Source organism: Pseudorasbora parva, chromosome 18, assembly GCF_024679245.1.
Source record: "Pseudorasbora parva isolate DD20220531a chromosome 18, ASM2467924v1, whole genome shotgun sequence".
NCBI lineage: Eukaryota > Metazoa > Chordata > Actinopteri > Cypriniformes > Gobionidae > Pseudorasbora > Pseudorasbora parva.
In genome coordinates, this window is record NC_090189.1 from 15,589,299 (window position 1) to 15,661,387 (window position 72,089).

At 38.0% G+C, this 72,089-nt stretch overlaps 5 protein-coding genes across 11 annotated transcripts in view; all 5 read left to right on the plus strand.

Annotated features, from left to right (window-relative positions):
- Positions 1-5,546: 5,546 nt before the first annotated feature.
- On the plus strand, positions 5,547-34,638 carry ptpra (protein tyrosine phosphatase receptor type A). 3 transcript variants are annotated; one of them, XM_067422704.1, is made up of 22 exons: positions 5,547-5,596; positions 5,808-5,895; positions 8,028-8,426; positions 8,568-8,585; positions 10,239-10,323; positions 10,602-10,675; positions 11,058-11,194; positions 11,833-11,923; positions 12,100-12,176; positions 12,737-12,773; positions 12,862-12,959; positions 13,161-13,280; positions 15,035-15,201; positions 15,411-15,546; positions 15,633-15,782; positions 15,903-15,996; positions 18,857-18,933; positions 21,548-21,682; positions 26,935-27,060; positions 27,195-27,346; positions 30,034-30,169; positions 31,810-34,638. In XM_067422704.1, the coding sequence occupies exons 1-22, from the start codon at positions 5,576-5,578 to the stop codon at positions 31,882-31,884; spliced, it is 2,493 nt and encodes an 830-aa protein (XP_067278805.1). In that variant the 5' UTR covers positions 5,547-5,575; the 3' UTR covers positions 31,885-34,638. The 3 variants fall into 3 exon arrangements, with proteins under 3 accessions (XP_067278805.1, XP_067278806.1, XP_067278807.1); XM_067422705.1 differs by having other exon boundaries at positions 8,571-8,585; XM_067422706.1 differs by lacking the exon at positions 8,568-8,585.
- A 1,470-nt stretch (positions 34,639-36,108) lies between these two features.
- On the plus strand, positions 36,109-38,217 carry gnrh2 (gonadotropin-releasing hormone 2). Its single transcript, XM_067423230.1, has 4 exons — positions 36,109-36,334; positions 36,569-36,708; positions 37,736-37,819; positions 37,948-38,217. Exons 2-4 carry the CDS (start codon positions 36,571-36,573, stop codon positions 37,984-37,986), a joined length of 261 nt encoding a protein of 86 aa, XP_067279331.1. The 5' UTR covers positions 36,109-36,334; positions 36,569-36,570; the 3' UTR covers positions 37,987-38,217.
- A 15,806-nt stretch (positions 38,218-54,023) lies between these two features.
- LOC137046099 (beta-1,3-galactosyl-O-glycosyl-glycoprotein beta-1,6-N-acetylglucosaminyltransferase 4-like) lies at positions 54,024-63,701 on the plus strand. 3 transcript variants are annotated; one of them, XM_067423155.1, is made up of 3 exons: positions 54,024-54,058; positions 59,813-59,899; positions 60,301-63,701. In XM_067423155.1, exon 3 carries the CDS (start codon positions 60,302-60,304, stop codon positions 61,598-61,600), a length of 1,299 nt encoding a protein of 432 aa, XP_067279256.1. In that variant the 5' UTR covers positions 54,024-54,058; positions 59,813-59,899; position 60,301; the 3' UTR covers positions 61,601-63,701. The 3 variants fall into 3 exon arrangements, with proteins under 3 accessions (XP_067279256.1, XP_067279258.1, XP_067279257.1); XM_067423157.1 differs by lacking the exon at positions 54,024-54,058 and adding an exon at positions 54,131-54,238; XM_067423156.1 differs by lacking the exon at positions 54,024-54,058 and adding an exon at positions 54,245-54,437.
- A 3,386-nt stretch (positions 63,702-67,087) lies between these two features.
- On the plus strand, positions 67,088-69,953 carry LOC137046302 (beta-1,3-galactosyl-O-glycosyl-glycoprotein beta-1,6-N-acetylglucosaminyltransferase 4-like). 2 transcript variants are annotated; one of them, XM_067423452.1, is made up of 2 exons: positions 67,088-67,556; positions 68,276-69,953. In XM_067423452.1, exon 2 carries the CDS (start codon positions 68,277-68,279, stop codon positions 69,534-69,536), a length of 1,260 nt encoding a protein of 419 aa, XP_067279553.1. In that variant the 5' UTR covers positions 67,088-67,556; position 68,276; the 3' UTR covers positions 69,537-69,953. The 2 variants fall into 2 exon arrangements, with proteins under 2 accessions (XP_067279553.1, XP_067279554.1); XM_067423453.1 differs by lacking the exon at positions 67,088-67,556 and adding an exon at positions 67,583-67,790.
- Positions 69,954-70,072: 119 nt separating this feature from the next.
- fam169ab (family with sequence similarity 169 member Ab) overlaps positions 70,073-72,089 on the plus strand; it is a 27,132-nt gene continuing 25,115 nt past the window's right edge. The window contains exon 1 of one of the 2 annotated variants that reach the window (XM_067423449.1): positions 70,073-70,211. The gene's annotated coding sequence lies outside the window, so the exon portion shown is untranslated. Of the gene's footprint in view, positions 70,216-72,089 lie in introns of both variants that reach the window. The other variant, XM_067423450.1, reaches the window with a different exon arrangement.

Consider the following 72,089-nt stretch of genomic DNA (forward strand, 5'->3'; position numbering starts at 1 on the left):
ATATTCTGCACACACCCAAGTCTGTGTTTTGGTTTGCCTGGAGAACGTGAGACTGCTGCAGGCTTGTCCTTTAGGAACAAGCCTCTTGGTGGAGCTGGAGACAGGCCATTTGTGCGCTTAAAAATAAATGATGTCAGATCTCTGAGGAAAACCCTATTATGGGTGTCATCTATTAGAGGTGCGCCATTTCCTCTGAAAGTCGTTAAGATGATTACCAGGCCTGACTCATCAGTCCTGAAACAAGCGGATGGACAGCTTGCATATGTATTTGAGTGATTTGACTGAAAGTAAAATTATGCAATAGCTTTGGCACATTTCCTAAATACTGTTTTGCTTTCCGCGATGTGTTAGTTAGGTGAGGGTGTGGCGCCTTTTGGGCTGAATGACGGATCTGGCAGGGAATCAGACAGACGGCGAAGGAAGGAAGGAAGCAATGTGCTCTCTCGGGTTTACGGCTTTCCTGCCAACTCCAGAAAGAGAGATGGGAACAGATAGAGCCCGACGATTAATGTATAGAGTTAGAGAGGAGAGACGAGACCATCTGTCCCTCCCATCTGAAGGATTTCTGCGGGCTCAGCCAAAAACAGCTCGAATCGTTTCAGATTTGCCCTCCACCTGAAGAATGCTCAGTCATGTGCATGTTTAGCCTTTAAACAAATTATATTTGACAAGGAGCTTCTAGAATTTGTGTGGTTGGCAGTAGAATAACGGGCGTTGTGGCGAGGCTGATTTGATTAAATTGTCAGAGATGGATGTCACTGTGAGTGTATCTTCTTTGTATGGACATGGTCAGCTGTTTGCGGGACCTAACTGCGAATTTCCATCCGAATTATCGCTGGAGGGACACCGATTAACATGTAGCCATTCATAGCACAAAATTAGCTAAGGCAGCATGACGAAGTGAAACGATATCCAACAAATAAAGACACTGTTTGGGAAAACTTGCTGCCACAATTCTATCACATTATGAGTGGTTGCCAGGGCGTTACTTGCTTCATGGTTGCATTAGAATGATTTCTGAAGGATTATGTGATGTTGAAGACTGGCGTAATGGCTGTTTTTTTACCAAATAAATGCAGCCTTGTTGAGCATAAGAGACTTCTTTAAGAGACTAAAAGTCGACTCTAAATGTGGTATGTTTATAGAATTTCTTTCTCTGTTAAGATTTGTAGTTAGCATTACTTAATGCAGGAGAAGTGCTTCAAGTGAGAAAAAATGCCGGTACTCACCCCAGGATGTTGTATGGTATGATTAAAAAAACATGTAATATATTGTTTGTATACTAGGGTAGACATAGACTGGGTAAACCCAGCTTAATCTGCTGCCGATTTGATTTCGCCCGGCAACTCAGTCTGTAAACCTGTACATTCATTTCTACTGCTTCTGTTACACTTGAGGGAACCAATCACAGACTGGCTTATCCACTGGCGTGCTATTGGCGGGTTTAACACGTTGACAGATAGAGAAACAATGGGTCGTTGCCTGTTGATCCTTCACGCCTCTTGTGATCTGACTAGTTGAAGGACTATCCAGTTGCGTACAGAGTCATTTGAATTATGCTCATTTATCACGCCTCTTGTGCAGTAGAAAATGCAGATAAGACTCCCCAAACCAAAGTTCAATTTTAAATTGAGCTTGGTCTGGTGATAGCTAGACAAGTAGGCAGGAACAATACATAAAATTGGTTTTACACTAGCTATCAGGCCAATCCTTTAATATCGGTTTAATTTAAAATCATTTTAACTAACCAGATCATATTCATTATTCATTTAGAATATAGATAAGCCTTATATTACTGTAATTGTCTAAATTGTCTAGAATCTGCCCTATATTAAACCATTCCTTTTTTGTTTTTTGAACCCAAATCTATCAATTTGCCACTTCAAAGTGACATCAAAAACACAAATCCCGCTACTCTAAGGCAATAAATGTCACAATCAGCTTCTGGGTCATTATTAAATAGAACAAAATAACTACATGATGTTTCTCTGTCATTTGCTCTGATAAGCATTTTAAGAGTGCTTGTAAAAAATATTTTCATGATTTATCGCAAGTTTTTACAAATCTTTTATAAAATCAGCTTAGGTTCACACACGTTCAGATAACATAATAGTTTGAGTTTCTGTTGAATAAACTAATCTTTTTCTTTGCATCAACTAAATTTTTTGTTTACCGGTATATGAACTTATAATTTCAAGGCAGCCAGGTTAGGCTACTTACTTACCTTTAGTTCAACCAATAAATTATTGTGTTTTTAATATTTAATGTTGATATGTTTTAATCCAAAAATACATTTTCAAATAAAAATGACAACATGTCTTCATGTTAAGTTTTCGATGGAGGAAAACAATAGAATGATTAAGAGTGAATGGAGTGAAAACTTTACACTGAATGGGGAATACACTTTGTATCGCTCCCACATCATATTATGAAAATGGCATTTATGAACTGCATATGCAGATATCATGACGATCTGTCGATAAACACGCACAACATTTTGACACTGGTGTGTACGGAAGATCACTCTGAATAGCTCTGACTAAAAGAGGGAATAGCCAAAGTCTGTTGCTGGTTTCTTTGAGCTTCGGGGCTGAGTAGAAAAGGGTATCTGGTACTGACATGTGAGAAGTGCCGGTACGCAAGAAAAAGTGAGGGCCCGCTACAGCTTAAAATATAGAAGTGCCGGTCCTGAGTACTGGTGCGTACTGGCTTACTTCAAGCACTAAGCAGGGATGTCCAAACCCGGTCCTGGAGTATAGCTTCAACTTGACTCAAAACACCTGATTGGACATGTAGGATTGGACACCCTTGACTTAGTCCTCAACAAGGAATCAAACATGTGGCACAAGTTATACAACAAAAACTGTCTACATGACACTGTTCAACTAAAAACGGAAAACTTTTTATGCATTTTGGCCGTTGATTTACATGACAACAGCGTTTTGGGGGCCTGAAAAAATCAACTTTTTAAAAACCCGTTTCAAAGTGCAAATTTTTTAAAACAATACTGTTATTGTCTCCGTGTAAACTACAAAAATGCGAATTTGTGACCTTTGATTTGTGATCTGTGCATTTGGAATTATTCACATATTCTGACTTTCCAACGATGTGTAACACATGGAAATCTGATTTGGAGAAGTTGTGGCCATTTGAATGTAGGCATCGAGATAAAACAGCCTCTAACGTTTGTGCAGTTCTCACCTGTTATCACCTGCTGGGAGTGACAGTAGGGCTCTACGGAAAAATTGGACCGCATACTAGTAATAATAAAGGATAGCAGATGCAATCATTACCATCTAAAAGCCCATTATAGTAATGGGGACTTTTAGCAAGTGATACGACGCAAACTACTACAATTAAAATGACAGTTAATAACAATAGGTAGGTATGGGAAGGTCTAAACATGAGATACATGTTCTTAGAATGAACACAATACAACAAACTTTGGTTTTTATGGAAACTCACCCCATAAAAAACAGAAAAGTATTCTTTCAAATCTTGTTGCCTCTAATGAAATAAGTCGTTCGGGCACACTTTCTGTTTGCCGGGGTCGTCTTTGTGGATGGCCGGCTCTAGAGACGATCTGAGCGACGATGAAAGCGACAAAATGTACACTTTTAAATATACCAATACTGCTATCTTAAACACGGAGAGGCTTCTTCGTGATTTCAACTAACAGATTCTGCAAAAAAACAACAATCACATATTTTGAAAATAAAATGCTTCTTTCTCATTTAGCTCGAAAGTAGAGCTGCCGACTTGTGTCCCTGGTTCCCGTGACGGGTCACATTTGTGAAAATGGTGACGTTATGCACATGCTGAGCCAGAGAGAGCGGTTATCCTGCATAGATTCTACCACACAGTATCATTATTTATTATATCATTATATCGTTATCTGCGTTATTCAAATTACCACCATAATCATCTTATTTTTTTATTTGTGTCATTTCTAAGGGTTTTGTGTTATATAGAGTAAATAGAGTAATGTTTGACTAGTGAGTAGAATCTGTACATCTTAGTCATGTAAAATACCTTTAATATTTAGTATTAAGATCAGTACTAATAGTGTAGCAAGCACCACACATGAGTAGTAAATATATGATGGTAAGGATTAAATGCTTCATTAACTGAAAACGCGTATATATTAAATATTAATTATACATATTTCCTGACACATACTGTATAAAATCTTTATTGTCCTAGGGCCAGAAATACAAATCTGAACTACTGACCCCATTAGGCCGGCACACAAAACTCTTATTGTTCAACCCTGCAAGAGGGTAAGCAAACAACACAATTTTCATTTTTTGGGTGAGCTATTACCACAAAAAAGGTTTCTTTATGTAAAGTCAGCGCAGTGTCATTTAACAAATTGTGGCGTAGTTATTAAAATTCTCATGTAAGCAGCTCAAACTGACTCTCTTGGGCGATTACTGGGTGGGGCCTGCTGATGTTTTGGATGTCGTTGCTAAGAGGCCAGTGGAATCTGATTGAGCCGTCTGAGGAGAAGCAGTACCACAGATGCTCTTGCTTGATGGGTGGCAGACAGGCTGGATTATTTCATGCTCTGACCCTTTAGATTGGCAGTAGGATTATCACGGTTTAGTCAGTGAGACACCATTGAGATTACAGCACAGGTTAGCTATCCTCAGGCTCTTGGATTCAGATGCTTTGATTAAAATTTTCGCTCCTCACATCAAACCATCTCGCAACTAAGAGCTTAATCCCCTCGGACCAAATCCGCAGGCAATCTGTTGGATGAATAAAGACACTTGGATGTTGTCCGTCTAGTATCTGTTGCTCTTGTCTCGATGGCTGGCCATGTGCAGCACATTTGGAGTTGTAAGAGAGAGGGATATTCTTCCAAATTTCCATAATGAATCTATTTCAGTAATTTATTTAATTTCAGTTTATTTCTTTTGAGAAAGAGAGGTTGTTTTCATGAATTTGAAAACCCAGTCTAATCAGAACGTGTCACATTTATGGCATGAGCTTCAAATCTCTGCTTGTGTTAGTCTGAGAGCAATGACTCATTTTCCGTCTCAATACAGAAGCTGTGTGCACATTTATCAATGAGGTTTTATTGATTTTATTTATGGCAGCTGTTTTGTCACAATGATAAAAAAATCAGTAGTTGATGATACCAATACTAGTCAAATTTCACTTCAATATAAATTTTAATATTACAAAAAAATAAGTGTTTATTGTCTTGTTTTTTTATTTTGTCGTATTTTATTAATTAAATGTCATATTATGACAGACATTTTTAAATTATGAGATTAACCTGAAGTTGACTTTCTATCTATGTCATAATTATTTGCTTGTCATATTTTGACTTTTTAACTCATAATAATGACTTGGCATATGTTTTTTGTCATTATTATGATTTACTAAAGCATGATTTTTCTTTTATCAACCAAGTTTCCTCAAGTAAAAATATTTTTTTGACATTCCTACGTGAGCGATGTTATAAATGTACAATATTATAGATGCGAATGTTAATGTACGACAACGATTTGCCAATCTTGTTTTCTTTTTGTCATCTACAGGAGAACATTGTGCGAATGAGTGAGTGATGCAGGTTGCGTTTCTTCAGGTAAGTCTCTTCACTCCACCTCCATCAGAACAGCCTGTACCAAACTTTATGAATTAATTTGATCATTGGCAAGCGCAGGAATTCCCATTATGAAGATCCCTGCCAAAACATCTCTATTGTGCCATTAATGTGAGAATTTGTGAAGTAGTACTCATTTATGACATTGAAACATATCATAGATTGCTTTTGGCTTGTGTGTACTCTGTTTCAGGGCAGTATGGGTGTGTATCCCCTGCTCCTGCTACTCTATGTGGCCTTTGTGGCCCTCGTCACGGGCCAGACTCTCCCTGACCCTTCAGGTAAGGCACTTTTTTTAAACGCAATAGCTTTGCAGTCGCATTTCCTCCATTAGAAACAACAAACTAATTATCCTTAGAAGGCCTTGTTATTTTTTGGTGATGATGCATTTCCTGCAGAGTCACTTTTACCCCAGATTGATCTTGACTTATGAGTTAAAACTTTCTGTAAGTTGTCATCTTATTAAATTTAGATAAATTGTATTTCATCTGGAATATTCATATCAGTTATTTATACAGAAAGTAAAAAAAAAAAAACTGCTTTAAAGTCCATGAAATTGAACTTTTGCTATTTATCAATATAAACCAACAATACAAAAATCATTTGGAATTTGGAGGCCCAGAAAATTATTCAGGAATTGCCTGGAGGATAGAGCATTTTCTCACACCTTAGTGTTCATTGTTAGCATTGAGATGCCAAACTTCCCAAACATTCATTACTTTTCAAAGGTTTGTGGTTGGTAAGATTTTTGAAAGAAGTTCGATATGCTCACCAAGGTGTCATTTATTTGATCAAAAATACAATAATATTGTGAAATCTTATTACTGTTTAAAATATCTGTTTCTGTTTTAGTTTACACTATATTGCCCAAAGTATTGGGACACCCCTCCAAATCATTGAATTCAGGTGTTCAGCAGTTTGGCAATAATAGGATAATGGTACTTGCCTGACTGCATTGTGCCATGTCTAAAGTTTTGTGGAGGGTGGATTATGGTATGGGGTTGTTTTTCAGGGGTTGGGCTTGGCCCCTTAGTTCCAGTAAAAGGAACTCTTAATGCTTTAGCATACCAAGACATTTTGGACAATTTCATGCTCCCAGCTTTTCGGGAACAGTTTGGGGATGGCCCTTCCCCACAAAACTTTTGGGTTGAATAAAAGTGGAGACTGCGAGCCAGGCTTTCTTATCCAACATCAGTGCCTCACAAATGCACTTCTAGAAGAATGGTCAAAAATTCCCACAAACACAGCTGAAGCTGTTAGAGCTGCAAAGGGTGGGCCAACTCCACATTAAACCCTAAAGATTAAGAATGGGATGTCATTAAAGGGGTACTTCAGCACTTGGAAGATGAATCTGTATTTAAACTGGGTCATCAATGTAGTAGAAATGTGAAATTATTTTTGAATTTGGTGCCTTCTAGACTGAGAAAAGACAGAAAATGAATTTTTGTCTCATGGGAATGAAAAACTACAATTCCCAGAATGCTTCGCTGCCCCGTGAGGCCATTCCCAAAGCCACCAACTTGATTACTGTGACTGATTTGGAGAAGACACTACATTTAAAAACTGAACATGTCTGTTCAATATAATGAGTGAGTCACCGCGCGAGTATCCCAGCACTGAGCACTAACTGCAGGAGTGAAAAAAATGAGCTGATGAGGTCTCGTGATGAGAGCTGAGGTAATCGCGACTACACTCGCGGCATACATTCACAATGCGAGTTCAGTCTGGCGCGTTTCAGTTCATGCCTTTGCAAGCTTAATTTTAATAGAATTTAATTTGAAGTTAAAATGTGCAGGTTCAAAACATGCGGAAATGGCTCCCTCTGCTGGCTGTAGTCTTTAGCCTTTGGCCAAACATTCCTCCTATGATGCAAATATCAATGTCAATTTGCGTCATAGGAGGAATTTTTCCAGAAATAAAATGCATAAATCTCTTGTCTCAGGGGGATATGAGGGGGGAAAGCACAATCATTTGAATATACTCCAGGGTTTCTACTGATACAAAGCCATATGCTAATCGCTGAAGTAACCCTTTAAAGTTCATGTGCATGTAAAGGCAGATATCCCAAAACGTTTAGCAATATAGTGTATTTTAAAATGTAATTTTTCCTGTCATTTATTTTATTATCTAGTCCAGAAATCATTCTGATATGTGGATTTGCTGCTCAAGAAACATTTCTTATCATCACATCATGTTTTTTTGCTTAATATTTTTGTTTAACCCATGATACATATTTTATTTTCAGGACTCATTGATTAATAGAATGTTGAATGTCCTTGCTGAATAAAACTATTCATTTCTTTCAAATAAAATCTTACTAACCTCAAACTTTTGAATGGTAGTGTACAATTTAGCATTAATGGTCTATGAAAGTCTGTTATGTGAATATGTATTTTATTGCACCTTTTTTTAGGTGCAGTCCTGACCACCAAACCTACAGATCCTCCCTCCACGTCACCCTTCATCGCAGTCACCCAGGCGCCCCCATCAGCCACCCCATCTAAGGCACTGTCACCTGAACTTGTTGCAACAACGGGATTAAAAGACTCTGAGGACATGGTGACCCCGGAGATTCCCACAGCCCCTCCTGTCGTCCCCCCTCCAACTGTGCTCGTACCCACCGAAGCACCACCTGCCCCCCCAACCCCATCTGCCACGTCCCCATCCCTCACCACCATCAAGACTACTGTTTTGAGTACAGCAGAGATCCCTACACCTGATCTGACATCCACTCAGTCCTCTTCAGGGCCCGAGACAGCCACTTCTTTTGCCTTTACGGATGCCACCACAGCTGACGTCAGCAAGCCTCCAGGTACATTTTGCATTTTTGTTAATTTTGTAAAATGAACTGTTTTTTTTCCAGCTATTTGCAAATAACTGCATTTACTCTTACTATTTTACTTACTATTTATGTCATTCTCTAATCTATTGCTGTTGTTTTTCTTGTGTAAAGAAGATAAGGATGGGCAAGGTAAGTTTCCGTTAACAACTATTTTATTTTTCACTGACATTTTGCTTGCAGAATGAAGCTTTTTCTATAGTTTATTAGTAACCATCTATTATGCAACCTGTTAGGAGTAGCTTATACATTTATCAGTCAAAAGTTTAAAAACAATCGACAATTGGTCTACCTACCAAAATGGGTTTTTAAATAGCTATTGCTCATATATAAAGGAGCAGAGTAGCCGATGGTCAGTATAATCCCAATATATTGTCTATATCACAGTTCAAGTAATGTATGTAAGATTGTGGCCAAAACTGGTACTGCAATCACTTCAAATGACTGTAGAGCGGTGTATCCCCTCTCCCCCTCCCTTTGACTCGAGGTTGCCAGATAGGGGCCCCAGGAACGTTTGTAGCTGCAGCTGTGGTAATTAGAGCAGAGCTGGCAACCCGGATGCAAAAACACTACTGACTTTGTGATTGGTAGATAGGTGGAGGATGGAGCCAAACACAACATGTCCACATCAACATCAGTTGAGGGCTGCAACAGCAACTTTTAAATGACAATATCCTGGCCGGACTACTGTTGTCAGTAATATAAATATTTGAAATTAACATTATTTATTAAAGGGTTAGTTCACCCCAAAATGAAATTGATGTCATTAATGACTCACCCTAATGTCGTTCCACATCCGTTAATCTTCGAAACACAGTTTAAGATATTTTATATTTAGTCCGAGAGCGTTTGGAAGTGTATCCACACTATACTGTATAAAAATGATTTTTTTTTGCACACTATACTGTACAGAAAGGATTTTTAGACCAAAATGTATTTTTGATGCTTCAAGAGATTCTAAATTAACCAACTGCTGTCTCATATGGACTACTTTGATGATGTTTTTATTTCCTTTCTGGACATGGACAGTATAGTGTGCATACACTTCCATACGCTCTCGGACTAAATATAATATCTTGTGTAAAAAAACTGTGTTCCGAAAATGAACGGAGATCTTACGGGTGTGGAACAACATTAGGGTGTAATTAATGACATCAATTTCATTTTTGGGTGAACTAACCCTTTAAAGTCTAGTGACATATAAGGGCCATTTTACGATTAACTAAATACATTTCTTACACAGTTCCTTTTAATTTAAAATAAAATATGCACAATATTTTTGCTTTTTTTAATATGATAAAAGAAGAAAAAATACAACATATTTTACATACTATTAGCTAAAATAATTTAAAATAAACAATTATATTACTATTGACATTGTTTGATACTTGTATACAGTACTATTTAAAAATGTATTTTTATTTTATATTATTACTATTATTGTTAAGTGTTTTCTATTGTAATATAGTTTAAAATTGCTATTTATTCCTGTTATGGCAAAGCTAAAAATATAGTTGTTCCAATCCTGTATGAATTTCTATTGAAGCCAATGGCTACCGTTAACTTTGTTGTCCATATTCTTCAAAATTTCATCTTCTGTGTTCAGCAGAAGAAAGAAAATCATATAGATATGGAACAACAGAGTGAGTAAATGATGATTCAGATTTTTGCGTGAACTATTCCTTTAATATTAGCATCGTCATTTTTGTTCCTGGGTGGCTAATACTTTTAAAACGATTTTAGATTTGTAACTGCATTTCAACAACTCATTTTGTCTCAACTCAGATGACACAGCGATCATGGCGGTGATGGTTGCCCTGTCCTCTCTGCTGGTCATTGTCTTTATCATCATCGTCCTGTACATGCTCAGGTGAGTCCCAGTTTTCAGAAACTTTCAGCTGTCTGTACACTACAAAAAGTGCTCGTAGCATAGATTCAAGCTTAAAAAACCAAGCATAAAAGCAAAGTTATAACTTACACGCAGTAAAAGAACCAGTGCACGCATGCATAATCATAATAGAACAGATGAGAAGTGTTCAGAAAGCTCCATTCATTAGGAAACCCACATTGTCAGCAGGGGGGGCATGTGGCTGAATTGTACTGTTACCATGGTAATGATTGGCTTTTTGTTCTGCTCCGTTGTGGCAGGTTTAAGAAGTACAAGCAGGCAGGGAGCCACTCCAATTCCTTCCGCCTGACCAATGGCAGAGCTGACGACACAGGTAGGAATTAGAGATTGTGTGTGTGTTTCTGTGACTGTTCTTTACAATGTTTGTCTTTTAAAGTAACAAATATATGAAGGTTACCATACCTTATATATATTGAGTTGGATGCACTACTAGTGTCAACTTTTATTTGACATCTTTATTAAGTGATTTGATTGAAGCACAGTTTACCTTCAATTGTACTGTGTTGCCCCCTGTTGGTTGTCCTGTACACAACATGGATAAAGGACAAACTGCAAGTCATTCTTAAAATATTTTATTGTGAGAAAAAAAACTCCTTTTGTTTTGTCTTTAACATTAATGTAAATATTTAATATATTTATATTTCTTTCTCCTCTCCATTTTACTTTCCCGCTCCTTACGCCTCCTCTCCTCGCAGAACTTCAGAGTGTGCCACTATTGGCTCGCTCTCCTAGCACCAACAGGAAGTACCCGCCCCTTCCTGTCGACAAGCTTGAAGAGGAGATGAACCGCAGAATGGCCGATGACAATAAACTCTTCCGGGAAGAATTTAACGTAGGTGCACAAACACACACAAGGCCGTGCTCCTATTTAGCAATTGGTCTGATTGGTATTTTTACCATCTTTGGAATGACCCAAAAAAGGCATCCGATGCTGGATTCACATGCTATCAGAATTATCATAAATTGTATGATGTATTATGTTTCCTAGTTAAAAATTAGACATGAATGCAACCTCATTTTGATACCCAAGTTCCTGAGTTGGGCATGCCTTAAACTTTAAAGATGGCAGAGGGCAGAACAATTGCTGCTGTGTCTGGTATTCTTTATTCGTTTATTCCACAACAGTTGCATCGCCTCGTCTTGTCTACTAAAATACTAAATATCATTTTGGCTGTAATGTCTATTCTAGATCTTTGGCTTTAAGATCATCCGGTAACACTTTACCATATGGGTTCATTAGTTAACTCCTTTACTTATATGAACTAACAATGAACAATACTTCTACAGCATATATTAATCTTAGTTAATGTTAATTTCAACATTTTCTAATACATTATCAGTTTCAGTACAGCTTGAAACGCAAAAGAGTGCTTTAATCTAACTTGTTTATATCTGTACCGCCTATTAGATGGACCTTGTCAATGTTTTCGGCCTACTTGAACTGTAGGATTGGTCTCTTTTTTTCTGCAGGCATTGCCTGTATGTCCCATTCAAGCCTCATGTGATGCTGCCTCGAAGGAGGAGAATAAGGAGAAGAACAGATATGTCAACATCCTGCCCTGTAAGGCTTTCCCACAACTTATCTCCAAACCAGAGCTGATAAAGCATGCTTTTACCAGAATATCAAGGCCTACAAAGAAGTTCCTTATGTGAAAATGGCTGTTATAAATGAGACAGTGTTATGAGACTTATAATTTCCTTTCGTAATCTATTTGTCATGTTCAAATTTTTTCTCAGATGATCATTCTAGGGTGCATTTGACCTCACTGGAGGGTGTTCCTGACTCAGACTACATCAACGCTTCCTACATAAATGTAAGACATTTGTCTTAATAAATAAAATCCATAAAACATAACATTTACAAGTAAATTCAAGCAGTTTTATTATAATCGTATTTATATACTGATATGGTATTTATTAATATTTTGAATTATCTTTAAATTTTAATGTTTATTTTTAGCTGCAGTCATTTTTACTAGTTTTGTTTATTATTTGTTTAGCTTCAATTTATTTATTTTTCAGTTTTAGTCATTTTAGAACTTCAACTTATTTAATTTAGTTACGAAAGCATTCAAATTTAAGTTTACATTTTTAATCTAATATTTATATTTTATTGTATACAAATTCCAATTACTAAAAAGCATTTTAATAATTTTCGTTTTGGAATTTAGTCATCACAACATTGTAATATACATTTTGAAATGATACATTTTGAAATGTTACATTTCATTTGGACACTATTTTTAAGTTGTTAGTGTTTTCAAAGATTAAGTGAGTGTTTGATGGAAAGTCATCTAACTGTAAAAATAGGGGGAATGAGCATGCATGCTTAAATCCTTACTAAGAATCTTTTTCACATTCAAATGTTTTTCAGGGATACCAGGAGAAAAACAAGTTCATTGCTGCACAAGGTAAACAAATGGTTTCGGTGACTTTCATAAATATTCTTGACACAATTATGAATGAACAAAAAGCTAAACTAAAGATTTCTTATTGCAGGACCAAAAGAGGAAACGGTCAATGACTTCTGGAGGATGATCTGGGAACAGAACACTGCCACCATCGTCATGGTAACCAATCTGAAAGAAAGGAAGGAGGTAAATGCCACAAGGAATCTATCAGATGTAGTCTGGTGTCAAAGAGGAGTAAGCTGATCTTTGATTTTATAGCCTCGGCTCTTATCGCGGTCTCACATAATGGGTTTAGAGTGCAATTTTGAGAAAGATGGCCATTAATAAAGATGAATTATCACCGCTGTGATGATGATGATTATGATATACTGTTCTTCATATCTGCAGTGTAAATGTGCTCAGTACTGGCCAGACCAGGGATGCTGGACCTACGGAAATATCCGCGTGTCAGTGGAGGACATGATGATTCTGGTTGACTATACTATCCGCAAGTTCTGCATTCAGCAGGTAGGACTCTCAGAAGTTTCCCTGCCTGGTTACAATCATTACCGATTTATCGAACAGGATGATCAATTGGTTGACATTGTAATTTTGAAATGTATTAAAACTGGTTAATTTAGCCAATTAAAAGAAGTGCTAGCTCCGTCTTGTGTCAAAATATTAGGGTTCCCACTCATTTTGGAAAACCAGGAAAATTGATGAAAAAATGTCCAGTCCTGGAAAACACATGTAAAATTAGAGAAAGTGTCAAATGTCCTGGAGAAGCTTTTTTTTTTTTTTTTAAGTTCTTCGGTTTTTCAGAGTACAAAGAGTGTATCACTGGGCCAAACATTTGCTAGTTGGAGAAAGTGCGATATTCAGGAAGGCTGAGTTTTAAATTGAATTTTGAATGATGTTTAGTCTAGCAAATGTTATTAACTGCTCAAATGTATGCAGTGAATGTTAACTGGTATGCAGCTACCTAATCACATAATTTTGATATAAACTTTCAATTGTGAATTATAAAGTCAGAATTGCATTTAATAAAGTCAGATTTGTGAGATATAAACTCACAACTGTATGTTATAAAGTCAGATTTGCTAGATATAAACTTTCAATTGTGTTTTATGAAGTCAGAATTGCGAGATATAAACTTTATCACAATTTTGAGTTTATATATTGCAATTCTGACTTTATAAGTCCCAATTGCGATTTCATATTACAATTATGTAACTTGCAATTGCAAAGGAAAAAGTCACAATTGCCTTCTCTTTTCTTTGTATTCTGTGGTGTAAACAAGTTTCCATAGTCACAATGTATGATTAAGAGCTCATATTAAAAATAGTTTTTAATGTTTTTATAGTTAAGTGGCAATAAACTGTAACACAGTGTTACTTTGGTCATGAGCCACCTTGCCCCCTATAAGATATAAGATTATAACACTTAGAGATAGTTCACCCAAAAATGGAAATTTGATTTTTATCTGCCTACCTCCTGGGCATTCAAGTTGTAGGCGTGTTTGTTTTGTCAGTTGAACACAAATGAAGATTTTTAACTCAAACCGTTGCAGTGTGCCAGTAAAATAATGCGGTTCAAGGGGATGTAATTCTATGAGAGTAAAAAAAAAACATGCACATACAACTTCAAATTAAACCCTGCAGCTTGTGACCACACATTGAGGTCTTAAGACACAAAACGATCGGTTTGAGAAACCGAACAATATTTATATAATTTATTTTACCTCAAGTACAACCCTATGTACAACAGCCATCACTGCACGCCATCACTTTTGCTGGGTGAGGTCAAATGACACAATATGGTGTATCTCAAAGGCATACAAGCGGCGGAAGTGATGTCTATCGTGTATCGTATCATGTAATTTGACCTCATCCAGCGAAAGGGATGGCGTGCTCACGGCTGTTGGATAGAGTGTTGTATTTGAGGTATAAAAAAATTATAAGTACTGTTTGGTTCCTCAAAAAAAACGATGGTTTTGTGTCTTAAGACGTCATTGTGTCATCACGAGCCGCAGGGTTTAATTTGAAGTTGTTTGTGCATGTTTTTTTTTTACACTCATAGAATTACACCCCATTGACATGCATTATCTTGAATGTCCTGGGCATAAACAGATAAACATAACAGTTTCATTTTTGGGTGAACTATCCTATTAAAAAGGTCTATTCTTGTTACCTGTAAAGAGAGAAGGTTGTCATTACAAGAAATATAGTTGAGGTTTTGTTTGGTGAAGGATAACATTGAAAAACTCTTCTGTGTGTGTTTAGGTGGGTGATCTGTCTGGTAAGAAGCCCCAGAGGCTGGTCACACAGTTTCACTTCACCAGCTGGCCTGATTTCGGGGTTCCTTTCACTCCCATTGGCATGCTGAAGTTCCTAAAAAAGGTCAAGACCTGCAACCCTCAGTATGCTGGACCCATAGTGGTTCACTGCAGGTAAGGAGCTTCATTATCTTCAAACTATCAATATCTTAATATTACTCTATTTTTTATCAAATAAATGCAGCCTTGGTGAGCACAAGAGTCTTCTTTCACAGGCATTCAAAAATCTTCTTTAAAAATTTCTAACTACTCTATGTGAGCAGGTTTTTTCCGTTTGCAAGGTAAGTGATGTCCATGAACTGATTCTCGTCTGTTCATCTCAGTGCGGGTGTGGGCAGAACGGGGACCTTCATTGTGATCGATGCTATGCTGGACATGATGGGTGCAGAGAGAAAGGTCGACGTCTTCGGATTTGTCACACGAATCAGAGCCCAGCGCTGCCAGATGGTGCAGACTGATGTAAGCTCATCGCAAAATTTCCCATTAATAAAGTTATCTCGAGGAATGTCTCAAACGAATGTCCCCCCATCTCTTTCTCCCTACAGATGCAGTATGTGTTTATATTCCAAGCTTTGCTAGAGCACTACCTGTACGGAGACACAGAATTAGAAGTTACATCTCTGGAGTCTCACCTGTCTAAACTCTACGCTCCGTTACCTGGAGCTGGCTGTGGAGGCATGGAGGCGGAGTTTAAGGTGGCACAAACAGTTTGTATTCTTTATTTCTTTCTTACGCTCTGCATATTTAGGAATTATATTGCTCTGGTACCGTGTTTTTTTTCTGTTTTTTTATCTGTTTTTATCTTTATCTTTTAGAAACTTACCTCCATTAAAATCCAGAATGACAAGATGAGGACAGGGAACCTGCCTGCCAACATGAAGAAAAATCGTGTTTTGCAAATCATTCCATGTGAGTTGTGTATCCATATTTTATAACCAGATTTTGATTTGGGGAAATAACTTCAAAACTAAACTACCATTCATAAGTTTGGGTCAGTGATTTATTTATTTATTTTTTATGAAGCAAGGATGCCTTAAAATATGTGCATATTAAAAGTATGAAACATAAGAAAATAACTGACAGTTAAGACATTTTATAATGATTTCTATTTCATATCAATTCCGTTGTTTTGAGCTTCCTATTTTTTCAAAGAACCATAAATAAGTATCGCCTCTTCTACAAAATATAAACTCGATTCCAAAAAAAAGTTGGGACATTGTACAAATTGTGAATAAAAACAGAATGCAATGATTCAAATTTCAATATTTTATTCCGAATACAACATAGATGACATATCAAATGTTTAAATGAGAAACTTTAATTTAAAGGGAAAAATAAGTTGATTTCATGGCATCAACCCTTCTCAAAAAATATACTTGTCACATTCTTGTCTAATACAGGCTTCTAGTTGCTCAACTGTCATTGGTCTTCTTTGTTGCATCTTTCTCTTTATGATGCGTCAAATGTTTTCTATGGGTGAAAGATCTGGACTGCAGGCTGGCCATTTCAACCCTGATCCTTCTTCTACGCAGTCATGATGTTGTACATTTACAGTTACATTTATGCATTTGGCAGACGCTTTTATCCAAAGCGATTTACATTGCATTCAATTCTTTCTTTCCCTGGGAATCGAACCCATGACCTTGGCGATGCTAGCGCCATGCTCTACTGTTTGAGCTATAGGAAAGCAATATATGTTGTAATTGATACAGTATATGGTCTGCAGTGTTTCCCACACATAGACTCATTTGTGGCGGTCCGTCACAGAATCAACACCGGCCGCCACCTCATTCATTCATTTTTCACGCTATTTAAAAGACGCACGCAGCGTATTCGTTCAGCTGCATTTCCTTAGCTCTATCGCGTGACTCACTTACTTTTTGTTTTTGATACAAAACAAAGTCTAAGCTTTGCATTTAAAAAAAAGTTTTAATACGAAATTCATACAACAAATAGCCTTTGGCGCACTTAGTGTGGCATAACAGTTAAAACCAGAGCTGTTGAATAACAGAGCTGAGACTTGCGTTCATCTCGCGGTCACGTGATCACGGCGCTCTCAATAGTTCTAAACAAACCAGCGCGGTGTCAACACATTTTAATAGACAACAGCTTCACTGTACAGGTATTTGCAGCAATTTTTGGTAAACAGTACAGTATAGTGTACAATGATTATTACATCAACCGCATTTGCAGTAGCATTTTAAAAAAGAGAGTGATGGAGATGCAACATTATTAATATTATATGTAAATATGTTATGCTCTTCTTGTAATTAGCCCTGAAGTATTCCTTACTATCATTCATATGTGACCGTACACCTCAACTATTTTTCAATTAAATAAATGTCATTAAATAAACTATATTTTAGTTTAGTAATATTTATTGAATATTTTGAGGAGACACTGCCACTCTGAGAGGCTCTTTTTATACCCAATCCTGTTGCCAATTGACCTAATCAGTTGTAAATTGGTCCTCCAGCTGTTCCTAATATGTACATTTAACTTTTCCGGCCTCTTATTGCTATCTTTCCCAACTTTTGTTGGAATGTGTAGCTCTCATGAAATCCAAAATAAGCCAATATTTGGCATCACATTGCAAAATGCCTTACTTTCAACATTTGATATATCAATTATTTTCTATTGGAAATAAAATATAAGTTTATGTTTGTAAATTTTTGCATTCCTTTTTTATTCACAATTTGTACAGTGTCCCAACTTTTTTGGAATCGGGTTTGTATTAAAGGGATAGTTAACCCCAAAATTTAAATTGTATGTTTTTCTGCTTACCCTCAGGGCATCCAAGATGTAGGTGTGTTTGTTTCTTCAGTAGAACTCGTCTAATACATGTCAATGGGGTCAAATTAGAATTAGACCCCATTGACATGCATTATACGAGCACCAGTTTGAGTTAAAAATGTTAATTTGTGTTCTACTGAAGAAACAAACACACCTACATATTGGATGCCCTGGGGGTAAGCAGATAAAGCTCCTGCTGCCCTGTATCTCACTCTCTCATTGGCTGTCAGTGTAAATTTCAGTCAGAACGCAGTTCACACAGTAGTAGGAGTTTGAATCGCCGACAGGTTCAGATATTTAGCATGCCAAATATCTCATGGGCGTCAGCGACTCGTCGGCAGATTCTCTCTGATCGCGTCTTTGATTATTCACACAGCGTGATTGTCACTTGCGTGCACGAGCACCGATTTGCCTATGATCTCGGGCATTTGTCGGCGATTTCACAAAACCTGTCGGCGACTCAAAATTGGGGCAAAAATCGGGCATTGTGAACTAGGCTTAAGCAGCACAACTGTTTTTAACATTGATAATAAATCAGAAATGTTTCTTGACTAATAAATCAGCATATTATAATGATTTCTAAAGGATCATGTGACATTGAAGACTGAAGTATTGCTAAAAATTCAGCTTTGCATCACAGGAATACATACACTTATTTAAAATGGTAATATTTCACAGTAGTACAGTTTAAGAAAAAGAAAAAAGTATTTCTGATGCCATGATGAGCATTAAAAAATCCCAAACGTCTTCCTGATCCTAAACTTTTGAATGGTAGTGCAGTTGTTTCTAACATGCTCTTTGCTGGAGAAAAAAATTCACAGAGTTGCCTAGTTTATACTTTATATTATCCAATTACATTATACGTATCTTCATACTTTTATCTTTTTATATGTTACCTGTGGCAGTGATTTGAGGTGTCCATTTATCAGTATGTGCCTTCCTGTGTTTCATTCTGAACCTTTGCTGTTTCATCTAGATGAGTTTAACAGAGTGATCATCCCTGTAAAACGAGGGGAGGAGAACACAGACTACATCAACGCCTCTTTTATAGACGTGAGTAAAACCCGTCTGACTTCAGCCAGCGTTTACTCTCATCTAACCGAAATACCGCTCAGTGAACCCTGAAGGTAATGCTACAATATTCTACGCTCTGTTGAGAAACCACACAGCGTGCTTTTTTCTTTTTGGGTGTAGTTTAGAAACATTTTTGAGTCATGAAGTTATATGGATGCATGTACTGAGATAGGCAGCCTGGACAAACTCAGTGGGGATTCTATACTAAAGTGTATCCGTAATAAAAGCTCTATTAAAATCTTTTTTTTTTTTAAATCTTAAGAGTTTCTTGAGTGGCTACCTGTGTAGACATTTTCCAAATCAATCACTTATGAAGTTCTATGATGATGAGGAAGACAGCAGCTTAAGCAAGCAGTAGGGAGGAAGACGCTTTAGTGTGTTTTTGGCCAGATCTCCAGTGAGAGTGGGGCAGCTCTGTTTTGGCTGAAAGCCCTTTCATTCCCTCTTTCTTTTGTGTGACTGAAGCCCTTTAGCAAGGTAATCAACAGGAAAACCTCACCAGTTCTGCTACATTTAAAACCCAAGTTGCTTTGCAATCTGAAAGATAACTATAATGATGAACAAAAGCCTGTTTTTTGTCATTAGTATTGTGCCTTGCTGCATGTGTCCACTTGCACGAATAAATCTGCTCGGTACCACCCAAAGAGTGCTGGAGATCTAAATTATGCAGTGTTCTGGTGTATGAATGCTTTTAATATATTGTTACTACAGACATCATATAAACAACTGTTTAAAAAATTGGGGTCAGTAGTTTTTTTTTTTAATGTTCAGCAAGTACACATTAAATCAGGGGTGTCCAATCCTGCTCCTGGAGGGCCACTGTCCTGTAGAGTTTAGCTCCAACCGTAATGAAACACACCTGGACAAGCTAATCAAGGTCTTACCAGGCGTACTAGAAACTTCCAACAGATGTGTTGAGCCAAGCTGGAACTAAACTCTGCAGGACAGCGGCCCTCTAGGACCGAGTTTGGACAACCCTGCATTAAATTGATCACAAGTGAAGAATAGGCCAATTAGTTTGGTGTTATTGAACTTCTTGCCTTTCTAGTTCACGCTGGATTTTGTCCTCTGCATACAAGCTTAAGAAAGCCTGAACCTTGTCGTCATACCATTGGCCGTTTTTTTTAAACTTCATTGTTGATTCGAATAGCAAACAACTCTTACTGCATGCACTGCGACAGACTTTTAAAAATGTTGGAAGTTACATCCCCAAAAGTTGTAGCCTGACAAAGCCAGACCCACATCAAGATGTTTGGTCTGGAAGATCACCATTGACAGGGCTCAATCCGAGGGGCGGGATAAACGGTTGTCTTTCAAACTCCCTCTGCACGCGATAGGATAGCGCTACCACCAACCAGAGCAACGAAGGTGAAGCAGAGCTTGTTGATAGATTAAACATTCACCGTATCTGGTCGGCTAAACTCCGAACACATCTTCCCTTTTTAAGAATGACTTCAGTGCCGTTCTTTGTTCTTTTCTCAGAGAAAAGCTTAACTCCAAGTCTTCTAGAATCGCAGTCAAAGCTGATTTGAAAGACCGCCGGCGTTCGCCAGTTTCTGTGTTTACTAGAAGCACGCAAACGCAACTCGGCCGTCATCATTATGGCCCCGCCCGCCGACTCTATGCACGATGTGATTGGCCCGTCCAGAGTGAGGGGAATACAGCTCAGAAGGGTATTGAGAGTTCCTAGACGACACTTGCGGGCAGATTAAATTTGCTGCCACTAGGGTGCGTCTAGATTTCTAGGCTACAAAAGTTGCTGAATTTTAAAAAAGTACTACCCCGTTAGTAGGGACATTCTGATGGGAAAGTTTTTACCCGAAACTTCATTTTGACCCTAGTCCCTATGGTCTAAACACACCGATGCTGCATTCCACTCCACTTTAAGAAACGCACTTGCAAAATTCCCTAAGCACTTTTTGAAGTGCGTTCCACTTTGTGAAGTGGACAAGGGAAGTTTATATGGACAGACCCTTGTTCCCTCGATTTTGACCGAGTGAGCGAATCTACTTCATATGTACACTTCCAAACACATCCATATACATATAGAATGCTGTATTAAACAATTTCGTAAAGAAAAAATAATAATAATAATAATAATAAATCAACTCCATAGTGGATTCCAAGTGATCAAGGGCCTAGGGCGTTCCAGTTCAGTCCATTGCAAAGTTTCCGCCAATAGTTGACACTCATGCAACGTAAGCAATGACGCACATCCGAGTGAACGAGACGGAGGGAAGTTTGTGAGTGAAGGGCATGATAAAAACGAACTGGAACGCAGCACGAGTACCACCCTAAAGTCCCTAGTTCCTGACATGGCTTTAGAATGATTTCTGAAGGATCATGTGACCGTAAGGGCTAGAGTATGGATGCTGAAAATTCAGCTTTTGCCATCACAGGAATATATTTTACCTTAATATTAAATATTTCACAATTGTCACTGTTTTACTGTATTTTTTTGATCAAACAAATTGTAGCCTTGCTGAGCATAACTCTTTGAAAACCATTTTTTTTCCAACCCCAAACTTTTGAACAGTAATGTATATCCATGATTTGTGCATGAGATATACCTAGTGTGTGTGTGTGAATGCAGGGTTATCGGCAAAAGGACTCGTACATGGCATGTCAGGGGCCCCTGCAGCACACCATCGAGGACTTCTGGAGAATGATCTGGGAGTGGAGGAGCTGCTCTATCGTTATGTTGACCGAGTTGGAGGAGAGAGGACAGGTAAGTTCACCTGCTTCCTGACTTTATGTTTGTGGCATCTGTGACATACTAGGTTTGTTTATTTTTGTGATTTAGCCTTGACATTGCTAAAGGGATAGTTCACCCAAAAATTTAAAGATTTACTTCAAGCCATCCTAGATGTATACGAATTTCTTCTTTCAGACAAATACAATCAGAGTTATGTTAAAAAATCTCATTACTCTTCCAAGCATTATAATGGCAGTGAATAGAGGAGGATATTTGAAGTCCAAAAAAGTGCATCCATCCATCATGAAATATTACCACGCAACTCACAGGGGGTTGTTAAAGGCCTTCTGAAACAAAGTGATGGGTTTTTGTTTGAAAATTATCCAAATTTAAAACTATAAACTAAAATATCTAGCTTGAGGGTGAGTAAATCATGGGATCATTTAATTTTTGAGGGTGAACTATCCCTTTAATACGGTGGCCCAGTAGTGCAGCCATACTAAATTAAACCACAACACAACAAAATCGCCACAACACAACAGAATTAAACCACAACGCATAGAAATCGCCACAGCACAACGGAAACGAGGCACAACACGACGGAAACGATCCACAACACAACGAAATCACCACAACACAACGGAAACAATCCACAACACAACGAAATAACCACAACACGACGGAAACGATCCACAACACAACGAAATCACCACAACACGACAGAAACGATCCACAACACAACAAAATCGCCACAACACGACAGAAACGATCCACAACACAACGAAATCACCACAACTCAACGGAAACAAGGCACAACACAACGGAAACAAGGCACAACACAACGGAAACAATCCACAACACAACGAAATCACCACAACACGACGGAAACGATCCACAACACAACGAAATCACCACAACACAACGGAAACGATCCACAACACAACGAAATCACCACAACACGACAGAAACGATCCACAACACAACGAAATCATCACAACACAACGGAAACAATCCACAACACAACGAAATCACCTCAGCACAACGGAAACAATCCACAACACAACGAAATCGCCACAGCACAACGGAAACAATCCACAACACAACGAAATCACCACAGCACAACGGAAACAATCCACAACACAACGAAATCGCCACAACACGACAGAAACGATCCACAACACAACAAAATTGCCACAACACGACAGAAACGATCCACAACACAACGAAATCGCCACAACGGAAACGATCCACAACACAACGAAATCGCCACAACAAAATCGCCATCAACACAACGTAATCGCCACAACACAACGAAATCGCCACAACGAAATCGCCACAACACAACGGAAACGATCCACAACACAACAAAATCGCCACATCACGATGGAAATTAGCCACAACACAACGAAATCGCCACAACACAACGGAAACGATCCACAACATAACGAAATCACCACAACACGACGGAAATGATCCACAACACAACGAAATCACCACAACACGACAGAAACGATCCACAACACAACAAAATCGCCACAACACGACAGAAACGATCCACAACACAACGAAATCACCACAACTCAACGGAAACAAGGCACAACACAACGGAAACAAGGCACAACACAACGGAAACAATCCACAACACAACGAAATCACCACAACACGACGGAAACGATCCACAACACAACGAAATCACCACAACACAACGGAAACGATCCACAACACAACGAAATCACCACAACACGACAGAAACGATCCACAACACAACGAAATCATCACAACACAACGGAAACAATCCACAACACAACGAAATCACCTCAGCACAACGGAAACAATCCACAACACAACGAAATCGCCACAGCACAACGGAAACAATCCACAACACAACGAAATCACCACAGCACAACGGAAACAATCCACAACACAACGAAATCGCCACAACACGACAGAAACGATCCACAACACAACAAAATTGCCACAACACGACAGAAACGATCCACAACACAACGAAATCGCCACAACGGAAACGATCCACAACACAACGAAATCGCCACAACAAAATCGCCATCAACACAACGTAATCGCCACAACACAACGAAATCGCCACAACGAAATCGCCACAACACAACGGAAACGATCCACAACACAACAAAATCGCCACATCACGATGGAAATTAGCCACAACACAACGAAATCGCCACAACACAACGGAAACGATCCACAACATAACGAAATCACCACAACACGACGGAAATGATCCACAACACAACGAAATCAACACACCACAGAACGAAATCGCCACAACACAACGAAATCACCACAACACAACAAAATAGCCACAACACAACGAAATCACCACAACTCAACAAAATCACCACAACACAATGGAAATGCTCCTGACCATGATTGCATGCCCGTCGCTTTCAGAGCACATAAAGAAGCTGCGGTGGCCGACACAGGACAAAAATGCCATTTTTCTGCTGAGAGCAGAGAGTGACTAGCGCTCTGTAGAGAACATTGTTCTACTACTGTAGAAACATAAAGGCACAAAATGATTTCACAGTAAGGGGACCTGTAGTGTATGTAGATAGAAATGGCTCATTCTAAGGTAATTAAAACATAACGGTGCATTATGTATAGGTCTGTACTCCACTGATATACATAACATAATTATGTATATTATATTGCATTTCTGTTACTCAGTTATCATAAATACGTGTAGTATGATCCTTAGATGATGTCATGGTCTTGCTTGAAAAGATGAAGCCATCCTCATATCCATTGGATTTTCTTTCTTTTTTTAAAGCCCAAATTGGACCCAGCAGAACCTTGTAACTATAAGCCACTATCAAAACTGCTCTTTCTCTCAAAAGTCATGGAGAAGGTAGTAGCAGAGCAGCTGACAGCTTTTCTAAGTAACAATGAACTCTTGGATAAGTATCAGTCTGTATTTTAGAAAGATGCGTTCTACTGAGACTGCTCTGTTCAAAGTGACTTATGAAGTATAGATGACTGCTGACTCTGGAAGGTACTCTGTATTGGTTGTATAGGATTTATCATCGACTTTTGATGCAGTGGACCACATAATATTGTTGAACAGACTGGAAAAAGAGTTGGTTATTGTTGGGTGACTGCTGTTTTATAGTGGTGACTGTGTGACAGAACCTTTTCTGTATATGTAAATGGTATACTGTCTGAAGCCACTCTGTCCTGGGTCCAATTTAGTTTTTACTGTACATTAGCCCTGTTGAGAAAATTGAGACATTTTAACAATGACTACGTTTACATGGACAACAAATACTCCGATATTAATCTGATTAAGACAATACTCTGATTAAGAGGCTACCATGTAGACAGCGATCTGATTAAAGTCATAATCTAGACAGCGATCTGATTAAAGTCATAATCTAACTACACATAAATCGGATTAAGACATGTGGAGTATGCCTATTTTAGTCGCATTATCGGAGACATGTACACACCTTAATCTAACTATTAATGTCATGTCGGAGATTTTACCGCATTTTGTGACAGGACACAACGTAACGCACACCAGGGAAGTGCAGAGGGGAGGCTTTGTGGGTTGGAGCCTCTGCCCTTTTTGAAAATTAATCAAAAGTGCCCCTTTCAACAATCATCGATAATATTGTGGCCAATAAAACATAATTGGAATTATACTTAATATAACAATGTGTACAAAACAGTGGAATGTGGAACAAATGGCGGAAAAGTCTCGTTTATCTTTTACGGATCTGTCAGTCTGAAATGTCGTTGCCATAAAGCGTCGCTATGGGCGGTGTGTGTTTTACTTGACTCTTCATTGTGAACACTGCGTCCTCTCTCTATATTTTTATTTTTATTTTTGTTGTAATTATTATGCTCATTGCAAAAGTAAAATACAATAAGTTTTTATCTGTAATCGCAAACCAGATGGGTCATTCAGTGAACGCCTGTGGCTCGACGGCAGGAAAAACAATCCAAAGAGTCATGATTTTTAAACCTTTTTCATCATTAATCAAAGATATTATTCTAAATGTAGGCTGTCAATAAGGATGAAAGAGGGGCAGTGTCTCTTCAAAAAAAAAAAAAACAGAAAGAGACAATACATAATATTACAAAAATAAATCAACATAAATGTATATAAAACATTATAAAACGCATGTTTTGTTATACTTCTTAATGTAAAGTAACACTGTCCAACAGCGACACCCGCAGGTGAAGTTAGCGGGTTTCCTGAACCCATAAAATTAACACACCTGCCAAACTCACACTATGATTGGATGTTGGAGAACCTAGTGTGGCATGGGGACGTAATGACGTGCCATAATCGATCTATGTTCTATCACATGTAAAACGGGAACATGAACGGAGTACTCTAAAAGCAACTCATGTAAACACCTTAATCAGAATATTGTCTTATTTAGAATAAGGTCAATAATTAGATTACTGCTGTCCATGTAAACGTAGTCACTGTGTCATACCATTTTTATGCTAATGACATACAGTTGTTGTATTGCTCGTTCAATGACTCTGATGTTCACAAACTATCGGATTTATTGGATTGTATTTAAAATAGTGGCTTGCAATTCTGTCTTCAATTTAATTTGAAAAAGACAAAATCCCATCAATCATTCAAGACCTTGGTTCTCCGAGCTCCTCTGTCCAGTCGAGCCTCAGAAATCTTTGCGTCTGGTTTGACCAGTCAATGTCTTTGGACTGCCATTCTAGACTTTTGGTCCGATTTTTATTTATTTTATTTTATTATTATTATCTAAAAAATATTGCAAAATTGAGGGTAATTTTATCGGACTCTGATCTTGACATGGTTAGCCATGCTTTTATTTCCTCACAATTAGATTATCGTAACTCTGTTTTCTCTTTTTTCAACAAATCTGCTCTAAATAGACCTCAAATGGTTCAAAATGCCGAAGCAAGGCTTTTAACAGGATCTGGCAAACGGAAACACATCACACCTATTTTATCCTCCCTACACTGGCTACCCATCCAATTTCGTATTGATTTTAAAATATTAGCTTTAAACTGTAAGGCCCCACAATGCATTGCTGATTTGTTGTGCCCCTACTCCCCAGGCCTTGCCCTTCCCTCAGGCCACAGTCTTTTAATTTTCTACAACACCCTTAAATTTAAGGGAACCCTAAGGAAAAATTACGCTGTTGAGGTGTTTTATGCAACTGGATATTGGGCTAGTAACAGAAACATTAATAGAAAAAAAAAACATATTCCATCCCCAAAAAATGATGTGTCTTTTTCCCCACTATCTGCAGGAGAAGTGTGCTCAGTATTGGCCTAGTGATGGTGTGATGGTTTGTGGGGACATGTCCATTGAGCTGAAGAGGGAGGAGGAAAGTGAAAGCTACACTGTTAGGGACCTTCTCGTCACCAATAACAGAGTGAGTTCACTTTACAGGATCTCTTATAATGAAAATTATTTGTGGTTTACATATGATTTTTTTTTACTTTATCTCTGTATTTTTATGTTTGCTATTGGTGTAATTGGTGTTCTAATTTTTCTTTCTCTCTGCAGGAAAATAAGTCTCGCGCTGTGAGGCAGTTTCATTTTCACGGCTGGCCAGAGGTGGGCATCCCCTCCGATGGGAAAGGCATGATCAACATCATCGCTGCAGTTCAGAAACAGCAGCAGCAGTCTGGAAACCACCCAATCACTGTGCACTGCAGGTAAACATCACTCCTGGCTAATCAAAAGCATGAAACTGTATTTTGTATTGTTTGTATTAATGTATTTGAAGACTTCAGATGCAAAAGCCTCTTAGTCCGTCTGAAGTTTTTTTTTAAATAAGCATTCTTGTCAGACTCCTATGTATAGGTTTCTACCCAAGTACTGGTTCTTCTGAATGGGCTGAGGCTGAGATTTAATGGGTTTGAAGTGAAAGTATTTTATGAACTTATACTATATGCAGAGAGAATTCACTCAGCATCGTCATCTCATTTTTGATCGAAGTGGCTTTTAGAGGCTTTTGCATCTGAACCCTTCATTTATATATTTATATATAGTCATTGTAATACATTTTTGTCCTCATGACAGTAGATTTTTATGCTGATTTGATGCTCCAGAAATGATCAATGTATCAGTCATATTTAATTTTTGTCAAGATTCATCGATGAATAGAAAGTTGGAATCGATGAAATGTAAATCTTCACTCTCACTTTTATCAATTTAATGCATTTTTCTTAAAAACTAATGTTGCCCAAACATTTGAATGGTAATGGTAATCCTTGTGTTCTCCAAAAGGAAACCCATAAAACAAAAACAGGAAATAAGTTATTTAATGCATGGTTTGTGGTTGCTCCAGTGTACACTATTCGGCATATTACATAAACAGTTATTCAGCCTAACCATAATTCTTCTAGCGTGGATACAGGACCTTTTGGTTAAACAGGAATGCCAACTTTAACCAGTCACTGGTTTGGCAGACAAAATAAGGTTTAGTGGTTTTGTAATTCTGGAAGGCGTCCATAGCTGCTTGGTATGACTTAAACTTTTCTTAAAGGGCACCTTTTATGCAAAATTCACTTTTACGTGGTGTTTGAACACACACCCACCTAAAGGATTATTAGGAACACCTGATCAATTTCTCATTAATGCAATTATCTAATCAACCAATCACATGGCAGTTGCTTCAATGCATTTAGGGGTGTGGTCCTGGTCAAGACAATCTCCTGAACTCCAAACTGAATGTCAGAATGGGAAAGAAAGGTGATTTAAGCAATTTTGAGCGGGTTTTGTTTTTTGAGGCAGTTCTGAGTATTTCACAATCTGCTCAGTTACTGGGATTTTCACGCACAACCATTTCTAGGGTTTACAAAGAATGGTGTGAAAAGGCAAAAGCATCCGAAAATGCCTTGTTGATGCTAGAGGTCAGAGGAGAATGGGCCAACTGATTCAAGCTGATAGAAGAGCAACTTTGACTGAAATAACCACTCGTTACAACCGAGGTATGCAGCAAAGCATTTGTGAAGCCACAACACGCACAACCTTGAAGCGGATGGGCTACAACAGCAGAAGACCCCACCGGGTACCACTCATCTCCACTACAAATAGGAAAAAGAGGCTACAATTTGCATTGGACAGTTGAAAACTGGAAAAATGTTGCCTGGTCTGATGAGTCTCTATTTCTGTTGAGACATTCAGATGGTAGAGTCAGAATTTGCCGTAAACAGAATGAGAACATGGATCCATCATGCCTTGTTACCACTGTGCAGGGTGGTGTAATCTGGGGGATGTTTGGGGGATGTTTTCTTGGCACACTTTAGCCCCCTTAGTGCCAACTGGGCATCATTTAAATTCCACAACCTACCTAAACATTGTTTCTGACCATGTCCATCCCTTTATGACCCCATTGAACATGACAATGAGTTCACTGTACTAAAATGGCCCCCACAGTCACCAGATCTCAACCAAATAGAGAATCTTTGGGATGTGGTGGAACGGGAGCTTCGTGCCCTGGATGTGCATCCCACAAATCTCCATCAACTGCAAGATGCTATCCTATCAATATGGGCCAACATTTCTAAAGAATGCTTTCAGCGCCTTGTTGAATCAATGCCACATAGAATTAAGGCAGTTCTGAAGGCGAAAGGGGGTCAAACACAGTATTAGTATGGTGTTCCTAATAATCCTTTAGGTGGGTGTAGATGTGCATTGGCAGTGTGTGTACACAACCACCCTATAATGGGAAAAATCCACCCACTCCCAATCCACTTTTTTTTTTTATTCCCATAAATCATAAGCAGTGTCTCAGATCAAGCCACTTGTATATATTGGGCAATGTCATGTTGATTGACACTGCCGTATTAGCATAGATCCCGCCTCAGAAAGTTCTGTACATAGTCCGCCATGTTTATCTCCTTGCCAGAGCATTTTACAGCAGCATTTAAGTAAGAAATCTACTTAATTAAAAGCAGATAAAGCAATAATGTATATTACACTGCTTTCACTTTAATACACATCGAATATTTAGACAGGATTTCTGTACTTGCTGGAAACACACGGGGGACACCTGAGACCTATACTACATCTTTTAAAAGGGGCAAAATAGGTGTCCTTTAAGCACAAAGTAATGATGAAACCAAGATAGAGACTGCAGTGTCCAGTGGGATTTCAGGGTCAGGCAATTAAGGAAAGGAAAGCAAGAAAGTGACTCATTAATGTCCACAGAGCTGTGTGTAATAGATTTGTGTGTGTGTGTGTGTGTGTGTGTGTGTGTGTGTGTGTGTGTGTGTGTGTGTGTGTGTGTGTGTGTGTGTGTGTGTGTGTGTGTGTGTGTGTGTGTGTGTGTGTGTGTGTGTGTGTGTGTGTGTGTGTGTGTGTGTGTGGTGTGTGTGTGGTGTGTGTGTGTTAACAGTGCCGGCGCAGGGCGCACAGGGACATTCTGTGCTCTGAGCACGGTCCTGGAGCGGGTGAAGGCGGAGGGCATTCTGGACGTTTTTCAGACAGTGAAGAGTCTAAGACTACAGAGACCGCACATGGTGCAGACACTGGTGAGAACAAGTCGCTCACGCTGCAGTGTTGATATGCTAAATGGAATGAAGTGCAGTTGGAAAAACACTCTAATTGCAAATTTTCTGCTAAATTGTGATTTAAAATGTGCTATTTAAAAAAGGTTTGCTGCGTTTGTTTGGAGGGCTACACAATTTGGTCAACTTTGATTATATAATCAATGGATATTTATAAAAATGAATATTATTATTACTAAATAAAAATAAACAAAATAAGAAATAATACTATTGTAATATTTCACTGTAAAATAAAGACAATCTGATATTTTGGAAAAATACTATTAAAAAAAAAAAAATGTTGCCCCTTACCCTGTTTGAGCCCATGATCCCAGCATGCATACCCATTAACCTGCTATCTGTGGGCTTATTGAAGAGCGCACGTGATATGTGACAGGAAAGAATTCTATACTGCGGATTTAGACACTTCCAGACAAAGCGAGCAGTTTGAGTCAGGGAAGGGGGAAATATGGCACAAACTCCGACTCTTTCTTGACCCAAGAAATTATTTTAAAAAATTACTCATCTCATGCAGCCAAAGTAGAAGTGATACAGTCAAAATACTGCATAATGTAGCTGCACTAGAGGATAATATATGAGTCTTTATGTTTCCAGCTGACATGTTGGAACACTCTTAGGTATTTAAAGGGTTAGTTTACCAAAAAAAAAAAAATTCTGTCATTAATTACTTACTCTAATGTTGTTCGACACCCAAAAGTCCTCCGTTCATCTTCAGAACACAAATGAAGATATTTTTGTTGAAATCCGATGGCTCAGACAGGCCTTCATTGACATCAATGTCATTTCCTCTCTCAAGACCCATAAAAGGCGCTTTTTTTGTGCAAAACTAAATAACGAACTCAAAACAAAGTTTGGAAAGGTTAAGAATCAGCGTATCGATTCATGATTGGGATTGCTTGTCAAACCACCAAACTGCTGAAATCATGTGACATTGGCAATCCTAATCATGAATCAAAACACTGAAAAACTATTCTCATTACTTCATAAAATGATTGTAGAGCCACTTTATTGAGATGGGCTTTGTAACGACGTCTTTAGTGCCTTTTATGGGTCTTGAGAGAGGAAATGACATTGGTGTCAATGAAGGCCTGTCTGAGCCATCGGATTTCAACAAAAATATCTTCATTTGTGTTTCAAAGATAAACGTCTTACACGTGTCGAACAACATTAGGATAAGTAATTAATAAGAGAAATTTCATTTTTGGGTGCAGTAACCCTTTAATGCTTTATTTAACATCCCAACCGACATAAATACACAGCCCTTGTAAAACATCATTAGAACAGGATGGATGGAGGGAGAGATTTTTTTTTTTTTTTTTGAACTTCAACTTTTAAGTTGGAAGGAAGTAACCATTTGTTTTTTGGCTGTGCAAAGAAAAAAAATGCCAGCTGCATGAAACAATGCTATTAAAGAGTTAGTTCACCCAAATGAAAAATTCGGCCATTATTTACTCGCCCTCATGTCGTTCCAAACCCATAAGACTTTTGTTCATCTAAAGATGATAACATTTTTAGATATTGTTTTTGTCTTGTTTTGTTTTTTAATTCTTTAATCAAACATCTCAAGTCCCTATCAACTCATATTCCCCTGCTTTTCCCAACAGGAGCAGTACGAGTTCTGCTACAAAGTGGTCCAGGAATACATCGATGCCTTCTCTGACTACGCCAACTTTAAATAAAGCCACGCCCACCTGCAGAAAATCGGACAGACTTTCCCAGACATGCACTCACGTCCACACCTTCACGTTAACAGCTTAATGAGACGGACTGCCAGCGCAAAGCAAAAGGGAATAATAAAAAAATCCTTTGGCCGGCAAGCACGAGAACACGTCGGTGCCGAAGTTGGAAAGAAAACAAAACACAAAGAAAACACCATTAGAGATGCCTTCTTGAATATTTTGTAATATTGCCCTTGTTAATAAGGCCCTTACCCATTTCTCTCAGTGTAAATATGCTCTTGTAATTGTTTTTTTTTTTAGTTGTTTTGTTTTGTTTGTCTGTTTTTGGTTTTAGAAGCCGCTCTGTTGCGTTTTTTTAGAGTGACTTTAATATAGTTTACTGGTATATAACTGCATACATGAATATTTTAAGATGGCGCTATAGAGACAGACGCGAGAGAGCGGTAGCAAGATGAGGGTGCTTTTTTCACTAGGTGTTTTTACAAGAAATTCCACTGCAGTTGAGTGACTGAAACCTATTTGAATGGCAGCTCAATTCCACTTTGCTGTTGCTTGTAGCTACGTAGCGCACAATGCGGCAAATTCGGCCAATCGCGGAGCCACTGCAAACGCATGCGTTCGCAGAAAATACTTCACTGTGCTTTTCCATTGTGTTCACTGGAGTGACAAACAACATTTTGAGTCTCATTGAGTCCATTTTTTTTTTATTTTGTCCTGTCCCGTTGAATTGTAAGATGTTTAGACTGTGTCTTTGTGGTGTCAATTTTGTCATAGCATGCCAGACCCAACTTGTAGAGGAAGATCAATTAAACTTAAAAAGACAGAGAAAAGGAATCCGTGAGTGTTTAGATCAGAGGAAATCTTTTTTTGTCAATTTGTCCCTTTTCAATCCTCATGAGGGGGTACTTTGCCTTTCCCTCCCCCATCCTCTTTTCTAGACCACTCTAAAAGCACCTTCTGTGTTTGCGATTGTAACCAAGGAAGTGATGTTTACTTGCCCTGACGTCTGTTGATTGGCCTTAACAACTGTAATTGACAACAAGTTTTCATATTGTACAGGCAGTTACTTTTCCTTCTTTTCAAAAATAAATGATTTCGCCGTGCCGTCTACTTACAAGGTACTGGTGCAAAGTTGACCCAGAAAACTCTTGTAGAAATGACACATGATCTCCTGATCATCTGTTCCTGCCCATGTAAAGGTCTTCAGCCATTGTGCAGAAGTCAGCGAGCCCTTTCCAGCTCCACTGAGCCAGATCGATACACGATGCTTTCAGTCCGTAGCAGTAAGTCGTTTCAACTTCTTGCAAAAGGTCAGTTTAGGATGATTGTCTTTACGTTTAGGTCATTTGAACTAGCGGTAGTACCACAGATGGTGGCATGTGATTAAAGCTGATTGTCAGTGGAAAGAAAGTCATTTTCCAGCGAATGTTTTATGTAGGTTAAGCCCTCGTTCCACACTTCCTTGTGTTAGGAAATGTAAGTTACACGAAATGTATGTTTTAGCTCCTAAATGTATGTAAACCCAATGGGTGTCGCTCTAAATCACACGCCCATCAGTCATTCCATATTAACAGGGATCTCGATGGAAACTCTTTATATTATTTCAGATCCACAATGTTACGGATCAAAGAATTATGAATTTGGGTCTCTAGTACAGCTTCTTCCGGGCTTTGTATTCCACGAAATCCTGGTGGATTGGCTTGAGTATTGTGAGAGTCGACTGTTGTGATTTGCTTCACACTAACCCTTTCCACGTGAGACACTGTGCCAATAGCAGCCTCTCAGGGGCAGGATCCTTCTTCAGAGGTGGGAAAGTGCCTCATCACGTTCCTGTAGCTCCAAGCATATTCCCGCCAGCTCTTTTGTAGCCCGTGTTCTCCCAGTCCCACATCCGGACATTGTGACCCATATGGCGTATGATAATCTGGAATGGAACCCAAACGGTTACTGGTTGGTTGCTTTTCTGTGTTTTTGGTGTGTCAGGTTTTCATGCTATTTTTTTTTTCTTTTTCTTTTTTGCTTGCATAGCATATAACACCATCCTGGAGGAAGCTCCAGACTTCAGGTTGAAATCCCTCAAAACTCAAGCTCTTAATATATGGAGAGCAGTCTAGATCTTCTGGTCAAGAAGGGAAGCCACGTGTCTGGAGGCTCACTTCATTCTCCTGTTAAATGTGACATTAAAATGGCCTGCTCAGATAAGAGAATGAAAGAATGAGGAGAACGACTGAAAAATAAAGGATTCTGCTCTCCAACACTCCCATTTTGAGGATTTTATCTGAAAAGTTTCTGTCTTCTATCAGATCGTGTCGAAATTTTAAACCACAGCCTGCTTTATGGTCCATGAATCCTAAAACGTTCTGATTTCTTTTCTTAATACACCCTTCTGTACATAATGTAAGGTTATTTATAAATCATTCCTATCTTTTGCCTTGCTTTTGTTTTATTTTTATCTTTCTCTCACCTTTTTTTTTTTTTTTTTAAGATACTTGTATATTAAACTGTACTGGGACCATTTTGAAATGTATTAGATGTTTGTTTGTTTTTTGTTTTTCCTGTTTTTAATTCGGTATTATTATTGTCTTAAAATCTTTTTTAATTTGCATCTTTTTTTTTCTAGTGTTTTGTTAAATTTGAATATATATATGTATATATAATTATATATATGATGCAAATTATATATAATTATATAATGCCAAACGGCCTTTCTAAACAAGATACTGTTCAAACCTAATAAAAGTGCTTGAGATTTTATCTACAGTCATCCTACTGTGTGTATCTCCAAAACATAATGTGTGTGTGTTTATATATATATATATATATATATATATATATATATATATATATATATATATATATATATATATATATATATATATATATATTACACACACACCATTTGAAAGTTTAAGTAAATTCAGTAAGGACTAGTGCTCTCAAACGATTAATCGCATCCAAAATACAAGTTTGTGTTTACATAATAAATATGTTAATACTGTGTATAATTATGTATATATATATATATATATATATATATATATATATATATATATATATATATATATATATATATAATGTAAACACAAATCTGTTTTTCGCGATTAATAATTTGACAGTCCCAGTAAGGACATGTTTAATTGGTCCACAGTGACAATAAAAGCTACATATTCACCAAAAAAATGAATTTTTTTCCTTTTTTTTAACTTGATATTCATCAAAGAATCCTTAAAAAATGTATCAATGTGTCTACATTATATATATATATATATATATATATATATATATATATATAATACACTGAATTTGTAATATCTTGAATCTCTGAGTAAGGAACGACATATTTGTTTCCTGAAAGGAAATTCAGCGAGTGAGTCACGTCACGTTGTGTCACTTTGTCTCCCATCCTTCCTGGCCTTTAAGACCTGGTGTCAAACCTGGGATATGGATGGATTATCCGAGCAGACCCCTGTGCGTGTTTAAACACAGTTTGACAGGAACTCAATCAGAATCCGTCACATTCTCTCCTCCGATCCCTGAGGGAGACCGCCTCTGTAATTAACACTGCGGTCAGATGCATCTTGTGTGGGGTCACAAACGACGGATGTGAGGTCACAGTGGCCACTTCTTACAGCTTAGAGGAAATTAGCTAGACATTGACTCAATAAAACATGCTCATCTAGAATGTGTGATATTGGGTTCACTGGAGTTGACAGAAAAACATTTATTTCACAAAATATTGTATGCATGTACAATGCACTACTGTTTTTCTTTTGTACGAAACATACTTTTTTGTTGTGCTATTTACTTAAAAAATGATAACTATAATAAACATTATATTTTTCAGTAGGTTTCTCTACCTAAATTATTTAGTTTATATATATATATATATATATATATATATATATATATATATATATATATATATATATGTATACATTTTTTAAGCTGTTGGATAGCGTCAGATTTATGCATGTGTGACGAGTTGCATAATGTTTAAGGGCATAACGTGAACATTGACACGGGTGTTTTTTTTTTTTTTTATTCTAGGGTTTTATTTTATTTATTTTTAAATTAGAAAGGGGATGCCATCCCATGGGGGTCAACAGTGTTTGAAGACGATAATTGGCACAGCTCATTTTCCACGTGCTTTCCTCCCAATTGAACCACAGGGAGCTCAGTGTTTGAGGACTTGGGAGGTCAGAGTGTGTGTGTGAGTGAGTGTGTTTTTAGACAGGGAGGGGAGATCTGGTGTGGAACATAAATTGTGAGGAAGAGGAGGAAGAAGATTCAAGAGAATGAGTTACAGGCGTATCTCTGAAGCTCTGTGATTGAACTGAACCGTTCACTTGAGCGAAAAGCAGACCATATCACGTTCACTAAGACCTGGACTTCACAGCAGAGGAACTACTAGAGAAGATACTTCAAGAGAAGACGTGCCAATAGATAGAAGGTAAGAGCAGTGTTTCAGTTTGTTTAGTTTTGTTTATAGGTTGTAATTGAAAAACTGATTTTGTTGTTATTGACAGTAATTTGTAGTAAGCCACTGTGCTTTGTTATCTTTTAAACATGATCGTCATCATGTCGTCTAGAATTATAAGGCTGATAAACCAGACCTGATGGACTGTTAAATGTGTCAATGGAGCTCACTCTCTATTTGTCTCATAAATCTTTCCTCCTCCCTCAGTTATGGTGCACATCTGCAGGCTGCTTGTGCTGATGGGGATGTTGCTGTGTCTAAGTGTCCAGTTTGCCAGCTCTCAGCACTGGTCTCATGGCTGGTACCCTGGAGGAAAGCGAGAGATAGACATTTACGATACCTCAGAGGTGTGTGGCCATTACTAAAAAGAAAGTAGAAGACCATTAGAAAAGGATGTGGCACGCAATATTGAAATCATTATTTTTCATCAAAAAACAAGTTATATAGTTATTTTTGAGTTATATAGATTTCACGTGGTAGTTTCTTTTTCATATAGTGTGAGGAATTATATTTGATTTAAAAGGAAATAAATTACATTTTCTGTAAAAAAGAAGAAAAGAAAAAATTAATTATCTAAAAAAAAATTAAGAAGCAAAAAGTACCAATTGTTAAAATTTATGTCATATTTAAAAAGACAAAACATTTCTTTTATACAATGAATTAATGTGAATTTACATTTATACAGTAAATTAATCTGAAATGATTTATGCAAAAAATTATGCATCACATTTCATTTTATTTAAACGTACACTATTGTTCAAAATTTTGGGGATTTTATTTTATATTAAATATTATTTTTTTAAATTATATTATTATAATATATGTATATCATATTATATATTATTTTACTTTGTTTAATTATTTATTTGAAAATACAGTTAAAAAAAACTGTCTTCAGTCTTTAGAGTCACATGATCCTTCAGAAATCATCTGCTGATTTGCTGCTCAAGAAAGATTTCTTATTATCAATGTTAAAACGGTTATGATGCCTAATATTCTTTTTCTTGCCATAATATTCTTTGATGAATCTAAAGTTCAAATACAGAATTTATTTGACATAGAAAATGTTGGTAACATTATGTCCTCACTGCCTTTTTGAGCTATTTAATGCATCTTTGCTGAATATAAGTATTCATTTCTTTCAAGACAAATTATTTTCTCAAACTCAAACTTTTAAACAGATGTTTATTCTTATCTTGTATTTATGTTGTTTCATTCATGTTTATTGAATTATTTTAAAGTCACATGTCTCATTCTGATGAGCTTTTGTGTTTGTGTGAGTTCATAGCTTACTATCTTTACACGTGTATTAGCCTTTGTTTAAGGAAAGACATTTTAAACCATCACATTACCTTCTATTTTACTTTAAATCAGGTTTCAGAGGAAATTAAACTCTGTGAGGCAGGAAAATGCAGTTACCTGAGACCCCAAGGAAGAAACATTCTGAAGACAATAGTGGTAGGTACAGCTGTTGTTTTGGCTTGATTTTTTCCCCCCAACAAATAGTAGTTACATAAGTTAGTCATGACAGAATACTTTGGGTATTTCTTTACGACTTAACTTACTTGTTTCAATGGCTTTAACAGCTGGATGCCCTCATACGGGATTTTCAAAAGAGAAAGTGACACCATGATGATGCATCAGCTCGTGTCCAAAGAAACGACCTTTCCAGCAAACAAATTAGGCCTGCATTTCCATCCAAAGTATATCAATATAATAATTTTTCTGTGAATTTATATTTCTTTTTGTATGTTCTACATTTTGTTCTGTTCGTGAGTAAACCTACTGCCGTACTGCCGGCATTATGTAACCATTTGCAGCAGTTCCTACAATAAAGGCTTTATTTTGGTATTTTGTTTTAATTGTTCAGTGTCTTAATTGTGTTCTAGCCAAATGTTTAAAGACATTTACACAAGACTTGGGATGGTACTCATCATTCTTCTTCCTCCAAACACATTTAGTGGAATTATGACCAAAAAGTTATATTTTGGTCTCATCTGACCACATGACTTTCTCCCATGACTCCTCTGGATCATCCAAATTGTCATTGGCAAACTTAAGACGGGCCTGGACATGTGCTGGTTTAAGCAGGGGAACCTTCCGTGCCATGCATGATTTCAAACTATGACATCTTAGTGTATTACCAACAGTAACCTTGGAAACGGTGGTCCCCGCTCTTTTCGCGTCATTGACCAGCTCCTCCCGTGTAGTTCTGATTTCTCATCTTTCTTAGGATCATTGAGACCCCACGAGGTGAGATCTTGCATGGAGCCCCAGTCCGGGGGAGATTATCAGTCATGTTTAGCTTCTTCCATTTTCTAATTATTGCTCCAACAGTGGATCTTTTTTTCACCAAGCTGCTTGGCTATTTCCCTGTAACCCTTTCTTAGCCTTCTGGAGGTGTACAATCTCTAGTGTCTTTGGACAGCTCTTTGGTCTTGGCCATATTAGTAGTTGGATTCTTACTGACTGTATGGGGTGGACAGGTGTCTTTATGTAGCTAACAACCTCAAACAGGTGCATCTAATTTAGGATAATAAATGGAGTGGAGGTGGACATTTTAAAGGCAAACTAACAGGTCTTTGAGGGTCAGAATTCTAGCCGATAGACAGGTGTTCAAAACTTATTTGCAGCTGTATCATTCAAATAAATAGTTAAAAATCATACCTTGTGATTTCTGGATATTATTATTATTATTATATATTATTTTTACATTTAATCTCTCACAATGACATGCACCTACAATGACCATTTCAGACCCCTCCATGATTTCCAAGTGGGAAAACTTGCAAAATAGCAGGGTGTTCAAATACTTATTTTCCTCACTGTATACAGTATGTTTGTGTTTACATAATATATATGTACTATGTATATATAAATACACATACATGCATGTCTATATTTAAGAAAAATCTGTTAAATTTTTATTTACAAATCTGATTTATGTATAAGATAAAATATATACAGTATATACATGCATGTGTGTATGTGCATACCAGTACATACGAATTCTACATAAGCAGTGTAGATACATCTTTATTTATTAAGGGAAATAACATTTATTGGAGTTAGCAAAATTATATATATATATATATATATATATATATATATATATATATATATATATATATATATATAGTTATATTGTTATATTTTACGTGTGTGTGTGTGTGTGTGTGTGTGTGTGTGTGTGTGCGCGTGTGCGTGTGCGTGTGCGCGTGCGCGTGCGCGTGCGCGTATGCGTATGCGTGTGTGTGCATATATATATATATATATATATATATATATATATATTAAATGTATTTTAAAGTTGTTACTTTTATATATAAATTATATTTACATATATATTTTACCTTTTATATTTTGAAGTTGTATACTTGGTATATAAGCCTTTTAGCCACCAGATGGCGTAAATGTATACTCATCAAAATTATATATCTAAAATAATTTTGGTATTCTCATCAAAAGTACAGTATCTAACAAAAGTGAGTACACCCCTCACATTTCAGCAACCATTGTAGTATATATTATCATGGGACAATGCTATAGAATTAATATAGAATAATTAAACTTGTATATATTTTTGAGTAGTCAGTGTGCTGCTTGTATCAATAGTATCCAGCTGCAGATCCGCAGAACACCAGTTTCAGAACACCAGTTTCAGAACACCAGTTTCAGAATCCATCCACAGAACCGAAAGTGAGGGGCGGGGCTTCAAAGTTGCGCTGTCCATTATGCCATTTTCTTTTGAGTATAAGCTTTCACAATGGATTTTGATAGGATCGATGTCTACAATATTTAAAAACAATACTTTTAAATAAAGTCACTTTTCTGTTAATATAATATACATGTCATGATGTATAATGATCAACATTTTAAAACATAGCCTAACATATCAATAAATACAAAGATAGTAGTTTATACTTCATGGGAATTGGCTAAAACTATACAGTTTTTATTTAAACAATATTAATAAATGTATAACATGTTGTAAAGTGTTTCCCATTTGACTAGATATATTAGTATTATTTTGTTCACATTTATGTTGTTACAATAATACTAACAAAATGCTTGAGATTTAATGTTAATTGACACAAACACTGTTTATTGTTACTCCAACAATACTACAACATTTTTTGATCATTTAAAAATATATTAGGCCTAAAACCTTCGTAACATGTTATAACGTGTTTCCCATTTGACTCTATATTCAATCGTATTGTTTCGATTGAAAATAATAGACAGAGAATGTGACATTTCTATTTTTCAAATGTCAAATAAAAAAAAACAATAACAATTTAATACAAGCCCTTAAAGTGAAACTTGTTTATCTGAAAGAAAACAAATAGGACATATATCAAATATTTCTAAAATAATAGGTTTAAAACGAATTTAAACGGCACATAATAAATAAACACAAAAACTAATAACTCAGCTCATATCATGGCATTTCTGCAGAAACACTTGAAAATATTAAAGGGGGGGTGAAATGCTGTTTCATGCATACTGAGCTTTTTACACTGTTAAAGACTTGGATTCCCATCCTAAACATAGACAAAGTTTCAAAAACTAATGTTGGACGTTTGATGGAGTATTTCTGTGTCAAAAATACTCCTTCCGGTTTCTCACAAGTTTTGGAGAGTTTTTTTCGAGTATGGCTCGGCTTGACATTAATAGAGCGGAAGGTCCTTGTATGGGCCCGGGCTCTTCTCCCAGTAGGGTGCACGCGTGTGACTAGAGCGAGAGAGGAAATGCACGCCCATAAACACTCTCTCAGCTGCAGATCCAGTCGTCCGTGAACACTTATGTCGCGCGCCGCGCTCCACTTTATTCCTGTGGGTGACATCAAGCGACTACAACACTTCAGCACAGCATTCCGGGAAGGCAGCGCTGCATTTGAACCGATTTGAACGCAGAAATGACGGTAAGCTTCACAACATCGCTTCAATCGCGTCTCAAAGTGGATCTCCACGCCACTGCTGTCACAGGACTTCACCAAATCATCCCAAAGAAGTGTGTTTTTGATGGAGCGGTCCCAGCGATAAAGGTTCAGTCCTGCTTTGGAAGCAGCCGGTGAGTAAAACTGCTTCAAATGTCTCTGCTGTTGGCTACCGTAGCCTGAGTAAACATCAGTAAACGACACGATCGCGTGCTTCGTCATTCAAATGCGCTTACGTTACTCCATTGTTGTTCTATGTATAACCTTACACTAGTCTGACGTGCAAAACCGTTTTGCTTGCTACTGCTAAGCTTTAGTCGCATACAATAGTCCATTAACCGAATCATGTCCTCATAAACTGCGAGTAAACACACACAAATGTTGACAGGCCACTAAATACAGTACATACCACAGAGACGGACGTCCTGATGTTGCCGTTTCTCCTGTTCAATTTATTTCAGCCTCAGATTTGATTCTGGATCATTATCTGTATTAGCTGAGATAGCCATGGGTTTCTCCACGCTTGAGGACGTCACCGCTTTGCGCATTCGTCATTCTTTAGCTCCGCCCACACGATACGCCTCCAGGCGCTCGGTTTTTTCCGGAAAGACTCGGTACAGCCTATATTTCTTTTATAAATATAATAAAACTAAAGACTTTTCAGAGATATGAAGGATGCAATACTACTCTATAGGTACTCAAGATTGACATGAGATTGACTGAAACTGAGTGTTTCAGCCCCCCTTTAAAGAGTTTTCATCCCTGAAAACTAAATTAATACGTTTTATTAATGAATACTTATTAAGACAAATAATATATCTTGACAAATGCAAAAAAGTTTTAATGATAAAACGTAAAAAACGTAAAAAGATTCAATATTCGTTCACCACCACATGTATCATTCATGACAGCAATATCACACACAACTCAACATATTCTCCTTCATGCTTCTGTTCACTAGCCTGACGTGGTCATATTCAATTCTTGTCAGAATATGAGTCGGATCCTGCTCCATTGGGCTGTAAGTATGGGGCGTGTTTCAACCGAACCAGGAAAGACTTCAATTGGATAGACCTACAACCAAACATAATGTTACTTGTCAACCATCAAGAGAACTCAACTGCACTGTGTTGCCATGTGTGCGGTTTTCCTGAGGGTTGTTTTCCATGTCCGCGGGTTGAATTGAAGCAACCTCAATTATGTGATATATAGACACAGGGATGCAAATTTTAGCAGGCATCCTTGGCAAAAATTACACACTTTACCCCCCAAACGCCATTTTTTTCCAGAGAACCCAATCCTTTTTCCTGAGAACTGAAACTGGTGTTCTGAAACTGGTGTGCTGTGGGGCTGCAGCTGGATATATCTCGCTTGACATTTGCTATAGATTAATGTCCTCTGAAAATATTGTGAGACCATATACGCCACACACTGCAACAAGTCGGTTTGCAAGGTCATGGTCCCAGAGGGAATCCTCTTCTGAAGCTGGCTGACAATAAAGCTCACAAACAGTTTGCTGAAGACATCCTGTCCAAGAACATGAATTATCAGACACATTTCCTGTGATAAGACCAAAATACACTTCTTTGGCTCAGACAATGTCCAGCATGTGGTGACGCCCTGGGGAGGATTACCAAGAAAATAGTTTCTTGCCTAATGATTACAGTCAAGCATGGTGGTGGTAGCATCATGGTCTGGGGCTGCTTGAGTGCTGCTGGTACTGGGGAGCTGTAGCCAGACCCACATCAAGATGTTGATTAGATTTGCTGCCGCTAGGGTGTGTCTAGATTTCTAGGCTAGGGGAGCTGTGCTTCATTGAGGGAAACATAAATTCCAACATGTACTGTGACATTCTGTAGCAGAACATGATGGCCTCCCTTTATATAAGCAGTTTTCCCAACATGATAACTGTCCCAAACACACTGCAATCAAATATATACTCATCAAAATTCATTAGGCCCATTAGGCCTTTGCTTAAAGGGGGGGTGAAACACTCAGTTTCAGTCAATCTCATGTCAATCTTGAGTACCTATAGAGTAGTATTGCATCCTTCATATCTCCGAAAAGTCTTTCGTTTTATTATATTTGTAAAAGAAATATGGGCTGTACCGAGACTTTCCGGAAAAAAACGAGCGCCTGGAGGCGTATCGTGTGGGCGGAGCTAAAGAATGACATATGCGCAAAGCGGTGACGTCCTCAAGCGTGGAGAAACCCATCTCAGCTAATAGATATGATCCAGAATCTAATTCGGAGGCTGAAATAGAAACAGCAACAGCAGGACGTCCGTCTTTGTGGTAAGTACTGTATTTAGAGGCCTGTCAACATGACATGATTCGGTTTATGGACTATTGTATGCGACCAAACCTTAGTAGCAAGCAAAACGGTTTTGCACGTCAGAGTAGTGTAACGTTATAAGTTACATAGAACAGCAATGAAGTCCATTAGTGCATTTGAATGACGAAGCACGCGATCGTGTCGTTTACTGATGTTTACATACGCGACGATAAGCACAGCACAGACATTTGAAGCAGTTTTACTTACCGGCTGCTTCCAGGACCGAACCTTTATCGCTGGGACGGCTCCGTCAAAAACACACTTCTTGGAGTGTGGAGATCCACTTTGCGATGCGACTGAAGCATTTCTGCGTTCAAATCGGTTCAAATGCAGCGCTGCCTTCCCGGAATGCTGTGCTGAAGCGTTGAAGTCGCCTTAATGTCAAAGTGGAGGAATGAAGTGAAGCGCGGCGCGGACTATAACCGACATTAGTGTTCACGGACGACTGGATCTGCAGCTGAGAGAGTGTTTACAGCCGTGCATTTCCTCTCTCGCGCTAGTGACGCGCACGCGCACCCTACCGGGAGAAGAGCCCCTACGGCCCATACAAGGACCTTCCGATCTTTTAACGTCAAGTAGACCCATACTCGAAAAAAACTCTCCGAAACTTGTGAGAAACCGGAAGGAGTATTTTTGACACAGAAATACTCTATCAAACGTCCAACATTAGTTTTTGAAACTTTGACTATGTTTAGGATGGGAATCCAAGTCTTTAACAGTGTAAAAAGCTCAGTATGCATGAAACAGCATTTCACCCCCCCTTTAAGATCATCCGTGCGTGAGAGAGAGCTCACGTGCATATAGTGATTGGACATGTTTAGGTAAAACACCGGATAGTATACGTGTTCTTTTCACAGAAAAGCTCTGTTTGAGGGATTAAAGTGTTGAAATCTGGCAACCGCACGAACACGAGCTCTTTCTCGCGCGTGAATGATCTGAAAACACCAATAAACAAGTAGGCTGCATTTTAGCAATCTCCATTTAAGATGTTCTGCTTAAGGTGTCATTCAGTCGGTCTGTGTTCTGTCAGGATGGTCAGGACTCACAAGCTGCTTTACTGAACAGCTGTGAGCTGCTAAAATAAGCCAATCAGAGTAGAGCTCAACATTAATATTCATGACTCTTCTAAATAATGCAAAAACAGAGCATTACATCCTAGGAACAATTCATAGGGTTGTAAATGGACCTGTAAAACTTTATTAAGCCACATACCCTCTATGTAGATATCAGAGAACAATTAAACATATTGTTTCAAATTATTCTAGGGCACCTTTAAGGAATGTGTGAATAAAACTTTGTGTGAATTGGGTAATGCGCTTTGGAGGCTGGCTACTAAAGCATATCCTTCAGTAGGTGCAGATACGCAAGACCTATTGGCTAGAGATCATTTTATTACACATGTGGGAAATGGGGAAACTCGCATTCGATTACGTATAAACCTATCACTTTAGAGGAAGGCATTAATATTGCAGTAGAATTCAAACTTATTCAGGGGTTAGAACAGTGCACAGTCCCTTCTGATGCTAGAATACAAGGCCTGCAAATGTCTCTGGCAGGGAGTAAGGTAGATGCGCTAAAGGGGGTGGTGGATGCGCTTCGTAATGAAGTGCAGACGCTACAAAAATCTGTGCAACAGCTCTTAGAGGTAGTTCCATCATTAAAAGCCGTGCCATCTGTAAGTAATGTTTAGCAATCAATTATTAGCGGAGCTGGAAATAGGCAGGTGCAACCTTTAGGGGGTGGTTGTTGGGAATGTGGCTGTAATCTGCATATTAGAGACTGCCCTTATGTGTAGGGAAAAGGGAGGGGGCAGGCACGTAGGCCAAATGCCTGCCCCAAGTCAAGAATATTTTTGTCAGTTGGCCTCATTGTTTCAAGGCAACCCTGGGATTTTCTTTGCGGCTAAATTAGGTGGGTGTGATGTCAAATTGTTGCTTGATACAGGCGCACAAGTTTCCATAATACCGAAACAAAAGTGGCATATGATCACGAGTGGGGGGCCCGGCTCGAACATCATGAGGGCGTGGTTAGTGTGGCTAACGGTGGGAGGATGCCGATTTGTTTGCCAATTTGATTCTCTTGCTGTCATCGCAGAGTTTCTTGTGGCAGAGTTAGAGCCTCAAGAAATTCTGCTCTGCGCTGACTTTTCGTTAAAGTTTGGGGCTGTTATTAATCTGGATCAAAAGAGCTGCCGGTTGCTGGGAAAACAAATTCCCCTCATGTGTACTACTAATAACGATATGCAGTCCTGCGATATGATTGTGCACACTGATCCACTGTTCCAACTCGTAGCTAGGTTCTGATTACGGAGGCGTTTGACAGATTGCAGGGCATGCTAGAGCCATCGGCCTCCCTTGCAGGTAAATGGAATATACAGCCGTCATGTAGTCCGTGGGGAGCACTTGTGGTCCCTGTACTGAAGAAAGATGGGACACTTAGTTTTTGTGTCGATTATAGGCAGTTGAACGATGTGACACAGAAAGACGCGTACCCCTAACCGCGTATTGATGCGTTGGATATTCTGGCTCATGCCCGATAGTTTTCTACTCTTGACCTGGCCACTGGTTAATGGCAGGCTGAGGTGGACCCTCAAGATAAACATGAGACTGCATTTATAACACGACATTTTAAAGCATCAGAAACAATGTTTTGATTTAAAGGTTTCTCATCAGTTTTATACAGAAGGAGATTTGGTTAATTACAAAAGGCCTTTTTTGGGGCTGTTTGTTGTTATGGAGTGAATCATGGATGTCTTGTATCGAATAGCCCCGTCGGAAAAAGGATCTGAACGGGTTGTACATTTTAATCGTCTTAAGCCATATGTCTCTAATTCCTTTGTAGGGATACCCGAAAAACAGAGTGGTGGGGAGGATCAAAGGCCTCCTGATTCTACCCTCCCGCCGGATTCTGTGCTGACTCCTGACTCTGCACTGCCTCCTGATTCTACCCTGTCGTCGGATTCTGCGCTCACCCCTGACGTTGCAGATCCGCTGGATTCTGCGCTCACCCCTGACGTTGCAGATCCGCTGGATTCTGCGATCACCCCTGACGTTGCATGGCCGCTGGATTCTGCGCTCACCCCTGACGTTGCACGGCCGCCGGATTCTGCGCTCACCCCTGACGTTGCATGGCCGCTGGATTCTGCGCTCACCCCTGACGTTGCACGGCCGCCGGATTCTGCGCTCACCCCTGACGTTGCACGGCCGCCGGATTCTGCGCTCACCCCCGACGCTATCTTTCGATTCTAGGTTGCTTCCTGATCCTGCGTTGCTGGGTAATACTTTGCGGGATGTTGTGCTGCCTTCTGCTCCTATTCTTCTGTCTGTCCCTAGGCTGGATATGGCTGCTGCTCTAGCTGGGGATGCTGCTACGGAGTCTGTAACCCGCAAGGCACAAAATGGACTGATTGAGGGATGGTTGGTGCAGGCCAGGAAATTACCAGCTCAGTTAAAGGAAGGGTAGGTAGGAATGATCTAAAACACTTTTGTCCAAATTTGTTTAAACTTTATTTATATGTCAATACATAATTAAAATGTAAGTACTCTGAAAAGGAGAGTATAAAAATCGAGTGACTCTAGAATTTTAATCTGCAATAAACACCGCTCATTTTTTTTAGTTCGGGCCGAAACAAGTGATTGGCTTGGGCTACGGTCACTCTCTCTCGCTACCATGGCGATCACCGCTTTTGAGCAGTTCAAGAGGCACGAAACCTAGGCAAAATAATGGCAGAGAAAGAGCATTCAAAATTTACATTGCCGGGTTTTGCAGTCAGCGAAGGCAAACAATGCAAAAAAGGAAGACAGTACAAGAAAATGCAATGCACAAAAAGTCTTTGCATAAACAAAGAAATCAAACGCTAGTAAATATCGGCATGGCTTTTCAACGATGTCGAGAACTGAGGGACCTCAAGGGGCTGAAAAACAACTGCTTGATGGCTGTATTTCTGCTGGACAGGTAATCTTTATTTTGATTATACATTTTTTTGGTTTATATTTTCCTAAAGAATGTATTGTAGTGGAACCTACGTGACACTAGAGGGCACACCAGTTCATTAAAGCCTCTAGAGAGTGATGTAGAGCATATAGGAGAATGAGAAATAAAGAGTATGTTGAGTGCGTTTATGTGTCGTGATGTTCCACTTTACGAAATAACCATCTCTTACATGTATCACTAGCACATGAAGCTGCCTAATATAGCTAACATAACATTACTTGGCATAAAGTTACAACTTACAATGTTATCCACTTAGCATAGTAAAGATAATAAATACCCAATATGCTTAGCTCAAGTTGATCGCTGTCGTGTTGAATTTCGCAAAATGTAACTTAAGATAACAAAATGCATGTGTAAAAGCTAGTACACCGCATACAGGAACTTTTTTTTAAAACTAAGTTAGCTTTAGCTACTACTAGTCAACAATGCTTTAACTAAATTATTAATTTAAACAGGATATTTAAATTAATAATTTCCTTTCCTCCTGGGACCCGGTAATAGACTTGTGTCCACTATAGTGGACATTATATTTTAGTTTCTGTGACAACGTCACCGTTTTAAGGCTGTCCTGTAGAGAGCACATTCGGGGCAACATCTCAGGAAAATGTTATGGGGTTTCTAATCAAAATATGAATTTGTGTTACAAAACAGGGCATTGATTTCATAAATGTCCACTGTAGAGGACACCAGGACTAAAATAATGTTGATCATGCATTTTGGAGACACAACAAATAGGGAAAGAAATTACATATCAATACTCCTATGAAATATTACATATATTATGAACATTTTGCCAACCACTTCCATTATTACACTTTTTTTTTCATCACATATTGCACCTAGAACACATTAATATACATCTGCAGTGTATTGATAAATTGTATTGAATAGGAAAATCCAAGTATGCCCGTTTTACCCACATATTGCATAAAGTAAAATGGTATATCAATGCATTTAGTTATATCTTTCATGACATAGTTCAGAATCATCTTTAAACAAAGTTTGTTTTAAAAAAAAATCCTGAAATTTAAAAAAAGATTGTTAAATTAAAAATAAATACCATTGTTTTTGCCTACACATGCATTTTCAAGTCATTACATTTTTTAACAACTGAGTCCTGGTGTCAACTACAGTGGGCATATCATGAATAAAATATAATTTTTCCACACAAAAAAATTGTCCATTTGTTTCTTATGCTCTAAACAATGTAATGACATCGAAAAATAGAAAAGAAAAAAAAAACAATTGGGGTCCCAGGAGGCTATTATTAAATTAAATAATATTTTATTCCAAGCATGACATTTTTGGACAATTCTTAGAATACGGGCACTTTCATGTCCTTTGATCATATTTTATAAAAAAACATTTAATTTTGAAAGATTGACACTTTTATAGTTACATTTACAATAAAAGTAACTTAGAAACTTTTTACCTGTAGTCTATAATAATTTTTTCACCCTTTTAAACATCATTATACATAATATTGCTGTTTTGTGCTTGTCCCACACCCAGACTTCTGATCTTCAATAATGAAAAAGAAGTGTAAAAATATTATTTATATAGGCCTATGCATTTTTATATGTTAATATGTATGTACACAGCACCCCATATTGACAGAAAAAAACTGAATTGTTGACATTTTTGCAGATTTATTAAAAAAGAAAAACTGAAATATTACATGGCCCTAAGTATTCAGACCCTTTGCTCAGTAATTAGTAGAATCACCGTTTTGATCTAATACAGTCATGAGTAGGGATGGGTGGTTTTAACGGTATTACTACTCTTACCGATACTGCTTATCGGTCAGGTACTTTAACGGTATTCTTATCGGTACTTTTTGAAATGTGTGTGTGTATATATATATACACACACACACACACACACACACACACACACACACACACACACACACACACACACACACAATTAACAAAAATACACAGCCTACACAGTGCTTTCATTTCAGGAAGAATTCTAGTAATCAAATGTAAAATAACACTGCATAGTTTATCATGGATAGAATAAATTAATGCTTATTAAAGCTGAAGTTATTAATTCAAGAGCTGTGAGTGATTTTCTCTTTGCATTTGGTTGTTTAATTCGCAGTAATTCGTCAGCATGTGTATTTACACCGCTGCCTCTTTAAGACAGATGTGCAGAATAGGCGACTGCACTACACTTTCTCCCGACTTTATCCATAATAACGTTATCCATTTTAGACACAAACTGTGTTGTGTTTAAGAGACTCTCCAAGCCGGTCATTTTGACACAGATGTTTGTGTACATTTGATCGTTTAGACGCGAGTGTGAAACCGAAAGTGTAATTTGCTCGTCTTGTTGCGGCTGTTTCGGAGCGCGCGCGTCGACTTGGGAACAATCTCTTGCGCACATTTTTGTGCATTTAATCGCTCTTTTTATTATTAAACGCATCCCACAATTTACCAACAGTGGCTAGACTGTATTTTACAACATTCACTGATCGTGCTGATTCTGTCATTATGTTTGAGTTTTATGGAGAAATGACAGCGTAGGCTACTGCTGCAAAGGGAATTAAGTTGGGCTAGACATAAATATTATTATTATAATCTTTGGAAGACAAAATCTAAAATAAAAACAGACTATCACAGATCTAAAGTGTAACCAGGCTATGTTTGAATGTTTGGCTGTCGTTTGCGGAGCTCTCTCTCTCTCTCTCTCTCTCTCTCTCTCTCTCTCTCTCTCTCTCTCTCTCTCTCGCGTCACGTGTATTTTCAAAAGTACCGACAGCAGAACCGATAACGTCCGAGCTTATCGATACAACGGTCTTTCAAAATTCAGCCCCGGTGCCCTATTAATACCGGTTTTCGGTACCCATCCCTAGTGAGTCTTTTTGGGAAAGATGTAACACACCAAATTTTTTACACCTGGATTTGGGGATCCTTTGCCATTCCTCCTTGCAGATCCACTCCAGTTCTGTCAGGTTGGATGGTAAACGTTAGTGGACAGCCATTTTCAGGTCTCTCCAGAGATGCTCAAATGGGTTTAAGTCAGGGCTCTGGCTGGGCCATTCCAGAACAATCACAGAGTTGTTGTGAAGCCACTCCTTTGTTATTTTAGCTGTGTGCTTAGTCATTGTTTTATTGGAAGGTGAACCTTCAGCCCAGTCTGAGATCTTGAGCACTCTGGAGAAGGTTTTCGTCCAGGATATTCCTGTACTTGGCCGCATTTATCTTTCCCTCGATTGCAACCAGTCGTCCTGTCCCTGCAGCTGAAAAATACCCCCACGCTGTGTGAACAAAAGCCGAAACTAATGCCGCAACGTGTACGTAGTTATCGTGCGACTCCAAGAGCTTGTTTTTTCAATAATACAACCCTGCAGTGCCAGAAGAGGTCGTCGGTGTTTTAAACGCAGAGAGTGTTCGTACACAAAAGAAACTAAAATTAAACAAGCAGAAATGTGTGCAAACTGGACACAAGTCGAGACCACAGAGCTCCTTACTATCCGCGCTGAAGTTGAGATCGCTCGCCGTTATACGTCACATCCGGATGTCACGTATCAACTCGACCCGGGACCGTTACGGGTTGTGTGTGAAAAGTGCACATATTACGGTATTTCACTGGCAGTGTGAATGGACCAAATCTAGTGACCCGGGAACAAATGCCGGGTCGCATTATCCGTGTATTTGCCGGAATCGCAGTGTGAAAGGGGCTCAAGGCTCTTCTCCACCGATAGCTCAGTTTGGCCGGATGGCCAGCTCTAGGAAGGGTTCTGGCCGTCCCGACCATCTTCCATTTAATGATTATGGAGGCCACTGTGCTCTTAGGAACCTTAAGTGCTTCAGAATGTTTTTTGTAACCTTGGCCAGATCTGTTCCTTGCCACAATTCTGTCTCTGAGCTCTTCAGGCAGTTCCTTTGACCTCATGATTCTCATATGCTCTGACATCCACTGTGAGCTGTAAGGTCTTATATAGACAGGTGTGTGGCTTTCCTAATCAAGTCCAATCAGTATAATCAAACAGCTGGACTCAAATGAAGTTGTAGAACCATCTCAAGGATGATCAGAAGAAATGGACAGCACCTGAGTTAACCAGCACCTGGGTCTGAATATTTAGGACCATGTGATATTTCAGTTTTTCTTTTTTAATAAATCTGCAAAAAATGTCAACAATTCTGTGTTTTTCTGTCAATATGGAGTGCTGTGTGCACATTAATGAGAACTTGTAACTTAAATGTAACTTAAATGATTTTAGCAAATGGCTGCAATATAACAAAGTGAAAATGTGAAAAATATGTATGTTGTATGTATATATGTGTGTGTGTGTGTGTGTGTGTGTGTGTGTGTGTGTGTGTGTGTGTGTGTGTGTGTGTGTGTGTGTGTGTGTGTGTGTGTGTGTGTGTGTGTGTGTGTGTGCGCGTGCGGCCTGGTAATCCCTATACGTTATGGGGACAAAATGTCCCCACAAAGATGACAATATCTGAAATCCTTGTCCTTGTGGGGACATTTTTAGGTCCCCATGAGGAAAACATCTTATAAATCACACAGAAGGTTTTTTTTTGAGAAAGTAAAAATGCAGAATGTTTCCTGTGATGGGTAGGTTTAGGGGCAGGGGCAGTGTAGGGGGATAGGATGTACAGTTTGTACAGTATGAAATCCATTACGCCAAGGAAAGTCCCCATAAAACATGGAAACACGATATGTGCGTGTGTGTGTGTGTGTGTGTGTGTGTGTGTGTGTGTGTGTGTGTGTGTGTGGCCAATGCATTTTCAATTGGGTTTCAAATAAATGTTTTCTGTTTTTCTACATGGAGGTCCCGACTCTCTGTGTTTGTTGAAAATCCCAGGATGTCCTTCGATAAAGAGTAGAGGTGTAACCCCGGCATCCTGGCCAAATTTGCCCATTGGCCCCTGTCCATTATGGTCTCCTAATAATCCTCATATAATGATTGGCTTAAACACTGTCTCCTCTCCACCAATCAGCTGATGTGTGTGGTGAGCGTTCTGGCGCAATATGGCTGTCGTCGCATCATCCAGGTGGATGCTGCACATTGGTGGTGGTTGAGGAGATTCCTCCTTCTATGTAAAGTGCTTTGAGTGCCTAGAAAAGCACTATATAAATGTGACTTATTATTATTATTAAGAAATTATGTATATCATAATAATTTTAAATAATTATCAAATATTTACATGTGATGGAAATTACATTTGTTCAGTGCGGATCGTGCAAACAATTTGTCTTATAATGTAAGTGCGTTCTCTTATGGATCATTAATCTAGAGTCGTTATATTTAACCGTTAGATTGTGACAATTTTGATTTGAACACTTTTCCCTCAAGTTCACAAGGCCAAAAATGCATGTAGTTGAAGAACCACCCTTTTACAGCAGACAAACAATCATTTGACTAACCACGTGCAGCGTTCCCAGGTGCGCATGATCACAAAATTCGCTCCTTCAACGGGATGTATAAGTTTTATCAAGGTGGTATGCAAATGTATTTTTACGGACGTCCACAAGAGAAACAATTACCGTCCGAATAAGGCGGAAATTAACCATGACAGCATTTTCTCTGAGCCATTCAAAATCATTCAGCTTGCAGTAATGACGTGGATTGAACTTGGATAAAAGTAGTAGCAACTCATGGGACAATTGAATTGGCGACGAGACGGGGAGAGAGAGAGAGCACGTCCACAAACTCCTGAGACGTGAGATGGCTTCTGCTGATGAAACTGCAAACTATTCTTCAGTAAAAATTGTACTGCACATGTTCTACAGAGCAAGTTATGTTCAGAGAGTGATTTCATACCCTGGAAGTTTTTGGAACTGAAAGTTGAGGTTATCAGCTTGCTTACCCTTAAACATATGTCACATAATTTGCTTTCTGGAATACCCCGTTGTGTTTAATTGTTGCTTTTGTGCATTCTAGTCCAGTTTGGTTCTCTTTTGCTTTAAAAACTTATTTCTACTTAATATTTTTACGTTATAATACACCAATAAAAATAAAAGACGTCACACTGAAACTGTTTAGCTAAGCTTATTTATTCCCCACATTTTCTGTCTGACACCGATACGGTTAATAAATCTACAGTGAGAAGCAGTGGCGTGCAGCCGTGCACACACAGGCCAGTCGACCGGGGGTGAATCGCGCTCGGAGCGCGATGGGAATCGCGTTCGCGGGGGCACTGTAGTGCGATCGAAAAGGGCACTTTCACTTTCACTTTAAAAGTGGCAGGGGCTCAACCCCCCACCCCCCACCCCCGTGCACACCACTGGTGAGAAGGAGGGACGGCTTGAAAACAAAGCCACTTGGTAGAACTGTTCACACTTCGACTCGAGCATCACAGTTTTTTCCACTTGTATTGCTCATATTACCAACTAAAACAGATTTAAATTTCAAATTTAAAACTAAAACTAAAACAGATTGGTGCCATAGCTTATGAGTTCTCCGGAAAGAGGTGAGACTTATTTGAATATTTTCCAGCTCGCTGAATGCAAATTTAGACCTGCCAAACTCTTATCTTTGGGCAAAACGAGTCAAAGGCTAATTAGGCTTGCCTACTGTTTTTATAATCTCAACTTTATATGGCAACGGTCATTTCTGGACTTGCATGTCATCGTTCGGGAATTTGCTGCAAGTGGGTTTTAAAATAGATAGCAGTGTGTGAGATGTCTGCACCGAGTAGATTTTTTTCGTGCAGGCTAACTTACTCATACTTTTCTCACTGTCTTAGATTTATGTAAATGCGTTTGTAGGCTACTGTCGATGAGGAATTAACTATTTTTTATTTTATTTATTTTTAACACCAGTTAGGCTATCACAGGGCTACAGAATAGGTAGGCTATGTTTGTGGATGACGTCTATGTAACGGAATAGTAGATAAGTTTAACAAATTGTATTGGCTTATTTTTTTAAATCCACTTGTTTGCACATAAACTGTAAAACGCTAATAATAACATTTCTGTTAATACGTTTCTGTTTAAACATGTAGCCTATATTTGCTCAAAATGTCATATTTAGCTAATCATTTAAAAATGATACCGATTGCATTGTGAGAATTTGATCAAATAGGCTAGCCTATGAGACAGATTCTTTCTGTTGAAGCACTTAAGCTATATATAGGCTAGCCTACAAAATAATGGGATTGTGTTGTCATGTGAGAAATGGGAAACTACTGCTTCAGCGAGGAAGCCTAATTTAAACCACATGAAACTGACGTTAGAAGTTAGTTTAGTGTGAGCGTGTGATGTGCGCGCGCGAGTTATAAAATATTCTAAACTAGTTCTGCACAAGCATTAGCCTAAAGGAATAATTCACTCAAAGCAAAATAAACGCCATGTCTTGTAGCCTACTCATCATCTTATCGTTCCAACGGGGTAAATGTGTAATACCAGAGAGTTACAATAACACAAAATTATGGGTTATTTCTGCATTTCAAAAAGCTCCACCAAGAACAAAGACATTTGGGTAACATTTTACAATACGGGTGCACTAATATTAATTCATGCTTAATTAATGCACAGATATTTAAGAATCATGAGTGAATCATGATTGATAATCATGAGTTAATATAGCCATTACTAATGGTGAACTAACCCATTTATTAATGATTACTGCATCAGCAACTAATGAAGATTCTACATCATTAATAGATTAAGTAGGCCTAATCATTAAATTGTTATTAGTTAAATATGATAATGTTTTAATTCCTTAATAACATATTATATTAACTAATCATTTAAATTAACATGTTCATTACCACAACGGGTCAAAGCCATATGCATTTCAACTTCCAGTTGTCTGCTTTAATTAATCATTAACTAATGATTTACAAAGCAAGGTATCATTATGTTATGACTTTACTTGTTGGGCCACATGACGATCAACTAATTGATTAACTAACAAACAAACAAAAATTAATGGATAGTTAAGTGCTATTCTTTATTGGTCAGGTGCAATTGGAAGAGATGTGTCTTAAGATGTTTTTTAAAAATGGCTACAGACTCGGCAGCACGAATTGAGATTGGCAGTTCATTCCACCAGGTGGGAACGGTCCAGGAAAATGTCCGTGAGAGCGATTTCATGCCTCTTTGGGATGGAACCACGAGGCGCCGCTCACTCGCAGAACGCAAGCTTCTGGAGGGTGTGTAAGTCTGAACAAGCATGTCTAGGTATATTGGTGCAGAGCCAGTGGTTGTTTTGTAGGCGATAACTAGTGCCTTGAATTTGATGCGAGCAGCCATTGGCAACCAGTGCAGTCTGATGAAGAGAGGCGTAACATGAGCTCTCTTCGGCTCATTAAAGACCACTCTCGCCGCTGCATTCTGGATCAGCTGCAAGGGATTGATAGAGCATGCTGGAAGCCCAGCCAGAAGAGCATTACAATAGTCCAGTCTGGAGAGAACAAGAGCGGGCAGTTGCAGTAATGTGGTCAGTGAAGTTTAACTGGTCATCAATCACAACTCCAAGGTTCCTGGCTGTCCTGGATGGAGTTATGGTTGATGAACCAAGCTGAATGGAGAAATTTTGATGAAGTGCTGGGTTGGTTGAGAAAACAAGTAATTCTGTCTTTGCAAGATTGAGTTGAAGGTGATGCTCCTTCATCCAGTCAGAAATGTCAGTCAGACAGGCAGCAATACGAACACTGACTGTAGGATCATCTGGTTGAAATGAGAAGTAGAGTTGAGTGTCATCAGCATAGCAGTGATAGGAGAAGCCGTGTTTCTGAAGGACAGAGCCTAATGATGACATGTAGATGGAGAAGAGAAGTGGTCCAAGCACTGAGCCCTGGGGAACCCCAGTAGCTAGATGATGTGACTTAGACACTTCACCTCTCCATGACACCCTGTAGGACCTACCTGAGAGGTAAGACCTGAACCACTGAAGAGCAGTTCCTGAGATCCCCGTCTTCTTAAGTGTTGACAGTAGGATCTGGTGGTTAACTGTGTCAAAAGCAGCAGACAGATCCAGCAGGATTAGCAACGAGGATTTGGAAGCTGCTTTTGCCAGTCTAAGTACCTCAGTTACCGAGAGCAAGGCAGTCTCAGTCGAATGGCCGCTTTTGAAGCTGGATTGGTTGTTGTCCAGGAGGTTCTTCTGTTCAAGAAACACAGAGAGTTGATTGAACAAAACTCGCTCAAGTGTCTTTGCAATGAAAGGCAGAAGGGAAACCGGTCTATAGTTTTCTATAAGTGCTGGATTCAAAAATCCTTAGCTAATGATTAATTAAAGCTAGCTGAACAAACTCTGAGTTTCATAGTAGCTTTAGAGTTGACAAATCCAGAAAAATCTAACTTGGTTTAGATCAAGTTCAACCGTTTCTCAAGGCTCGGTATAAACTTTCCCTGTCAACTCAGGTTTAATCCAGAGTTAGCAATTAACTCTGAAGCGCGTGCACCTGAAAGTGTGACACATGCGGAAAAAACCCAATGTCCGTTTGATTCACTTCTCTACTGAAGACTGAGAGATCGTTTTGAAAATTATTAGGAAATGAAAGGTGTTTACAAGGCAGGAATAAACACTGCTGCTGCAGCAAAAGCGTGAGAAGGCAGCTGAAAGAATATCTGAATATATGAATGCATGATGTGAATCAAAGAAATATGCCTAATAATTATAGGTTCAAAAAGAGCTCAAATAAATACACGTTGTTTAAAATAATTATGAATGTATTATGTATTATTTTTATATTACTATTTGGCTACTTGTCAATTAATATTATTTATATGAACATATGAATTCAAAGTGATTATAATAAATATAATATACATATAATAAATAATTAGCACCAATAGTCAATCTCAAACTAATCTCAAACTTGGTAACAACTGAAACCAGCTTTGTGCAACAGGCCACTGGAATGTAGGTTACAGGCTACCTACAAATTATAAAACCGGACTCGAACGAGATATGGATGGAATAATGTGTGGGAGCCTACCTTTAAAACGACTTAACAAATAAAATATGTGTAATTACAACAACTGATTGGGGTTGTAATAGTTTACAGTAAGCTATAAAAAAAATTTTTTTTAAAACATGTTTAACTGGTTGTTATGGTGTGGATGACACACAAAAAATGCATGTACTAAAAATAAAATACATTTAGTATATTTCATCTGTGCCAGTAAACTAGTTACAAAAGCAGTCCAAGCAATTCACACACTTAAAGCCAGTCTCTGTGGATTGGGTTTCCTAAATGTAAACAGCATGTAAATCCAGAATGTAAATAGCATGTAAATTCATTCAACCTGGACATATTTATTCTTCAAGCATTCTGGAATATTTGAAAACTTGAAGCTTAAAGGGTTATTTTACCCAAAAAAAAAAATTCTGTCAAAAAATACTTTAGGCCGGAGACACACTGCAAGCGTGGTGTGAGCGTGGCGTTTCTGTTGCGTGTCAGCCGCGGGGCGGCTGCTTGGCGTTTTATCAGTCTTTGCACACCAGAAGCGTGTCTGACGTGGCGCTGCTGCTGCTATTAATGTACAGGGAAGCCCTACCTCATGTTAAATATAAATGTATTGCCTATTGATACAGTAAAGACAGCGTTGACAGTAGCCCATTGACCATATGGTATTGACGGCAAAATAGGCTACAGAACATTTTGTTCTACAGAACATTTTGTTCTGTATTGACAGGTTTAATATTTCAAAATCGATAATTATGTTTATTAGGCCTATATCTGCATTTATGTTAACCTACAGACTTTCAAACATGAAAATGTCATTTATTAATATGTATTCGTGTCAAAATGACATATAAACCGCATTTCCTATTCTATTTTGCCTGGAAACGCTTCCAACACGCTCGCGTTTCGCGTGAAAAATAGGCGTCTCTTCTATTTGAAGCATGCAAGCGTTTTCGCGCGCGCGTCACGCAGCCCAGCTAACAATTTTAGGTTATAAGAACGTTTCCCAAACGTTCCCATTAAGTTATAAAAACGTTTTTGAATGTCCTAGGAATGTTGAAATGTCCAGTTTGTGGAAAGTTGTATTAACGTTCTTATTAGGTTATAAGAACGTTAAAAAACTTTCTTATGAGGGAGTAAGTACTTGCTTTTTTATTGACATCTTATTTTTTCTTAAAAAAGGTAAAACCACTTTTATAATTGACTTTTATATTTATATTACATTTATATTTAATACATAATTAGTTTACTAGATTTTCTTCTCATTGGAAAAAATATATTAATGAAAATAGCATTTAAGTGTCATTTAGTTGTCTCTGGATATACAAATTATTTACCTGAAGTTTGAGAAAAAAGCTGTATGACTAATTTGTAATGACTACTTTTTTTTAACGTAGTAACGCTTTTAAAACGTTCCACTAAAAATGTAAGAATAACGTTTTATAGCTAACGTTTTTAGAACATTACTCAATAGCAAATAACGTTGGCGCAACGTTCTAATAACGTTACTGCAAAAACGTTTTTTGATAACTGAGAGAACTTTCAGAGAACGTTAGCCAACATTCTGAGAACGTTCCCTGTTAGCTGGGAGGCAGTGTGCAAGGTCTAACCGGTTAACATGGGAGCCGAAATAAAAACGGACACGCCACGCAGCTGAGACACTCACGGCACGCTTGCAGTGTGTCCCTGTTCGACACCTGTAAGACCTCCGTTCATCTTTGGAACACAAATGAAGATATTTTTGTTGAAATCCGATGGCTGAGAAAGGCTTTCATTGACACCAATGTCATTTCCTCTTTCAAGACCCATAAAAGGCACTGAAGACTTCGTAAAAAAGTCCAATTTCAATTTCAAAACAAAGCTTCGAACTGTTATGAATTACCATATCGATTCAGAATTCGGATCGCCAATGCATGTGATTTCAGCAGATAACGGTTTGAAACTTTGTTTTGAAATTGCCCCATCACTATATAAGTTGTTATTTAGTTTTTTTGCGCACGAAAACTATTCTCGTCGCTTCATAAAATTATTGTAGAGCCACTTTAGTGAGATGGGCTTTGTAACGACGTCTTTTGTGCCTTTTATGGGTCTTGAGAGAGGAAATGACATTGGTATCAATGAAGGCCTGTCTGAGCCATCGGATTTCAACAAAAATATCTTCATTTGTTTTCCGAAGATGAACGGAGGTCTTACGGGTGTAGAACAACATTAGGGTTGTTCATCAAAATTAATGACAGAATTGCATTTTTGGGTGAACTAACCCTTTAAGTTTAGCTATACCAAGGTTTTAACATATTATGTCAATAGGTGGCGCTGCTCATGGTCATGTTCGTTCGGAGGATATTTCTAATGCTGAGCAAGTTTCATCATCATAATCCCTCAAGCATCGAAAAGGTATGACTGCACTAACTATGGTGTCCACAACATCAAATTTATTGGTGCATTCAGTGCTGGTCCTACTCTCCAAAATATATACCTATTTTCCTCTTGGCACATTGTCTTGGCACAATAGCTTCGTTTGAAAGACATATAAAATGTGTCAATAAAAAATACATACATTTCTACATGACACTGCTAAATTTTAATCCGAAATGTATATATTTTTTTAAATATTTATTTTTATATTTGCTTGTTATAAAAAATATACTTACAAGTCATATGCTACATAAATCATCTTTGAGACAAAAGTGGTTGAGACACCCTACTCAGTTTGCTTATAGGGAGGACCGTCACTGGGTGCTTTACAGTTGAAGTTGTGAATTTTTACTAACACAAGCTTTCATTTCTCTCTACAGGATGAGATGTTGGCTCCGACTCAAACTGAGAAATGCCTTATTTATCTTTTTAACACTGGCACTTATCTGTTTTTTTACAATCACTTTTTCGAGAGTAAATAAAGGAATCGGACAGGAAACTAGAGAGTCTGAGAGGGCACGGCTGACAGTAAAATATGGCATTAACTGCACAGCAATATATGAAATGGAACCTGTGGAAGTGGGCAAAACTTTAGTCATCCGCAAACAAAAAACCTACGTAGGGGCAACTGACCAGACTATCGCGAATGCCACCTCTGATTGTGATCGGTTTGTTACACAGGGCTATGATGCGATTCAAGGCACCGAATTTGAGCGTGAATTTCCCCTCGCTTACTCTTTGGTTGTTCATCGAGATGCAGCTCTTGTGGAGAGGTTGCTCAGGGCCATTTATATGCCACATAACATATATTGCATACATTATGATCTGAAGTCCTCAGCTGACTTTATTTCAGCAATGAAAGGTCTGGCCCGCTGCATCCCCAACGTCTTCATAGCCTCTAAACTGGAGAGGGTGCAGTATGCAGGCATCTCACGACTCAAAGCGGATCTGAATTGTCTGTCTGACCTCTTAGATTCGGAGGTCACGTGGAAGTATGTCATCAACCTGTGCGGTCAGGACTTTCCACTGCGCACAAACGCTGAGCTGGTATCGGATCTAAAGGAGCTGAAAGGCAGGAACATGGTGGAGAGCAAGTTGCCTGGAGGAAAGAAATGGCGCTGGAGTGTTCATCATAGCCTGAAGAATAACAAATCTGAGTATTACGACACTCCTGTCACCACTTCTGAGGTGAAATCTCCACCACCTCACAACATAGAAATGTTTGTGGGCAGCGCATACTTTACGCTCTCAAGGGAATTTGTGGTTTTTGTTCACTGGAGTTTTCTAGCCAGGGATTTCTTAGCTTGGTCTGAGGATACTTACTCACCTGATGAACATTTCTGGGCGACTCTGGTTCGTGTGCCTGGAGCACCAGGTGAAGTGCCCAGATCTGATCCTGAGATCTCAGAACTGATAAGTAAAACTCGCCTGGTGAAGTGGTCATATTTAGAAAACCATCTTTACCCACCATGCACTGGAATCAGTGTACGATCTGTGTGTATTTATGGTGCTGCTGAGCTCAGATGGCTCATGAACTATGGCCACTGGTTTGCTAATAAAGTAGATCCAAACGTGGATCCTGTTCTTATGGAATGCTTAGAAGAAATGCTTTTAGAAAAGCAACTGCGGCCAAAAACTACAGTAAAATTATCTTATTTTTATACTGGTGAGACTTTTTGATTGCTGAAAAAAATAGATATATAGTTTTTGTATGTGAAAGTGCAATTTTTATGGTGTTGTACATTTCTGTATAATTATTAGCAGCACGAAGTGCAATTGTTTGCCAACAATAGCTTTAGGGTTTTTGCCAGTCCTATTTTAAGTGAAAACTTGTGCGATTGTTTATGAGAGATGTCAGTAACATAAAGAGAGAAAATGTGAATTTTATTAGAGCAAAGTGAAGAAGCACACATATATTTACCTAGTTCATTCAACATGTATTAGTTTTTATTGGTTGCTTTGGTCCATTTCTAACATCACTATTTACCATTGCCCTACAGTTATTTCAACTTCTCCTACATTTAGTCGTTTGTGCACATCATAGTAGCAGTTTCTCTTTCAACAAATTGCAAATGCTTTTGGACATGCATCATTTGCTTTCATACAACTCTGCTGTTTAATAAAAAATTTTTTTTTTTAAATGTTACAGTTGTGCGCAGCTCTACCCAAAGGAAGTTTATGTTTGTTGTAAATAAGGTTGTATTTTTTCTTTCGCACAATTTGTGAACAAGAATTGCAAAGAGCATATGCAGGAAAAGTGTGAAAAATATTCAGTGTCTTGTACTCAATTACCTCACTACATACAGTAACTTTACTATATTTTTCAAATGGCTGTGCAAATAGATATATAGTGCTGTCTCGAGCATTTTCAGTTAGTGTAACCAAGATCCGATTTTTTTGCATTGGAAAACATTTACAGAGTAAACTGTCATAATGAAAACATGACAAAGCCATTTGACTATCTTGTTCATAAACAATGGTGTCAGGAATTTTCATCTTGATGACACTGACACATTCATTGACATGAATACTTGCTTTTGAGGAAAGAGATATCCATTTTGAGCAAGTGACATGCTTTTATAGGTTATTAACTAGGTTTTGTAGTTTTTACTGATTTGAGAGCTGTGTTAACTGTTGTGCAAATGTTATGTATAGTGTTACAGTTTTTCTCAGTCGCATTGGTACATTTCTCAGATCAGAATAGAAATTCTCAAAAATACCTGTTTCCATTCTCACATTATTGTGTCACTTGTGCACATCAAAAAAGCAGTTTCTCATTTCTTTGAACAAGTTGCAAATGCTTTGGTACATCCCTGCAAATGAATATGGACAATTCTCTGTTGTTTCCTACATTATCAGTTGCTTCTGTCATGTTTATCAAAATGTATTATATTGAGTCTCTGTGGAATAGTCTCCACCCCCCACAACATTTAGGCACAAGCTCATAGCATAAGTCTTTACATGCAAAATGGTTGAAAAAGTTATCATAATATGTCACGCATATTTCTATACTTTCTATATTTCCATTATACTTTTTTTCTAAATCTGTCCTGAATTGGTAAATTGCTCCCAGGTGAATTTTGACTTTCTCTAACGAAGGTGCTTCTCATGAAACATCAACTAGCAGGTATATATATATATATATTTCTACAGCACTGCATGTACAGTTTTTCCTATGTTCACATTTTTTCTTTAGGTTTGTGTGTGTGTGTGTGTGTGTGTGTGTGTGTGTGTGTGCTATTCAGTGCTGTCTTTTCATTTCTGTATCTCAATGACATGTTTTGTCAATAAAATACAGTACAAACAGTAAGAGTGTAAACTTTAATCTTTTCCATTCTCTTGCAATTACACTCCCACATACACTAAGATGTAACTTACAATTGACAATAATTGTCATCAAAACTTTAGCCGTAGTTTCCATCAGAACATCCCTCCAGAGTAAACTTGTATTGACAACATGACTAAACAATTTGTCTTATCCGTAAGGACTTGTCATTCTGATGGCACTGACATGTTCATTGACACGATATTTACTTTTGAGAGATGAACTAAGGATTTTGAGTAAGAGAGTGGCTTTTGCAGGTTATCCATGGTGTTTTGCTATTTGTACAAATTGTTTTGATTCGAGAAATGTACCAAAAGGACTGAGAAAAACTGTAGAAAAAAATGTTTCTTTGAGTAAAATTTTTAAACACAAATACAGAGTGGCAAGGAAAAAAATATTTTTCAAGCTTTTAAAAAATCAAACTCACTGGATCGTCCAAAATCAAATCAAGTTTAATATAGATAGATAGACACATAGATAGACACATAGATAGACACTAGATAGATAGATAGATAGATAGATAGATAGATAGATAGATAGATAGATAGATAGACACATAGATAGACACATAGATAGACACTAGATAGATAGATAGATAGATAGATAGATAGATAGATAGATAGATAGATAGATAGATAGATAGATAGATAGATAGATAGATAGATAGATAGATAGATAGATAGATAGATAGATAGATAGATAGATAGATAGATAGATAGATAGATAACTATGTTGATTTAGAGCAATGTATGCAATAATCCCTCTGAATGAATTTGCATGTGCTGTCTCGGGTTGCTAATGCTCCCAATGCACGGAAGGATTTATGCAAAACTAAACATAACCCCAAAAGAAATTAGAGCTAGACACATTTTGCATGTTGCAATTTGTCATCTTGTGGTTTAGAAAGCTTTGTTTTGAAAGATGCTGCAGACTTTAACACAGCAATCCAGACACCTAAAATAAATAGCTCTTCAAAATTATTCAGAAACTAACTGAATAACTGCTGCCACGATCAACAGAAAGAAAAAAAATTCATTTGGTCAAACTGGTTTCTGGGTGATTAGTGAAAAAGGTTTTTTTTTTGTTTTTTTAAATACCATTTGCAGAAGTGGTGCTTCCCTTTTTATTACACCCTTGAGCATTCAACATTTTTTTGCTGATTAACATTTGGTTAAATAAAAAAAGATGCTTCTTGTTTTCACTTCGCTTTTTTTTAGCACTTTGTACACTTTTTTGTTTTTTGCACATGGTGTAGGCTACAATTTCCATTTATTTATTTTTTAAATTCCTTTAGAAGGCTAGTACACCTAAATTAAAATTCTGTCCCCATTTACTCCCCCTCATGTTGTTCTAAACTCATAAGAATCTTCAGGGTTTTTTGCGTGCATATGATACGCACTTTATGGTGTATTATGTACGAACACCCCACCCCACCACCTCAATCCTACCCAAGAGCGTGTCATACGCACGCCATAAAGTGCGTATCATATGCAGGCGAAAAACTGCGTAGCATTTGCACGCCAAAACTCATTTGGCGTGTCCATTCCATGAGATTTCACACACATTACCATGAGATCGCGTTTCAATATGTTTTGAAAGAAAACTGAGAAATGTTATCAAGAATTGTCAAACTAATCCATGAATTAGGCAGTTTAGTCCATTTTCTGAAGAGGCATGATCGCTTTATATAACAAACAGTTTTAGTTTAGGCTTTCATTCATATAGACCATGGATCTCTCCTACGTTTTGTGACAAAAAACAAAAAACAAAAACTACTTTAATGGCTTCCAGGTTCCACGTCAGAACGCAATCAGTGCAAATTAGTGTCTGGGTGCTTTTTGGGGCCATTAAACAATAGTGCAAACACCAGTAAATTTACCAGCGCAAACCTTTGTAAATCACCTTGCATGATTCATTGAAATACTCTCCTCCCATAAATTGTCTGAAAGGTAAACTCATACAAATGTAATATGACATAACATATGCAATAAGGTCAGCCACAAAGATAACTGTGAGCATGCCTTTTAACACCAAAAGACGGTTTGTGCTGGCACAAGTAAATCTGGCCTTAAAATTCTATTTAAAATGAAAGGAAGTGTATGTAAGATTGTGGCCAAAACTTGTACTGCAATCACTAACCCCTCTCCCCCTTACTCGAGGTTGCCAGATAGGCTGCAGGATCCAGCAGGAACGTTTGTAGCTGCAGCTGTGGTAACTAGAGCAGATCTGGCAACCCGAATGCCGAAACACTACTGACTTCATGATTGGTCGAGAGGTGGAGGGTGGAGCTTCAGGCCAAAACACAACATCATTATCAGTCATAACTTTTAAATGACAATATTCTGGCCGGACTACTGTTGTCAGTGATATAAGTATTTGAAATTAATATGATTTCTTAATGTCTAGTGACATATTAGGGCCATTTTATGATTAATTTAAATACATTTCTTACATACAATTCCTTTAAATTGACGACATCACAGCTTTTTATGTAGTAGCGGAAATATAAAATCAGATTTAAAGTCACCATGATATCAAAATGGACAATTCTTCTTGTATATATATATATATATATATATATATATATATATATATATATATATATATACAGTGCCTTGCGAAAGTATTCGGCCCCCTTGAACTTTGGGACCTTTTGCCACATTTAATGAAACTTTAATTTTTTGTAGAATCAACAACAAGTGCGACACAATCATGAAGTGGAATGAAATTGATTGGATATTTCAAACTTTTTTAACAAATCCAAAACTGAAAAAAAATATATGTGTTCTTTTCACAGAAAAGCTCTGTTTGGGGGATTTAATAACTGAAATCTGGCAACCGTATGAACGCAAGCTCTTTCTTGTGCGTGGATGATCTGAAAACACCAATAAAAAAGTAGACTGCATTTTATCAATCTCCATTTGAGATGTTTTGCTCAAAGTGTCATTCAGTCGGTCTGTGTTCTGTCAGGATGGTCAGGACTCATGAGCTGAACAGCTGAACTGCTGTGAGCTGCTGAAATAAACCAATCAGAGCAGAGCCCAACATTAATATTCATGAACCTTCCAAATAAGGCAAAAACAGAGAATTATATCCTAGGGACAATTTATAGGGTTGTAAATGTACCAGTAAAACTGTACCTGGACAAATTTTGCCCTTAAATAAGCCACATACCCTCACATACCCATACCGACACATCACCTGAGCAGAATTTTTTTCTTATGCGTGAAATATTGTGATTGGTCATACATTTAAAGTGGTAACCTTTTATCGTTACCACTTTAAATGTATTCGTGCCTTTTTCGTGCGGGTCCGAGAACTATTGTGTGAGATTGGTCATACATTTAAAGTGGGTGAGGAGAAACGCAGATGTTTGGCACTTGCTTTTCTCGTGAAGTGTGGAATGTACTAGCTGTACTAGCCATTGTTCAGTTCTTCCTGCCTTTCTCTGTTCTTGCAGAGTATGTCCCAAGCTTTCACGTGTGGCATATATTTAGAATATATATATATATATATAAATATGGAAGTTCCTAACTTTTTTTCTATTTCACTTTCATAATAATGTGCCACATGTCTTGAAAGTTGAGAATTATTTTCAGATCAGACAGGCACCAGGTTAAACATGTCTGGTGATCTTTTCAGGAATTGGCCATGTTATGAGGTCAATAAATAAAAGGAATGACCACATTCCACGAGTGTGACGCTGGGATCATTGTGAGAAAAGATAAGCAGGAAGGACCTGATTAAAAAAAACAAGGTAATTTTCTATAAATTTAAGAAGTTTCCATGAAAATGTATTTTCTATAATCAAGATCCCTTTTCCACTATAAACAAACAGTTCTACAATGCAAAGATTCCATGTATGTTAAAGGTTCTAAAACATAATCTGTTGATAAGCGTGTATTCCATTTGTATTCTTGTGCTTTAATGAAGTTAGTTAATGTGTGATTTTTATTGAACTGTACTTTATCCCTCACATAAAATCCATCCATTTCGACACGTTTGGTCCTTAATGGCAGCCCTGGAAAGATAGCAAAAGAAGTGGGATAAAATAAAAAAGAAGGATAGATGGATTCCTGTAAAACAGGTTGTGAATTAACAATTAACCTGTGTGCCTCTGATAACTGTGTACACAGAACTCTGTCGACGGTCTGTTGCGTTTATCACTGGCTTCAGTGCAGTGACTGCCTTTTTGTCTAAATTGTCAGTCTATACTATGCTGCAGCTGTACACAATTTTAGGATCCTTAAGGTTTGGATGTCTATATGATTTGTGTAAAATTCAATGAATAGGAAGAGGAATTCTTATAGGGTAAGCTTCTGTTTCTCTTTTCTAGAAAATGTATTATCATGTAGTATGTTTAAATATGAGGAAGAAAATTGTATACATTTCCTTGTTCTGCTGAACGTTTGTAACCAAGCAGATTTAAGTAACCATTGACTATAGTAGGGGAAAAAAATACAATGGTAGTCAATGGTTGCTCTATCTGCTTGGTTAACATTCAGCAGAACAAGGAAATGTATACAGGTTTGGAACAACATAAGGGTGAGTAAATGATGACAGAATTGTCATTTTTGGGACTATCCGTTTTATGTTAACATATCTGACCTTGTTGTAGTGTTACCGATTTTACTTGTATAATCTTTCTCCTTTCTTTCCTTTTTATTTGTGGTTAACTAAAATAATCTGACCGGTGTGCTATTAATCTAAAAAAAAGAAAAAGAAAAAATAATGTGTGAATTATCTCTAAAGTTAAGATGTTGCATTAGCATCTCAAACAATAGAGACTCACTGACTCATTTAAAACATTAAGAAGCGAAACACTAGAACTTGTGGTTTATATTCTTTCGTGGCAAAGCAAAAACAGTCAGAATATGTCAATGCATGATGTAAAATTTAAGTTGCTTAACTTCCTTGTTCATCTGTTTTAAAAACAAACATCAAATGCTCATTTTGTGATATATAGTTTTCCATGTTTAAATTGAATACAGTAAGCATAATTTGTAAAGTGCCTTTATTTCTCTCTACAGAATGGAAAGATTGTGGATCCACGTTAAACTGAGAAATGCCTTATTTATCTTTTTAACACTGGCACTTATCTGTTGTTTTACAATCACTTTTTCAAGAGTAAATAAAAGAATCGGACAGGAAACTAGAGAGTCTGAGAGGGCACGGCTGACAGTAAAATATGGCATTAACTGCACAGCAATATATGAAATGGAACCTGTGGAAGTGGGCAAAACTTTAGTCATCCGCAAACAAAAAACCTACGTAGGGGCAACTGACCAGACTATCGCGAATGCCACCTCTGATTGTGATCGGTTTGTTTCACAGGGCTATGATGCGATTCAAGGCACCGAATTTGAGCGCGAATTTCCCCTCGCTTACTCTTTGGTTGTTCATCGAGATGCAGCTCTTGTGGAGAGGTTGCTCAGGGCCATTTATATGCCACATAACATATATTGCATACATTATGATCTGAAGTCCTCAGCTGACTTTATTTCAGCAATGAAAGGTCTGGCCCGCTGCATCCCCAACGTCTTCATAGCCTCTAAACTGGAGAGGGTGCAGTATGCAGGCATCTCACGACTCAAAGCGGATCTGAATTGTCTGTCTGACCTCTTAGATTCGGAGGTCACGTGGAAGTATGTCATCAACCTGTGCGGTCAGGACTTTCCACTGCGCACAAACGCTGAGCTGGTATCGGATCTAAAGGAGCTGAAAGGCAGGAACATGGTGGAGAGCAAGTTGCCTGGAGGAAAGAAATGGCGCTGGAGTGTTCATCATAGCCTGAAAAATAACAAATCTGAGTATTACGACACTCCTGTCACCACTTCTGAGGTGAAATCTCCACCACCTCACAACATAGAAATGTTTGTGGGCAGCGCATACTTTACTCTCTCAAGGGAATTTGTGCATTTTGTTCACTGGAGTTTTCTAGCCAGGGATTTCTTGGCTTGGTCTGAGGATACTTACTCACCTGATGAACATTTCTGGGCGACTCTGGTTCGTGTGCCTGGAGCACCAGGTGAAGTGCCCAGATCTGATCCTGAGATCTCAGAACTGATAAGTAAAACTCGCCTGGTGAAGTGGTCATATTTTGAAGAGAAGCTTTACCCACCATGCACTGGAATCAGTGTACGATCTGTGTGTATTTATGGTGCTGCTGAGCTCAGATGGCTCATGAACTATGGCCACTGGTTTGCTAATAAAGTAGATCCAAACGTGGATCCTGTTCTTATGGAATGCTTAGAAGAAATGCTTGCAGAAAAACGTCTATATGTGCAGTAAATAATAAATAATGGATTCTTGTCGTGAAGTTCAAGACTGCCTGGCATAATAAGTTATTCTCTGTCGCCCCCTGCTGTGTACAAAGCAATAAAGCATGAGTCGGCTTTTTGAACCACTGTTCAGAAGGGGCTTTTGTGTATGGAAAATACAAAAATTTAATTAATAAACCAGCAGCTCTTGTGGAGGAATGCCCTTGTGGAAATGACGAGGAAACCATGCACCTAAAAGATTGTATAACTGAACATGTGTGATGTTGTGGAAGAGCTGATAACAAATCCAGTTCTGAAACATTTTATAGAATGTATTCACATGTCCTCTTTTTTGATTATTAGCACTGACTGAACACATACAATTTCCAGTTGTGCCTAAAAGAAGTTATGACATTTTAAATTATAATATGTATATAAAATATAGGCTATGTATGTGCTTGTACCTTTGTGGATATAAAGGTAAATTTTTATTTTTTACTTATTTAAATATTTATTTATTCATTTTATATATATATATATAATAAGTGTTATTCATTTATCATAAAAGACTGAGCCTGTTTTCTCCCGTGTTTTTTCTCTCTCCGTTCTGTCACCTGATGGAGATTGGGTTCCTTGTCACCATCGCCTCTGGCTTGCTTAGTTGGGGACACTTAAAGGGATAGTTCACCCCCAGGTCATCCAAGATGTAGGTGTGTTTGTTTCTTCAGTAGGACACAAATTACGATTTTTAACTCCAACATTGCTCGTATAATGCGTGTCAATGGGGTGTTTTTCTATGAGAGTAAAAAACATACAAATTCATATTAAACCCTGCGGCTTGTGACGATAAATTGATGTCTTAAGACACAAAATGTTGTTTGGTTTCTCGCAGAAACCAATCGTTTCGTGTCTTAAAGGGTTAGTTCACCCAAAAATTTAAATTCTGTCATTAATTACTTACCCCAAATGTCGTTCAAAACCCATAACACCTCCGTTCATCTTCGAAACACAAATGAAGATATTTTTGTGAAATCCGATGGCTCAGACAGGCCTTCATTGACACCAATGTCATTTCCTCTCTCAAGACCCATAAAAGGCACTAAAGACGTCGTTACAAAGCCCATCTCACTGCAGTTGCTCTACAATCATTTTATGAAGCGACGAGAATCATTTTTGTGTGCATTCTGTGCAAAAAACATAATAACGACTTATATATATAATTTTAGTAGCCTACCTCAACTTATTTTATTTCAGTTAGCTGCCAATACAAGTTCTTAAAGTTAATATTGATTGTTGATTGTTTGTATTATTCTATATTTTTACTTGTTAAGAAAAAGTCAAGCTACGCCTTTGTTTTAAACAGCCGACCTCTAGTGGTGAAAAACTACATGTACCTTTAACAAAAAATTTTTTAGTTAACAATAGCAACAATTATTTCAGGGTATTCTCACAAAAATGCGTATAAATAGTACGAGTGTGCAATGTCGTGGAATGTATGCCAAAACTCATTTTGGCGTGTCTATGACACGCTGTTTTTCGCGTGCATATGACACGCATTTTATGGCGTATTATACATACGAACCCCCCACCCCACCACCCTAAACCTACCCAAGAGCGTGTCATTTATACGCCCCACTACCCTAAACCTACCCAAGAGCGTGTCATATATACGCCCCACTACCCTAAACCTACCCAAGCGTATGTCATATATACGCCCATAAAGTGCGTATCATATGCACGCGAAAAACAGCGTATCATATGCACGCCAAAATGAGTTTTGGCGTATACATTCCACGACATTGCACACTCGTACTATTTATACGCATTTATGTGTGATCGGGTTGATTATTTACAAACACTTAGGGGTCTTCAAGGTGCAATATATATCTCAATCAGTAAAATATCTAAAAAACACTATATATTTTGTCAGGTATTATTTTAAGAAACTCTTTACTCTTACTGCAGTGTGCAACTAGTGTCACAACAGCTGCCGAGCGAACGCAGAGTAACGTCATAACATCATTTTCAACACACTCAGTGGCCTTTTGCACAAAGCTGGTTTCAGGTGCTACTGGTTGCTACCCAGGTAAGTTCAAGATTAGTTTGAGCAAACTCTGGTTTTTCGGGCTCAAGAAGCTGGATTGGTTTTCAGCTGTGTTTATCACCATGGTAACTTACACTACACGGCTAACCTGCTCTGGAACAGATTTTATTCTGGGTTAGAGATCGCAAACCCAAACTGGACCAATTAGCTGCAAGTAAAGACGTAATAAAGCCACACCCCCTCTATTTCTCTTTCTAAATTTGCAATTTATAGTTAAAAAACCGTTAGAGACAAACTTGCTCATCTTAAACTTTATATTTATATTATACAAACTATAATTACTTTTAAATATTATAATATATTCATATAATATTAATTGACAAGTAGACAAATATAAAACATGCATTCATGATTCTTTTAAACAACGTGTATTCATTTGAGCTCTTTGTGAACCTATAATTATATTAGGCATATTTCTTTGATTCACATCAATTCACATGCAATGATATCAGATATTCTTTCAGCTGCCTTCACAAACTG

What these genes read in the sequence shown, in the direction of transcription:
- gnrh2 (XM_067423230.1), top strand. Translation starts at nt 36,571, where the DNA reads ATGGTGCACATCTGCAGGCTGCTTGTGCTGATGGGGATGTTGCTGTGT. An exon ending in ACATTTACGATACCTCAGAG is followed by an intron (nt 36,709 to 37,735) that starts GTGTGTGGCCAT and finishes ACTTTAAATCAG; the next exon opens with GTTTCAGAGGAAATTAAACT. An exon ending in ACATTCTGAAGACAATAGTG is followed by an intron (nt 37,820 to 37,947) that starts GTAGGTACAGCT and finishes TGGCTTTAACAG; the next exon opens with CTGGATGCCCTCATACGGGA.
- ptpra (XM_067422704.1), top strand. Translation starts at nt 5,576, where the DNA reads ATGCAGGTTGCGTTTCTTCAG. An exon ending in ATCGTCCTGTACATGCTCAG is followed by an intron (nt 10,324 to 10,601) that starts GTGAGTCCCAGT and finishes CCGTTGTGGCAG; the next exon opens with GTTTAAGAAGTACAAGCAGG. An exon ending in GCCAGATGGTGCAGACTGAT is followed by an intron (nt 15,547 to 15,632) that starts GTAAGCTCATCG and finishes TTCTCCCTACAG; the next exon opens with ATGCAGTATGTGTTTATATT.
- LOC137046099 (XM_067423155.1), top strand. Translation starts at nt 60,302, where the DNA reads ATGAGATGTTGGCTCCGACTCAAACTGAGAAATGCCTTATTTATCTTT.
- LOC137046302 (XM_067423452.1), top strand. Translation starts at nt 68,277, where the DNA reads ATGGAAAGATTGTGGATCCACGTTAAACTGAGAAATGCCTTATTTATC.